The sequence below is a fragment of the Echeneis naucrates genome, chromosome 13 (assembly GCF_900963305.1).
Source record: "Echeneis naucrates chromosome 13, fEcheNa1.1, whole genome shotgun sequence".
Lineage (NCBI taxonomy): Eukaryota > Metazoa > Chordata > Actinopteri > Carangiformes > Echeneidae > Echeneis > Echeneis naucrates.
The window spans coordinates 8,958,923-9,029,533 of NC_042523.1; the positions used below are offsets into that span (position 1 = coordinate 8,958,923).

At 42.6% G+C, this 70,611-nt stretch overlaps 7 protein-coding genes and 2 pseudogenes across 7 annotated transcripts; 4 read left to right on the plus strand and 5 right to left on the minus strand.

Moving 5' to 3' along the window:
- Positions 1-3,544: 3,544 nt before the first annotated feature.
- LOC115053093 (odorant receptor 131-2-like) lies at positions 3,545-4,411 on the minus strand. The gene has a single exon (XM_029517659.1). It carries the CDS (start codon positions 4,409-4,411, stop codon positions 3,545-3,547), a length of 867 nt encoding a protein of 288 aa, XP_029373519.1.
- A 7,409-nt stretch (positions 4,412-11,820) lies between these two features.
- On the minus strand, positions 11,821-12,747 carry LOC115053094 (odorant receptor 131-2-like). Its single transcript, XM_029517660.1, has one exon. The coding sequence runs from the start codon at positions 12,745-12,747 to the stop codon at positions 11,821-11,823; it is 927 nt and encodes a 308-aa protein (XP_029373520.1).
- A 4,022-nt stretch (positions 12,748-16,769) lies between these two features.
- On the plus strand, positions 16,770-17,696 carry LOC115053097 (odorant receptor 131-2-like). The gene has a single exon (XM_029517661.1). It carries the CDS (start codon positions 16,770-16,772, stop codon positions 17,694-17,696), a length of 927 nt encoding a protein of 308 aa, XP_029373521.1.
- A 6,373-nt stretch (positions 17,697-24,069) lies between these two features.
- On the minus strand, positions 24,070-24,653 carry LOC115053099 (odorant receptor 131-2-like; annotated as a pseudogene).
- Positions 24,654-35,728: 11,075 nt separating this feature from the next.
- Positions 35,729-36,655, plus strand: LOC115053100 (odorant receptor 131-2-like). The gene has a single exon (XM_029517664.1). The coding sequence runs from the start codon at positions 35,729-35,731 to the stop codon at positions 36,653-36,655; it is 927 nt and encodes a 308-aa protein (XP_029373524.1).
- Positions 36,656-39,866: 3,211 nt separating this feature from the next.
- On the minus strand, positions 39,867-40,454 carry LOC115053103 (odorant receptor 131-2-like; the record flags this gene model as incomplete). The annotated part of the gene is made up of 1 exon (XM_029517670.1): positions 39,867-40,454. A coding segment is annotated over one exon (588 nt), but the record flags the coding sequence as incomplete, so codon positions are not given.
- A 4,046-nt stretch (positions 40,455-44,500) lies between these two features.
- Positions 44,501-45,428, plus strand: LOC115053104 (odorant receptor 131-2-like; annotated as a pseudogene).
- A 14,087-nt stretch (positions 45,429-59,515) lies between these two features.
- On the minus strand, positions 59,516-60,442 carry LOC115053106 (odorant receptor 131-2-like). The gene has a single exon (XM_029517671.1). The coding sequence runs from the start codon at positions 60,440-60,442 to the stop codon at positions 59,516-59,518; it is 927 nt and encodes a 308-aa protein (XP_029373531.1).
- A 3,959-nt stretch (positions 60,443-64,401) lies between these two features.
- Positions 64,402-65,328, plus strand: LOC115053107 (odorant receptor 131-2-like). Its single transcript, XM_029517672.1, has one exon. It carries the CDS (start codon positions 64,402-64,404, stop codon positions 65,326-65,328), a length of 927 nt encoding a protein of 308 aa, XP_029373532.1.
- Positions 65,329-70,611: the final 5,283 nt, after the last annotated feature.

A 70,611-nucleotide genomic window follows, 5' to 3' on the forward strand; every position in this document is an offset into this window, starting at 1 on the left:
ATTCTGCTTCCTGCGGGAAGGTTGCTTCCTCACGGCTTCTGTATATGATAAACCACTGCTTTCACCACGTCCAAGGTGACTGAGCCGTGGTCTTCTCGTCAGCAGCGCCACCTAGGGGTCATTACTGAGTTCACAACAAACATTCACCATGTGGCTGGGACGTTAAACCCTGATGCTGATCGTCTGTTGCGTGTGCTCGTGTGTCCTGTGCACCTGGGGGTGGATTTCTCTGCTGTAGCTGCCGACCAGCCTGGAGACCCGGATGTCCTCGCCCTTAGAACAATGGGCACCAGTCTCAAACTACACTATACAGTGATGCAGGAAGGCAGCCCCACCCTTCTCTGCGATGTCTCCACTGGCCATCCTCGCCCCATTCTGGTGGCCTGGCGCCGTTGAGTTTTCGAGTCGATGCACTCTCTCTCACACCCTGGAGTTCGGGCATCAGTGAAGTTGGTCAGTTCCAAGTTCATCTGGCCTGGCCTCTGTAAAGATGGAGGCATGGACGGCTGTATGTGTGGTGTTCCAGCATGCTAAGGTCCACCAACACACTGAGTTGCCCTCGAACTGTTTCCCATCCCGGTTAGACACTTCGACCACGTGCATGTGGATCGCCTTCGCAAGTCTCTACGCACATTCTCACAATGGTGGATCAGACCACCAGGTGGCCGGAGGTTGTCCCTCTGTCCTCCACGACATCCTTGGACATCGCATGTGCGTGTCTGTCCTCCTGAGTAGCCTGTTTTGGTACTCTGTCAGATGTCACCTTGGACAGGAGCCCCCAGTTCATGTCAGAGCTCTGGTCAGCACTTGTGCAATCATTGGGTGTGCAGGTGCACTGCGCTACTCTCAGATGGTAACTGGGTGGACCGTTTACCTTGGGTTATGCTCAGGTTGCATTCGGCACCCAAGGAGGACCTTGATGCTTCGCCTGCTGAGCTGGTTCTTGGCCAGCCACTCCTCATCCCTGGGGAATTTTCACCTGGGGGCTCTGTTCCTCGGCCTCGTCCAGCCATTTATCCTATTTTAGTCAGACAGCAGTCGTGTACTTGGCCCCATTCACCACTGTTTTCTGCGTTTGTTTGTGCCTGCAGAGCTCATGTCGGCTTGGTTTGTTTTTGGAAGACATGATTCTAACCCCCTTAAGATGGCCCTTTTTGGGTTCTTGAGACGGGTTCTAAGAGTTTTGTGCTGAACATGGGTGGGTATAGGTGTGAGTTTGTTACACTTGATAGCCTTAAACCAGCGCACTTAGTGGCAGACAAAGTTGTGTTTCCGGCCCAGGTTCCCCGTCGGGGTCGCCCTCCTTCCAGGCCCCCAGCAGTACCTTCACAGGTTCAGCATTCTGCTTCTCAGCCAGAATTGAACTGTTTTTCTCCTGCAGTTTTGGCTGGGACAAGGTGCAGCCCTAATGGCAAGTTGCTCAAGCCCTGAGTGAGAGACTGATTTCTTTTTCCAAGAGTCCCCTCTGGGTATTCAGGGTAGAGGACTGTGTCATGGACACCAGGGGCTCAAGAGTAAAGTTGTTCCTGTTTCGGTTGGTTTTTGGTTGAGAATTCAAAAAGTTAAAACTCGCCTTCGTCTCCTGGTTTTTCCTCCTCCTGCCACAATATTTTCAATACAGAACGAGTCGTTCCAATTCCATTCTACTGTTAACATTGGTTGATGTAGATGTAGACATCATAGAATAGCACTGGCAAAAATAAAATTCAAAAAAGAACAACATCATGTCAATATATTTATTTTTAGACATGGACCAAAAAGACATTTTCTGAATGGACATCATTTTGTTGGAGGTAGGCAAAAATGATAACAGTGCCACATTTCAGTCTGAGCATGGTGTTTTGAACTCTTGAGGTAGGTCACAAAGGTGCAACATTTCAATGTAAACATGTGACAAATGGAAAACTGTTAGCAGCATTTGTTAACGTTACCGTTGTCTGTTTTCCATCATGGTAATGCCAGCTACGGAGCATGAGCAAGAGTGATTTTTGCAGGCAGCCACGGTTCTCGTGTTGTTTTAGAGACACAAATTGTAAAGCCCGATTGCAACGACTCTACAATCGATTCATCTATGGATTCATGGCTGATTCGTATCGATTCAGGAGGCTGCTACCGACGCAACCGTATCTCTCAGTGTAATTTAAATTGTACCAATTGTTTTCTCCTCCGGTGGACGTGGATTTCGGAGAATGACGCGTTGCGCTCTGTCCTATCACAGGACGCCCTGAGGAGGATTTTCCTTCAGCCCGAGCAGGATATTGACTCGTATTACTCATATGGTACTTGTACTTGTCAAAATTGCTATATCTGTACTGGATACTTGTTTCAACCAAGTTTCTGGCTCAACCTATGATAATAATATTTCAAACATAAAGTTTTTTTGAACATTTAAGAGCTGTATTCTAATACTCCTTAGTAATAGCCAGGCAACATATCAGCCCTTTATTTATTTATATGATTCTCCTGAGGTTCATTTGACATTTCTTTATATTGAAAATGATATTTATGTAAAAAGAAAGACCTTTAAAACCAATATTTTCATGGACAAGGAAGCCTAACAAGGTAACCAAGAGGTAAGAAACGAATTGGATGATCAATAATTGTTTTTAGGGTTTTTATGACTGATTATAGAAACAGAAAGCTAACAAAGTTAGCACGTTCATCCCGAGAGTCCCTGATCTCTTGTCTCTCTCACTCTCTCCATCACTGGCTGGCCACACTGATCCTCATGTTTTTGTTGTTTGTTTGTTTGGATAGTTTTTTCTCTTAGTTCATATGTTAATAGGTATGTTTTCTTTTGTGTAAATAACATGATGGAATCTTGTGAGCTGATGGAAGAATGTGTATGAAGAGGCACAGATGATTTTAATGAAAGCATTTATTGAAGATTGATTAGTCAAGAAAATATGTGAGCAGTAAGGGAAACCAGGGACAAAAATTCCCTGAATCAGAAACAAACTAGAACACAAATTTTGCGCGAAAACATTTTCACCAGTTTTCACCAAAAGTGTTTTTCCAGATTTATTTTTTGGATGCTGTCCTGAGATCAAATGTCGACAGTAGGAACCCAAACAAGTATTACTGAGTCACTGTTTTGTTGGCTAACAACATAAGACATCCCTGAACCAACTAGTCAGTGACTTTCAGTGGAATTCTCTCTCTTATTATTTCATTCTTTCATTTTGACAACATATATCATGAACATCATCACAATAAGTCATTCATTTTTTTTCCTCGCACCATTTGATCACCAAATATCACACCATAGCTGTAAGAAGTCATTGTTTACTCCAACAACTGCTTGCCAATATCTTCAGAGGAATTTTTTTTCACCTGACTGTGATGCACAAGAAGTCTGTCACATCAAAGAAGAGAGGCCCAAAGTAAGATAAATGTTAAAATGCAGGTACTCATCCATTTCGACTGATACTGTGGTTTTGTTAAAGAAAACCTAGAGGCCCACTGGCTCATTGTTTTTGAGGACCAGCTCATTAAGATCAGATCGACATGCTCTGACTCGGACACACACACTGACTTTGATTTATCAATTCAGATTTCCTTTATACAACCCAAAGGAGAGATAACTTTTCAGTGCATGAAAGAAAATCTCATCTCTGAGGCCATAAATGAGAGGGCTCAGACATCTTGGTGTAAGATAAAATACTATATAGTTGAAGTATCTGACATAATGAAATACAACAAAATCAATATGAAACAATGCAGATTCAATGAAGGGACACCACAGCTGGATGAGACAGAGCAGCAGCTGGAAACCATGAAGAGCCACTGTCCTGAGCCCTTTCCTTGATGACTGCTTATCCTCTCCTGATGCAGCTTTGGCCACTTTCATTATTTTAACATAGGAAAAAACAAGCATGACGCACATGATCAAAAACTGTAATTGATATATAGCTGCCTTCAGATGGTGCTGCCATAAATTAATCATAAATATTTCCACAGAACATAACTGATATTTGGTGTAAAACTTTGGGGATGCAGATCCAAAGAAGGTGGAGAAAATAAAAATAGAGGGCACAGAGCTGAGAGCATGAATGATGAGGATACAGTTAATAGTATTACGTGTGGAGCAGAGCTCTCCATGATGCAGCGGCATACAAACAGCCACATAACGCTCCAGAGTCATTGCTGTCAGAGTCACTGGTGTAACAGTAATATACACAATTACCACAACACAGATAATGACACACAACCAAACATGAATGGGGATATTAAACTGGGCCAAAATACCAAGGACATCAGAAAGGAATAACACCAAACTATCAGATAGTAATGTAACAGCAAATAAGATGTAGCGTGTTGTTGTGTAGAAACACTCTTTTTGAAAAAAGGTTATGATGAGCAACAAGTTGATGAACAGAAATATTATAACCAGGAGCTGGACAGTAATCATATTATCCTTCATCGATACATGCATGGGTTCATTACCAACCAGTGAATTGTTATCAGCCATAAGAGTGTTTTCTAAGCAAACGTAGAGTTTTAGCCACAACAAAATGTCCTTTAAAGAGTCAGTATTCCTTCAATCGATTCCTTGTAAAAAATGTAAAAAGTTCAATTTCATCAGTTTATCAAATCCTACATGCAGTCTCAGGCAGAGCTGTTGTCTTCTGATGTGTGTCCATCCTTCTGAGAGAGGGCTGTGCACGAGGCTTTAAAGTCTAGAGCATCCAAAAATAACTTAAAATGAAAGTTCACCCACCAGTATTGTCATCGTCTCTTAGATCCTGCGTGTTGATTGGCTGTTTACAGTTTGATGGACAAATTACTGCAAACTTTAAAGTGAGCCGATGTTCCGGCTCATTTTATTTAAAATGTAAATAAAACTATTATTATTGTTATTAATGGGACTGGGAATGGGACTTAAAAACTGAGGCCATCAGTCATGAAAGACACTGAGCTGACTTTTTGTGGCGACCCCAAATAGGGAAACGCTGAAAGAACAAGTGACAAACATATACATGCATATATGTTATGAACCGAGATAGACTGGTGACCTGTCCAGGGTGTACTCCGCCCTCACCCAGTGTGAGTTTGGATTGGCTCCTCAATTGTAATATAAAACTGGGTAAAGATGACAAGAATATCAGACATGAATAGTAAGAAACTATCTGATATGAATGTAAGAGCAAATTAAATATAGCATGTAGTTGTGTAGAAGCACTCTTTAGTAAAAAAAGGTTATGGTGAAGAAAAAATTATCTGCCATCTTTGTATTTTCTAAGAAATGGGAGCTTCAGTCACTGCAACAAGTCCTGTAAACTGTAAAAATGTGTTCTTTACACAATTTGATTACTGTCCAACTTTAAGTACCCTTTAAAGTGATATGAAGTTGGATTGTTAATTTTCCCAAATCCTGTTTCTCCACTCCAGCGACTAAAGTTGTCAGCTGAGCTCTAAACCAGGGCCGTGCATGATGATGACTTTATAGACTGCACGTACAACAGTTGGAAACAACGCTGCCGTGACCTCCTGAGTTTAGGTTGTTATTCATCCCAGGTTTTTGTGAGTTAACGGTGACCCTGACCTGTGACTGCGAGAGTATAATCAGTTCAAATAAAAATCACTTAATTTTTGAGTAATAATCTATGTTTTTGTTCAATTTAAAGAGATTACCTCAAAGAATTAATGAGATAGTGTTAACAAGACCTGGTGGTGATTTTTCACTGTGCCAACTTGTTGCTCATCATGAACCTTTTTCAAAAAGAGTGTTTCTACACAAAAACATGTTACGTCAGTTATGTGCAGTGGAGCTGTTAATGAGTGGTGGTGTCCAGTTGATGGAAAACTACAGGCCATAGAAGAATATCCTGTCGTAGAGATGAAGAAGGAGTTGAAGCCTTTTCATGGCCTGCTCAGTTGCTATGGCCACAGTTGTGGTACCTGTGACTGCACTGCTAGATGCTTTGGGAGGCAGGTCTTGGATGTAGTCATTAATCTGCTTGTAGAGGGGCTTGGACCCTCCCCATTATCAAGCAGAGATCCCTGATGTGGTGACCAGATAATATGAGTCACAAACAACACGTGGCCAGAGACAGGGCGCAACAATAAATGCTGATGACGACAGTGCAGTGTGGAGTGAGTTTGACTGTCTACTCAGTAGAGATAAAATCATTATACTGGGAGATTTCAATATTCACGCAGACGTAGAAAGCGACAGCCTTAGTTCTGGGTTTCTTTTCTTAGTAGCCTCAATTGGCTTTTCCCAGCATGTGAATGAACCCACTCACTGCTTCAATCATATCCTTTATCTTGTTCTAACATATGGCCTTGAAATTGGCAAGTTCACACTCTTTCCTCAAAACTCTCTTTTGACTAACCACTAGCTCATTACGTTTGAGTTTACTTTGATTGACTGCACAGGATTGAGGAATAAATTCGGCTTTAGAAGATGTTTATCTGAAGATGCTGTGGCTAAATTTAAAGATAACGTTCGGTCATCATTTGCAGCAATGCCATATCTAAATTCAAATGAGGTTTTCTCCCATACACAGGTTGAAACCTTGTGATTCGAACTAAGGCCACACTGTGTTTAAATCTTGATGATGCTGCCCCTCTCAAAAAGAAAGTCATAAAACAGAGGAGGCTGGCTCCCTGGTACAATTCTCACATTCCTACCTTAAAGCAGACATCAAGGAAATTAGAAAGAATTTGGTGTTCCAGTAACTCAGAAGAGTCTCACAGAGCCTGAAAAGAAAGCTTAAAAACATATAAATAAGCTCTCCACAGTGCTAGAAGTTCATATTACTCAGCACTAATAGAAGAAAACAAAACAAAACAAAACAAAAACAAAACAAAACAAAACAGGTTTCTCTTCAGCACTGTAGCCAGGCTGACACAGAGTCATAGCTCAGTTGAACCAGTGATCCCCTGAGCTTTGAGCAGCGATGACTTTATGGACTTTACAGATAAAACTGTAACAATCAGAGAAAGAATTCATCAGCTCTTACCTCCATTAGACAATAATCTTCTACTGAATACAGCAACTCCTGAATCACCTGCAATGCCTGTTGTACATCTGGAATCATTCTTTCAGTCATTCATCCTAGACCTGATTAATTTTACCTTATCTTTGGGTTATGTACCTCAGACTCTTAAGACCGCAGTCATGAAACTTCAAACGAAAAAGCCAAATATTGTTCCAGATGTTTTGGCCATCTACAGATCAATATTGAACCTTCTGTCCATCTATAAAATCATGGAGAAAGTGGTAGCAAACCACTTACATGACCATCTGCATAGGAACGGCTTGCTTGAAGAGTCAGTCAGGATTTAGAGCCCATAACAGCACAGAAACAGCGCTGGTTCAAGTCTCCAATGATATTCTAATGGCTTCAGATAATGCACCAGCCTTCATACTTCTCCTGTTATATGTTAGTGCTGCATTCAACACCAGAGATGAACGGTGAACTTAGGAGCCAGTTTCTTCGACTCCACCCCCAGTGGTAGGTTCGGGTGGACAGCCATACCTTTTGTCCCACCTGGTAAGGAGGGGGGGTCTGGGAGCGACAGCGATTGGTAGCTGTTGAATACCGTTCTGCTGCCTAAAGGAGTGAGGACCTGGCCTGGCCCCAGTTTTGGCAACAGCGGCGGATGAATGCCTCCACGGATAGACAGAAAGTCTCTTTTTCCTGGGTCGGAAATAATGGAAACAATGAAACCCAGAAGACGGACTGGCGGATGCTCCAATGAGGCGACAGAACTCCCTCCAGAACAGTGAGGTGAACTGGGGCCCTCCGTCTGACACCCTGTCAGTAGGGAGGCCATGTAGTCAGCACACATGTTGACCAGTTTGGGGAGGGGAATGAAGTGAGAAATCTTGCTGAATCGTTCTACCACAGTCAGGATGGTGGTGTGATCTCCAGACCGTTGTAGCCCGGTGACAAAGTCGATGCAGGGCCTCAAGGAGCCGTCCCTCTTGCTGACGAAGAACAACCCTGCACCAGTAAGTGATGAGGACGGATGGATGATCCCAGCAGGCAGGGCTTCGCCAATGTATGTCTCCATGGCCTCTCTTTCAGCGGCAGACAGGGAGGAGAGCCGGCCCTTGGCAGTGTGGTACCGGGAAGAAGTTCGATGGTGCTGTCATACGGCTGATGCGGGGGCAAGGAGGTGGCCCTCGCCTTGCTGAACACCTCTTGAAAACTCATGGTCGTCTGCAGGTACCTTGAAAAGGTCAGAGGTCAAACAGGTGCTGATGTGGGTGTAGGGGCAGTAGGTTGGACCCCGTAGACCAGTCTAGATTTTAGGACGTGGAAACAGACTGTCTCTTGGTGGTTGCCGGACAGGAGCATGGGAATAGCTTTTGTCTGATGAGTGACAGTCCCCAGGAGGTGTACTGCCTGGCACTGGACGAGACAGGAGAACCTGATTGATGCTGCTGATGGGCGAGTTCCTCATCAATCAGGTGATGCCCGGCGGTAGCACAGGAGCCGGAGTCAGAGTCGTGTCAGAGGGGTCAGGGCTGCATCGGCTGCAGATTGTTGAGTCATGACGGTAGCCATCTGTTGAACCTGGACGGCTAGCAAGGTTAGCGCCTGCTCCAGCCCTGAAGCTGTGCCTTGTGCCGCTGGAGCATGTCCTCAACTCGAGCTAGGCAAGAGGTTGGAGAGGAGGTGTCTGCTGGGTCCATGTCTGGCCAGAATTTTTATGACACTGGGTGGTTAGGACCCAAAAGCAGAACACAGTCGGCAATGACTTTAATTGCCAGGGACAGGTAAAGAGCAGGATCTGTAGAGTCAATACCTGGTTCTGAAGTGCCGACAAGGAGAGAGCAGAGGAGCGGTCAGAGACAGGAGGAGTGGTCGAAGCCGGGAGAGCAGTGCGAGAAGGTGGAGGTACTGACAGGGAGCAGGCAGAGGATGAGCCGAGGACAGGCGGACAGGTCAGAACCAGGAGGGCAGACAGAAGCCCAGGACACTGAGGCAGAACTCTTGGTCGGAGACGAAAGGCAGGCAGGTACAACGGGGAGCAGACGTGGAGAGCAGGTCCGGGAACAGGTAGGCAGGGTTGGGAGATCTGACATGTAATCGCTGGAGAGTCTCGCATGGCACAAAGAACAATCTGGCAAGGAGGGAGTGTGGAGTGAGTGTGGAGCTAGTGAATATATACCTGGGTTGATTGTGGGTGATGTGCTGCAGGTGTGCTGATGGCTGAGTGAGAGCAGGTGTGGTGTGAGTAGTGGAAAGGTACTGAGTCCAGGGTGAGAGACAGCAGCAGACTGTGACAGACGTACTTGGTTAAAACTGGCACATGTGTCTCAGACCAAATGGCTATGACCTGTTGGGTTCCCCAGGGGTCAATTCTGGGACCCCTATTGTTTAATCTGTACATGCTTCCATTAGGCCAGCTAATATGCAGTTATAATGTGTCCTACCACAACTATGCAGATGACACTCAGATCTACGTTAGGTTAAAAATCTAGGGATAATTTTAGACTCAGACCTGAACTTTAACAGCCACATTAAATCAATGACATCAGCAGCTTTTTATCATCTGAAAAACACTGGCAGAATCAAAGGAATAGTGTCTAAACCAGATTTGGAGAGAATAATCCATCCAGCAGGTTAGACTACTGTAACGGTCTGCTCACTGGACTCTCTAAACAAGCTGTAAGACAGCTGCAGTACATCCAGAATGCTGCTGCTCGAGTCCTGACTAGAATCAGGAAATACAACCACATTAGTCCAGTGCTCAGGTCTCTGCGCTGGCCTCCTGACGCTCAGAGAATAGACTTTAAAACAGCTCTGCTTGTGTACAAGTGTAACCCTAACCCTAACCCTAACCCTGGTGGTGCCCAGGGTCAGGACTAAACATGGTGAGGCTGCGTTCCAGTTTTATGCTGCTAAAATCTGGAACAGTCTTTCAGAAGATGATTTCAGATTAGCTTTTAATGCATTGAATGATTTTTTTCTTGAATGATTTATGTAATGATTCTATCTGCCTTCTTGTAATTTTTTCTCCATCTGTCAAGCACTTTGAATTACCCTGGGTACGGACGCTAATTGTTGATCCAGTCTCCATGTGTCTGTGTGTGGCAACATTGGATTTCTGTTACTTATTAACTCAATTCAAAAACCAACCAAATATCAGAATCAGATTCAGAAAACTTTGTCAATGTGTCAACGTGACATTGCACAACGAAATTAAGGTGTCAACTTTCAGTGCAGAGGAAGTAATATCAATAGATAAAGATCTAAAAGGGATAAACGTGAAAAGTAAAAAAAAGGAATTTAAAAACATAAATATAAATACAAACACAAGTTATAAGCAATGGGGAGAAGAGCCTGCTAGCTCTTATTGCATGTCACGGTAAAAATAATTGTATTGCACAAAAAAGTAATGGGTATTGCACATCTTATTTATCTAATGAATATGCAGTTCAGCTGTCATAAATATGAAACAAAAAGTTTATCTTGGCTTCCATTTACAGTTTTGAATTTCGGTTGGTTAAGATCACAACATTTTAACGTGAACATTTGGCAAAATATCTTTTAGTAATCTTCCAGCCCGTTACTGTCCAGCTTGCCCGTCATTGGCCTGCTGGCTAGTAAGCTCCAAGTCTGCTCGTCACCACGTAGTCTCCCATTTCCTGAGCCACCAGCCTGTTTCAGACTGCTAACTCTGTCTATCTTCCAATCTCTAAACTCTCTTACTGCCCCAGATGATGAGGCTTGTTTCAGTTCCAACTGCTGCTTGTACACTAACTCACTCACTCATCTTCTACCGCTCACATTGGGTGAGGGCAGAGTACACTGTGGACAGGTCGCCAGTCCATCGCAAGGCCAACATACAGAGACACAACAACAACCGCTCACACTCAGACCTACGGGCAATTTACAGTCAGCATTTAACCCAAACATGATGTCTTTGGACGGTGGGAGGAAACCCACCCAAGCACAGGGAGAGCATGCAAACTCAGCACAGAAAGGCCCCAGGCCGGGAACCAAACCTTCTTATTGTGGGGCAACAACGCTAAACACTATGCTGCCGTGCTGCCCCCTGCTTGTACCGACATCACTTATTTCCAGTGTTCACTTCATGAACAAATTCATATTTTTGGATAAATACATGGTCTACGTCATCAAGCAACCAGTGAACTGCTCTGATCTGTGTTATTACAGAAAAATTAAAAGAACTGAAAGTGTGTGGATTTATTTTTACAAGTGTTGCAAAAAGCCAATTAAAGCAGATTTACTATTGTAATGAGTGGCCAAGTCCTCCGTTTTCAGTGAGATAATGTTCACATATGCAGCTTACAAACCATCCTGTTTGCAAAAAATAGATTTCATTTGATATCGTTATTTATTCTTAACAACATGCAAATAAATTACTTATTATGTAATTATATTAATGTTGACAGTTTGGGACATAAAATGCATTGAACTATTAACTCTTTTACATTTTATGAATAAAAAGCACCAACACCAAAAAACCCAATTTGTTCCATTTTCATTTGATTCCAGCTTCAGGACATTTTGCTGCATTACTCACAGAGTTCACAAACAAGAATCAATATTTTAAGTGTTTCTGAGTGACATGAGTTAAAATGATCTAGTTCTGACAAGAAGAAAAGCAACTCAGCCTCAACAACCTGAACACAGGGACACTTACTGAAGCCACAGAGTGGCCCATCATCACTGATATGTAGTTTTGTTTAAAAAAAAACAAAAAAAAACAAAACACCCTTTTCTGTAAGCAGCAGCCCATTAAGTCCAGTTCCAAATCCAAAGTTGATGAACACTTAAACACAGACTATGACTATAATTTAGTTAAATAGCAGACACAGCTACCAACTGTGATTTATCCAATGTTATTTCCTTTATACAACCCAAAGGAGACATATTTTTTCAGTGCATGAAAGAAAACTTCATCTCTGAGGCCATAAATGAGAGGACTCAAGAATTTTGGTACAAGATAAAATAATATATAGTTGAAATATCTCACATGATAAAACACAACAACATCAATCTGAAGCAATGCAGCTTCTATGAACGAACACCACAGCTGGATAAGACAGAGCAGCAGCTGGAAACCATGAAGAGCCACTGTCCTGAGCCCTTTCCTTGATGACTGCTTATCCTCTCCTGATGCAGCTTTGGCCACTTTCATTATTTTAACATAGGAAATCACAACAGTTATTAGCATGATCAAGAAGTAAAACTGACTTATAGCTGACCTGAGATGCTGTTGCCATAAGTAAATGAAAAGAAACTCCACTGCACATAACTGAAATTGGGTGTAAAATTTTAGGGATGCAGATCCAAAGATGGTGGAGAGAATAACAATGCAGGGCACAGAGCTGAGAGCATGAATGAAGAGGACAATATTTACATTATTACGTGTGGAGCAGAGCTCTCCGTGATGCAGCGGCATACAAACAGCCACATAACGCTCCAGAGTCATTGCTGTCAGAGTCACTGGTGTAACAGTAGTATACACAAGTGTGACAACACAGATAATGACACACAACCAAACCTGAATCACAACATTATAATTGGCCAGCAGAAGGAGGATATCAGATAAGAATAATAACAAACTATCCGACAGTAAAGAAACAGCAAATAAGATGTAACGTGTGGTTGCATAGAAACACTGTTTTTGAAAAAAGGTTGTGATGAGCAACAAGTTGATGCAGAGAAAAATCATTACCAAGACCTGAACAGTGAAAATCTGCTCGTTGCTCTGCTGAACAAGCTCAAAATCCACCAGTGAAGTGTTACCAGCCATAAATGTGTTTTCTAAGCAAAGAAAGATGAGTTTTAGACACAACAAAAAGTCCAATAAAGAGTCAATATCAAAAAGAGATTGCAATAAGACAATGGTGGATTAAATAGTGTTTTCATGAATCCCAATGTGACAGAAAGCAGTAATGACTGCTGAGCTCTGTGCAGCTCAGTGAGACAGCACCGTGCATGATGAGGACTTTAAAGATTAGACTATCCAAAAATAACACCAAATGAAATCTCCCTCACCAATGTCGTCATTGACTCTTACAGCCGTCCGTCTCTGATTGGCTGTCTGTGGTTGGACAGAAACACTGAGCACTGCAGATACCAAAGAAAATACCAAAGAAAATGGTCACTTAAATTTGACAGTTATTCTGAAGTTACCAAAGAATGTTGCCAAAGTTTTCATCTGAGGTTATTGGCCTCAGCATGCCTTAGGTTTAGTTTAAACACCTGCTGACAAGCTTCCTTTAATGATCTGTGTCTCTTTGAGTGGGATTGAATTTGTGTATTCACTAATTTAGACTTGGTTAGTGCTGTCGCCCCACAATAAGAAGGTTGTGGGTTCAGTTCCCGGCCTGGGGCCTTTCTGTGTGGAGTTTGCATGTTCTCCCCGTGTCTGCGTGGGTTTCCTCCCACTGTCCAAAGATATCATGTTTCGGTTAACTGGTGACTCTGAATTTGCCGTAGGTGTGAGTTTGAGCATGGGTGGTTGTTCATCTCTTTTTGTCTTTGTGTGTTGGGCCTGTGATGGACTGGCGACCTGTCCAGGGTGACCCCGCCCCTGGCACGATGTGAGCTGGGATTGGCTCCAGCAGCCCGGAAACAGAAAAGCGATAGAAGATGGATGGATGGGTGGATGGACTAATTTAGACTTGGTTTGAAATACACTTTTTTTCACATTTTCTTGTCTTTTTAAAAGGAGAGAGTTGTAAAGAATGTATGTTGTAAAGATATCAGAAGTTGATCCAGTCTCCATGTGTATGTGTCTCTGTGAGGCAACATTATATTTATGTTACTCATGAACTCAATTCAAAATCAGCCAAATATAGTTCAGCTGTCATAAATATGAAACATAAAATTTATCTTGGCTTCCATTTATAGTTTTGAATTTCAGTTGGGTAAGATCACAACATTTTAACATGAACATTTGGCAAAATATCTTTTAGTAATCTTCCAGCCCGTTACTGTCCAGCTTGCCCGTCATTGGTGTTGTATATGCTGTATATGTGTGTGTGCCTTTAATACAGAGTTGACGACAATGCCATAAAGCAGGTGTTCCAGGTGAGTCACACGTGGTGACCACACGGGCATTATTACCCAGCTCCAAGTTACACAGTAAAGTTCTAGTATTGGATAATAACCTTTGTGTGGACATTGAATCACTTTACATGGTGTCAGATTCACTTGACAGACGCAGCGCTTCAGAAAGATGGCAAAGTTTAATCCTCTGGATAGTTTTGCGTTTGATCGTCCAAATAAATTGGGAGACTGGAAGCAGCGTTTCCAACGCTTTTGTTTGGTGACAGAACTAAGCAGAGAGGATGGAGAAGTTCAGGTCAGTTCCCTGATATATGCTACGGGCCCGAAGGCTGAAAACATTTTCAAGTCATTCGTGTTAGCTGGGGATGATCAAAAGATGTTTGGTAGGAAAAGACGAGTACTTTTTCCCCAAACGGAATGTAATCCACGAGCGCGCCTGTTTCCACCAGAGAGTACAGCGGCCCGGGGAGAAAGTTGAAATGTTTATCAGAGCTCTTTATGATTTATCAGAACACAGATGACTTTAATATGTCACCATTTTATTTAGAGAAAACACAAGAAACTTGTGTGACAAAAAAATGGACCAGACAAACTTTCACCCTGCTCTATGTTCCCTACAGATAATATCCAACTAGGCCAGTGAGTGGTGAACTATCATGTCTTTGGGGTCATCAGGTGGGAACCTCCTTTCATCGTTGTTTCGTCTAGTTAGGCCCACAACACCTCCAGGAGGCTGGACCGTGAACACTGGCGTCCCAGAGTCACCCCCAAATGCCAGCCATCACCACTCCTCACACAAAGACAACTATCTCCAACAGCACGACTATCAACTACTCTAACCTCTCACCAACTGCACCAGTGAAAGCGGGGTGGGGGTACAGACCCTGGTTCGGGTAGGGGGGAGAAATAGAAGAGGTGGAGAGAAAAGTACGGATGGGATACAGACCCTGGTTCGGGTAGGGGGGAGAAATAGAAGAGGTGGAGAGAAAAGTACGGATGGGATACAGACCCTGGTTCGGGTAGAGGGTGCAGGAGGTGGAGGCAATACAAGCTACACTAGCAGATTCAGCAACTAAACTCACCTGAACAGTCCTATACTCAAACAAAACTAACACACCAACCCAGGCCAACTCACCTGGACTAACTGCACGGTGTCAAAGAGGCTCAAACAGGCCACACCCTCCACTTAAATACACTTCCTCTTCCTGGATTTCTTCCTCTGCTTCTCCCTAGAGTCTGTCTATCTGAAGAGCTCGGTCTGCTGGGCCCCCAGCTACTATTACTTCTTCTAACCCAAATCCACTGACTGGATCTTACTGCCTCATCTGTCATTTCCTTCACTATTTTCCTCACCCTCAGTCCGCTTCCTCCTAACTCCTTCAACAAAGCAACAGCAGATCTTGCCCCAAACCCTCTACATCCTACTTCCACTGGACAAATCCTGACCTTCCATCCTCGCTGCTCAGCATCCTTACCTACAGTCAGCTCTATGAAATATACTTTCTTTCTACTCCTAGACCACAAAATTAAATCAGGCCTTAGCTTTGTGTAGGCTATTTCCTGGGGAACAACAAGCTTTCCTCCTAAATCTAACTGCATCTCCCAGTCACTAGCATCCCCCAAGCTGCCTTGCTTCCTTATTATCTTATTAACTTTCTCTCCTTCCTGAACAAAATGTATTGCAACTCTCTTTGTCTTAGACCCTCCTAAAATTGCCTTCCTCCGTATATCTTCAATGCCTGCAGCTAAGCTTTTTAAAACCAGGTTATGTCGCCACGTATATCGGCCTTGTGAGAGACTAATCTTACAACCGGACAAGATGTGTTTTAGAGCTGCAGCACCTGAACACAACGAACATAACGGGTCTCCATTTACCCAGAGTTTTAGGTTCTGGGGAGTTGGCAATACGTCATATGTTGCCCCTATCAAAAATCTAACAGTACTTTCCTCCATACTCCACAGCTCTTTCCAACTAAGCTTTTTCTTCTCTACACCTTCCCAGTTCAACCACTGTCCCTGCTTATCCTGAGCCACTGCCCTCGCACTCCTTAATATTTCCTCCTGTCTACGAACCTGCTCTACAATTAGCTTCCTCTTCTCTTTGGGATCTGCTCTACTCCACACCGGTTTGCCTGGGCCAAGCCCCAAGCCTCCCAGGCCTATCTGTACATTACCCACAATCTCTGTATGCCTAAGAGATGCTTTTGCTTCCTGCACTGCCATTCTATCAACATTTTATCAAGTGCCAACTGAAAACTATTCCAAAGCATTTATTATTTATGCATTTAGATTTTATGGACTTTGAGGATTCTATCCCTTTCTTTCCATATTTTCAGGGCTTTGGTGGCAGTTTAGTAGTTTATATACAGCAATCTCAGTTAAAGCAACATATTAGTAATTTTAAAGGAAATTGTCATTTGAATTTCTAAACAAAAACAAGGACACTGCAGTACTCCATTTGTGTGCAGGGCACAGCTGATGGGGGGCGACATGGTGTTAATTTTCACTGTCCCAGTCTTTAAAGTCAGCATGCGTAGCCCTCCATCTTCAGGCTGCACAGAGCTCAGTGAGCAGCATTCCTCCCAGTTGCAGTAGACAGGATTTTGGAAATTGCTGTGTTCAGTGTACCACAATATCACTTCAGAGAGGAGTGGATAAAAGCTTTGGGTGAATAATCCAGTTTTTGTTTTTGTTAATGACAATTTAAGGGACTTTTTGGGGTGACACAAACTTCTGCGTGCTTGCTTAGAAAACACACTTATGGCAGACAACAATTCTCTTGTTCTTCTTGAATCGCTGCAGCGGCACATAAATTACAAGGTCATTATTGTGCAGCTCCTTGTGATGATTTTTCTCAGCATCAACTTGTCGCTCATTGTAACCTTTTTTCAAAAAGAGTGTTTCTACACAACCGCACGTTATATGCTATTTGCTGTTACATTACTGTCAGATAGTTTGTTGTTATTCATGTCTGATATCGTTCTCATCCTCAACCATTTTCGTATTGCCTTTCAAATGTGGCTGTGCATCATTATCTCTATGGTGGTGTTTCTGTATACTACAGTCACACCAGTGACTCTGACAGCAGTGACTCTGGAGCGTTATGTGGCTGTTTGTATGCCGCTGCATCATGGAGAGCTCTGCTCCACACGTAATACTATTAACTGTATCCTCATCATTCATGCTCTCAGCTCTGTGCCCTCTATTTTTATTTTCTCCACTTTCTTTGGATCTGCATCCCTAAAACTTTACACCCAATATCACATCTGTTCAGTGGAAATATTTATGATTCACTTATGGCAGCAACATCTGAGGTCAGCTATATACCAATTACAGTTTTTGATCATGTGCATCATACTTGTTTTTTCTTATGTTAAAATAATGAAAGTGTCCAAAGCTGCATCAGGAGAGGATAAGCAGTCATCAAGGAAAGGGCTCAGGACAGTGGCTCTTCATGGTTTCCAGCTGCTGCTCTGTCTTATCCAGCTGTGGTTTCCCTTCATTGAAGCTGCTTTGTTCCAGATTAGTTTTAATTTATTTGACAATGTCAGGTATTTTAACTACATATTATGTTATCTTGCACCCAGATGTATGAGTCCTCTCATTTATGGCCTGAGAGATGAGTTTTTTTTTAATTCTCTGAAATACTTTGCCTCATTTGGCTTGTGTAAAAGAGACATTATTTAATATGTTAGAATTTCTCTTCCTTTCAGCATTTATAACAGACGTGGATGATGCTCATGAACAACGTGCCAGTGAACTTCTATCTCTTTTTCCTGAAAACCACAGTCTTGTTTTTACTTTAAGAGATCAGGTCCTATTTCATGTGTTAACATTTAGTGGGCTATTTCACAGCCATCAGTAAAATCTATGTACATAGAGCAGCATAGTGATAGATTGGGGTATGAAATGCAGCACGTGATCAAATTCTCCAGTTAATATCTTTATATTGATGTCATTGAAGTCACAGAGTTATTGGTTTTGGGATTTGAGTCAGTTATTGGCTTCCTGTGTGTAGATATAAACACGTCTTGCATGGATTGAAATGGGCTTTATGGGTGTGTTCACATTATTGTAATAGTAATTGGCATTGATATTGAATCAGATGATTAGCAACTATTCATTACTTTTTTATGAATAGTGCAGAACAGTTGTTTTTTTTTGTTGTGTACGTTGTTGTTTTGTTGTAAGTTTAAGGCAGAACGTGTCTTTGCTTCATGGTCTTACGTTTTGTTTTGATAAATCAGATACTGATGGTCCTATTTAATCTGTAAAAGCTGATGTGTCATCAGTTACAGAATTCAGCCTGCCTTTGTCCTCAATCTGAACCACTGACACAAAGGCTGAGAGGAAATTTAAATCTGTAGTTTCATCTGTATTAAATCTTCTAAAGTCTTCATGATTTAATCGTTTAAGCTCATGTTTTGCTTCCCTCATTAATAGTTTGTATACCGTCATAGTTTTTGAATTGTAGTTTGGAGCTGCATATTAAAGACTTTGGCCTTTTAATGTACTTTCTTTGGAACACCTGGAACCTTTAAAAATAAATGATCTCACCCATCTTTTTTTTGATGTTTTAATAAAATACAAATGAAGCAGAGAATCAGAGCAGGTTACTGATGTCTACAAGAAGTGTTTGGCTAAGCTCTTCCTGTTTGCAGAGCTGTGAATGACCATTCTTCGACAAGATGGTGGTCCCGTCTCAATTAGACAAAAGGTCCAATCTCTGAATGTATATTTATTTATTTATTTAGTGTGAAACAACAATAAACACAAAAAGAACAAATAAAAACAATGACACAATCACAATTAAAAAAGCGTATAAAGGTATCCAATGTTATAACAAAACATAAATAAAAATATGGAAAACAAAAAGGAAAAAGCAGCATCCAGGTAACAGTTTCAGCTCGCCTTTAGAGAAGACTGGTACTGAGAAAGGCCAAGTGCCGATTCTGTTCCTTCTCTTTAATTATTTGCCGTGTTTTTGAGAAGATTCCCTCAGAGGGCATGGATGGTATGGAATTACCATATTTTTCGCACTATAAGATGCACTTAAATCCTTAAATTTAAGGCAGTGCGCCTTATGTATGAAATCTTGCTGTGCTTACTGACCTCGAACCAACTTTATGTGGCACACTGCGCTCAAAAATCTGTCAAAATGTTTTATTGCGACTTTGGTAAGCGACGAAGCCGTTCCACTTGATGGATTGTGGGAGCATTCTCAGATGGCACAGGGGCGTTGTGTTAACGGTGGTCCTTGGTTGGATATGGGTTGACAACGTTAGATAACTAATTATGTAGTGCAAGTTCGACTTACCTGACTGTTGTTTCACTTAATATGTTTTATCATGCACCTTATAAGCCGGTATGTATGAAAATAGACCCATTCATTGATACTGCCACTGGCTGTTCCACCTGCGTGGTGTCAACATGGAAGACTACAAGTACTTTTTGGTCACTGCTTCGCTGGACCAGCAGTCCACACGCCGGGTCATGCAGCAGAAGATATGTCACCTTCAAACAGCTTCTTTTCAGGAGGGACAGCCTATCTGCCTCGGAGAGGGTAGATAGGATCCTTTCCCTACCCAGATTGGGCAACGGCACGACTGTGGATCTCATTCACAAAATGCTGTCACTACTATGATGGGACAAAGGTGGTTCCCTTTTTCTGTGTCATCTCCTGTCTCTGGTGTGCACGGCTCTGGCTAACTCCCATGATCACTATCCCATCCCCCACATACGGGACTTCTCCACGCACCTGGCGGGTACCACTATTTTCTCGAAGATGGACCTGGTGCGCAGGTGAACAGGTTCCCGTGCATGCCGAGGACGTGCCCAAGACCGTGGTGATTGCATTTGGGCTTTTTGAGTTCATGCGTATACCTCTTAGTGTCAGGTTTTGAGTTAATTCTGGTGTTTAGTGTTCTGTCCATGTAATTTCCTGTTTTATTTTGTAGTCCTGGTTCCTTCGTGTTCCCCGTTATGTTACTTCCTGGTTGTGTCCCATGTTGATTGCCTTCCCTGCCCTAATGTGGATCACCTGTGTCTTGTTTAGCACTGTGTATTTAAGTCTAGTTTTCAGCCTAGTCCTTGTCGGATCATTGTCATTTTGTCGTTTGCCCTGTCATTTCATCCTTGCCTTGTCCATGCCCTGCCTTGTTGTTTTGCCCATGCCCTGTAGTTTTGTTCCTGCCTTGTCCGTCCGTTATTAAAGTGTTTTCATCATCACCTACCTGGTTTTCCGGCTCCTGCGTTTGGGTCCTCCCTGCAACGCGCTCGCACCACGTTTCCCGTTGTGAGACTTAGCTTGAAGGGGGCAGCAAAAACCTTCCAGAGGCTGATGGACTATGTGGAGCGTGAACTGGCCTTTGTTTTTATTTATCTGGACGACATATTGGTAGCCAGTCCGTCAGCCAAAGAGCACCTGGCGCACGTGAAACAGGTTTTTCATTGTGATGGACAAATCTGGCCTGATAGTCAACCTGGCCAAGTGTATCTCACAGCCGTGAAGACATTGGAGGAGTTCTTGGGCTTGGTGAATTTCTATAATCGTTTCCTCCCTCATGCTTCCCACCTCCTTCAGCCACTGTATGGAGCCCTGTGGCTTAAGAAGGCAAATGACCCTGTCGACTGGACTTCTGAACGTGTCCAGGCCTTTGAAGGAGCCAAGAGCGCACTCGCTAACGCTGCCCTTCTTGCCTATCCCAAACCCGCTGCACCCATAGCTTTAATTACTGATGCGTCAGACATAGCTGTGGGGGCAGTGGTTGAGCAGCATGTTGCAAATGTCCTCGCCCTTAGAACAATGGGCACCAGTCTCAAACTAGAGGATACAGTGATGCAGGAAGGCAGCCCCACCCTTCTCTGCGATGTCTCCACTGGCCATCCTCGCCCCATTCCAGTGGCCTTCCGTTGAGTTTTCGAGTCGATGCACTCTCTCTCACACCCTGGAGTTCAGGCATCAGTGAAGTTGGTCAGTTCCAAGTTCATCTGGCCTGGCCTCCGTAAAGATGGAGGCATGGACGGCTGTATGTGTGGTGTTCCAGCATGCTAAGGTCCACCAACACACTGAGTTGCCCCTCGAACTGTTTCCCATCCCGGTTAGACACTTTGACCACGTACATGTGGATCACCTTCGCAAGTCTCGACGCACATTCTCACAATGGTGGATCAGACCACCAGGTGGCCGGAGGTTGTCCCTCTGTCCTCCACGACATCCTTGGACATCGCATGTGCGTGTCTGTCCTCCTGAGTAGCCTGTTTTGGTACTCTGTCAGATGTCACCTTGGACAGGAGCCCCCAGTTCATGTCAGAGCTCTGGTCAGCACTTGTGCAATCATTGGGTGTGCAGGTGCACCGCACTACTCTCAGATGGTAACTGGGTGGACCGTTTACCTTGGGTTATGCTCAGGTTGCATTCGGCAGCCAAGGAGGACCTTGATGCTTCGCCTGCTGAGCTGGTTCTTGGCCAGCCACTCCTCATCCCTGGGGAATTTTCACCTGGGGGCTCTGTTCCTCGGCCTCGTCCAGCCATTTATCCTATTTTAGTCAGACAGCAGTCGTGTACTTGGCCCCATTCACCACTGTTTTCTGCGTTTGTTTGTGCCTGCAGAGCTCATGTCGGCTTGGTTTGTTTTTGGAAGACATGATTCTAACCCCCATAAGATGGCCCTTTTTGGGTTCTTGAGACGGGTTCTAAGAGTTTTGTGCTGAACATGGGTGGGTATAGGTGTGAGTTTGTTACACTTGATAGCCTTAAACCAGCGCACTTAGTGGCAGACAAAGTTGTGTTTCCAGCCCAGGTTCCCCGTCGGGGTCGCCCTCCTTCCAGGCCCCCAGCAGTACCTTCACAGGTTCAGCATTCTGCTTCTCAGCCAGCATTGAACTGTTTTTCTCCTGCAGTTTTGGCTGGGACAAGGTGCAGCCCTAATGGCAAGTTGCTCAAGCCCCGAGTGAGAGACTGATTTCTTTTTCCAAGAGTCCCCTCTGGGTATTCAGGGTAGAGGACTGTGTCATGGACACCAGGGGCTCAAGAGTAAAGTTGTTCCTGTTTCAGTTGGTTTTTGGTTGAGAATTCAAAAAGTTAAAACTCGCCTTCGTCTCCTGGTTTTTCCTCCTCCTGCCACAATATTTTCAATACAGAACGAGTAGTTCCAATTCCATTCTACTGTTAACATTGGTTGATGTAGATGTAGACATCATAGAATAGCACTGGCAAAAATAAAATTCAAAAAAGAACAACATCATGTCAATATATTTATTTTTAGACATGGACCAAAAAGACATTTGCTGAATGGACATCATTTTGTTGGAGGTAGGCAAAAATGATAACAGTGCCACATTTCAGTCTGAGCATGGTGTTTTGAACTCTTGAGGTAGGTCACAAAGGTGCAACATTTCAATGTAAACATGTGACAAATGGAAAACTGTTAGCAGCATTTGTTAACGTTACCGTTGTCTGTTTTCCATCATGGTAATGCCAGCTACGGAGCATGAGCAAGAGTGATTTTTGCAGGCAGCCACGGCTCTCGTGTTGTTTTAGAGACACAAATTGTAAAGCCCGATTGCAACGACTCTACAATCGATTCATCTATGGATTCATGGCTGATTCGTATCGATTCAGGAGGCTGCTACCGACGCAACCGTATCTCTCAGTGTAATTTAAATTGTACCAATTGTTTTCCCCTCCGGTGGACGTGGATTTCGGAGAATGACGCGTTGCGCTCTGTCCTATCACAGGACGCCCTGAGGAGGATTTTCCTTCAGCCCGAGCAGGATATTGACTCGTATTACTCATATGGTACTCGTACTCGTCAAAATTGCCATATCTGTACTGGATACTTGTTTCAACCAAGTTTCTGGCTCAACCTATGATAATAATATTTCAAACAGAAAGTTTTTTTGAACATTTAAGAGCTGTATTCTAATACTCCTTAGTAATAGCCAGGTAACATATCAGCCCTTTATTTATTTATATGATTCTCCTGAGGTTCATTTGATTTCTTTATATTGAAAATGATATTTATGTAAAAAGAAAGACCTTTAAAACCAATATTTTCATGGACAAGGAAGCCTAACAAGGTAACCAAGAGGTAAGAAACGAATTGGATGATCAATAATTGTTTTTAGGGTTTTTATGACTGATTATAGAAACAGAAAGCTAACAAAGTTAGCACGTTCATCCCGAGAGTCCCTGATCTCTTGTCTCTCTCACTCTCTCCATCACTGGCTGGCCACACTGATCCTCATGTTTTTGTTGTTTGTTTGTTTGGATAGTTTTTTCTCTTAGTTCATATGTTAATAGGTATGTTTTCTTTTGTGTAAATAACATGATGGAATCTTGTGAGCTGATGGAAGAATGTGTATGAAGAGGCACAGATGATTTTAATGAAAGCATTTATTGAAGATTGATTAGTCAAGAAAATATGTGAGCAGTAAGGGAAACCAGGGACAAAAATTCCCTGAATCAGAAACAAACTAGAACACAAATTTTGCGCTAAAACATTTTCACCAGTTTTCACCAAAAGTGTTTTTCCAGATTTATTTTTTGGATGCTGTCCTGAGATCAAATGTCGACAGTAGGAACCCAAACAAGTATTACTGAGTCACTGTTTTGTTGGCTAACAACATAAGACATCCCTGAACCAACTAGTCAGTGACTTTCAGTGGAATTCTCTCTCTTATTATTTCATTCTTTATTTTGACAACATATATCATGAACATCATCACAACAAGTCATTCATTTTTTTCCTCGCACCATTTGATCACCAAATATCACACCATAGCTGTAAGAAGTCATTGTTTACTCCAACAACTGCTTGCCAATATCTTCAGAGGAATTTTTTTCACCTGACTGTGATGCACAAGAAGTCTGTCACATCAAAGAAGAGAGGCCCAAAGTAAGATAAATGTTAAAATGCAGGTACTCATACATTTTGACTGATACTGTGGTTTTGTTAAAGAAAACCTAGAGGCCCACTGGCTCATTGTTTTTGAGGACCAGCTCATTAAGATCAGATCGACATGCTCTGACTCGGACACACAAACTGACTTTGATTTATCAATTCAGATTTCCTTTATACAACCCAAAGGAGAGATAACTTTTCAGTGCATGAAAGAAAATCTCATCTCTGAGGCCATAAATGAGAGGGCTCAGACATCTTGGTGTAAGATAAAATACTATATAGTTGAAGTATCTCACATTATAAAATACAACAAAATCAATATGAAACAATGCAGATTCAATGAAGGGACACCACAGCTGGATGAGACAGAGCAGCAGCTGGAAACCATGAAGAGCCACTGTCCTGAGCCCTTTCCTTGATGACTGCTTATCCTCTCCTGATGCAGCTTTGGCCACTTTCATTATTTTAACATAGGAAAAAACAAGTATGATGCACATGACCAAAAACTGTAATTGGTATATAGCTGACCTCAGATGTTGCTGCCATAAATTAATCATAAATATTTCCACAGAACATAACTGATATTTGGTGTAAAATTTTAGGGATGCAGATCCAAAGAAAGTGGAGAAAATAAAATAGAGGGCACAGAGCTGAGAGCATGAATGATGAGGATACAGTTAATAGTATTACGTGTGGAGCAGAGCTCTCCATGACGCAGCGGCATACAAACAGCCACATAACGCTCCAGAGTCATTGCTGTCAGAGTCACTGGTGTAACAGTAATATACACAATTACCACAACACAGATAATGACACACAACCAAACATGAATGGGGATATTAAACTGGGTCAAAATAGCAAGGACATCAGAAAGGAATAACACCAAACTATCAGATAGTAATGTAACAGCAAATAAGATGTAGCGTGTTGTTGTGTAGAAACACTCTTTTTGAAAAAAGGTTATGATGAGCAACAAGTTGATAGAGAGAAAAATTATAACCAGCAGCTGCACAACTGTTACCAGGTCATTCATCAGCAGGTACAAAGGTTCATTACCAACCAGTGAACTGTTATCAGCCATAAGTGTGTTTTCTAAGCAAACGTAGAGTTTTAGCCACAACAAAATGTCCTTTAAAGAGTCAGTATTCCTTCAAGTGTTTCCTAGTAGAAAGTGTAAAAAGTTCAATTTCATCAGTTTATCAAATCCTACATGCAGTCTCAGGCAGAGCTGTTGTCTTCTGATGTGTGTCCATCCTTCTGAGAGAGGGCTGTGCACGAGGCTTTAAAGTCTAGAGCATCCAAAAATAACTTCAAATGAAAGTTCACCCACCAGTATTGTCATCGTCTCTTAGAGCCTGCGTGTCTTTGTTTGGCTGTTTACAGTTTGATGGACAATTTACTGCAAACTTTAAAGTGAGCTGATTTTCCTTGAACTTTATTTAAAATGTAAATAAAACTATTATTATTGTTATTAATGGGAAGGCAGCTGCATGTTTTGCATGCAGAGGCCAAACCCCAGTTGCAGGGCGAACCAGTGGAATGCTTGTGCTGTAGTAATGGAGAGGGTGTGACAGGAATGGCAGCCAATGTAAAAACTGAGGCCATCAGTCATGAAAGACACTGAGCTGACTTTTTGTGGCGACCCCAAATAGGGAAATGCTGAAAGAACAAGTGACAAACATATACATACATATGTTATGAACCGAGATAGACTGGTGACCTGTCCAGGGTGTACTCCGCCCTCACCCAGTGTGAGTTTGGATTGGCTCCTCAATTGTAATATAAAACTGGGTAAAGATGACAAGAATATCAGACATGAATAGTAAGAAACTATCTGATATGAATGTAAGAGCAAATTAAATATAGCATGTAGTTGTGTAGAAGCACTCTTTAGTAAAAAAAGGTTATGGTGAAGAAAAAATTATCTGCCATCTTTGTATTTTCTAAGAAACGGGAGCTTCAGTCACTGCAACAAGTCCTGTAAACTGTAAAAATGTGTTCTTTACACAATTTGAATACTGTCCAATTTTAAGTACCCTTTAAAGTGATATGAAGTTGGATTGTTAGTTTTCCCAAATCCTGTTTCTCCACTCCAGCGACTAAAGTTGTCAGCTGAGCTCTAAACCAGGGCCGTGCATGATGATGACTTTATAGACTGCACGTACAACAGTTGGAAACAACGCTGCCGTGACCTCCTGAGTTTAGGTTGTTATTCATCCCAGGTTTTTGTGAGTTAACGGTGACCCTGACCTGTGACTGCGAGAGTATAATCAGTTCAAATAAAAATCACTTAATTTTTGAGTAATAATCTATGTTTTTGTTCAATTTAAAGAGATTACCTCAAAGTATTAATGAGATATTGTGTTAACAAGACCTGGTGGTGATTTTTCACTGTGCCAACTTGTTGCTCATCATGAACCTTTTTCAAAAAGAGTGTTTCTACACAAAAACACGTTACGTCAGTTATGTGCAGTGGAGCTGTTTACGAGTGGTGGTGTCCAGTTGATGGAAAACTACAGGCCATAGAAGAATATCCTGTCGTAGAGATGAAGAAGGAGTTGAAGCCTTTTCATGGCCTGCTCAGTTGCTATGGCCACAGTTGTGGTACCTGTGACTGCACTGCTAGATGCTTTGGGAGGCAGGTCTTGGATGTAGTCATTAATCTGCTTGTAGAGGGGCTTGGACCCTCCCCATTATCAAGCAGAGATCCCTGATGTTGTGACCAGATAATATGAGTCACAAACAACATGTGGCCAGAGACAGGGCGCAACAATAAATGCTGATGACGACAGTGCAGTGTGGAGTGAGTTTGACTGTCTACTCAGTAGAGATAAAATCATTATACTGGGAGCACAGCATCGAGGAATAAATTCGGCTTTAGAAGATGTTTATCTGAAGATGCTGTGGCAAGATTTAAAGATAACGTTCGGTCATCATTTGCAGCAATGCCATATCTAAATTCAAATGAGGTTTTCTCCCATACACAGGTTGAAACCTTGTGATTCGAACTAAGGCCACACTGTGTTTAAATCTTGATGATGCTGCCCCTCTCAAAAAGAAAGTCATAAAACAGAGGAGGCTGGCTCCCTGGTACAATTCTCACATTCCTACCTTAAAGCAGACATCAAGGAAATTAGAAAGAATTTGGCGTTCCAGTAACTCAGAAGAGTCTCACAGAGCCTGAAAAGAAAGCTTAAAAACATATAAATAAGCTCTCCACAGTGCTAGAAGTTCATATTACTCAGCACTAATAGAAGAAAACAAAACCAAACAAAACAAAAAAAAAAAAAAAAAAAAAAAAAAAAAAAAACAGGTTTCTCTTCAGCACTGTAGCCAGGCTGACACAGAGTCATAGCTCAGTTGAACCAGTGATCCCCTGAGCTTTGAGCAGCGATGACTTTATGGACTTTTTACAGATAAAACTGTAACAATCAGAGAAAGAATTCATCAGCTCTTACCTCCATTAGACAATAATCTTCTACTGAATACAGCAACTCCTGAATCACCTGCAATGCCTATTGTACATCTGGAATCATTCTTTCAGTCATTCATCCTAGACCTGATTAATTTTACCTTATCTTTGGGTTATGTACCTCAGACTCTTAAGACCGCAGTCATGAAACTTCAACTGAAAAAGCCAAATCTTGTTCCAGATGTTTTGGCCATCTACAGATCAATATTGAACCTTCTGTCCATCTATAAAATCATGGAGAAAGTGGTAGCAAACCACTTACATCACCATCTGCATAGGAACGGCTTGCTTGAAGAGTCAGTCAAGATTTAGAGCCCATAACAGCACAGAAACAGCGCTGCTTCAAGTCTCCAATGATATTCTAATGGCTTCAGATAATGCATCAGCCTTCATACTTCTCCTGTTATATGTTAGTGCTGCATTCAACACCAGAGATGAACGGTGAATTTAGGAGCCAGTTTCTTAGACTCCACCCCCAGTGGTAGGTCCAGGTGGACAGCCATACCTTTTGTCCCACTTGGTAAGGGGGGGGTCTGGGAGCAACAGCAATTGGCAGCTGTTGAATACCGTTCTGCTGCCTAAAGGAGTGAGGACCTGGCCTGGGTCCAGTTTTGGTGGCAGCGGCGGATGAATGCCTCCACGGATAGACAGAAAGTCTCTTTTTCCTGGGTTGGAAATAATGGAAACAATGAAACCCAGAAGACGGACTGGCGGATGCTCCGAGGCGACAGAACTCCCTCCAGAACAGTGAGGTGAACTAGGGCCCTCTGTCCGACACCCTGTCAGTAGGGAGGCCATGGAGTCAGAAAAAGTGTTGGTCAGCTGTCTTTAGCTGACGGGAGTTTGGGGAGGTGAATGAAGTGAGCAATCTTGCTGAATCGGTCTACCACAGTCAGGATGGTGGTGTGATCTCCAGACCAGGGCCTCAAGGAGCCGTCCCTCTTGCTGACGAAGAACAACCCTGCACCAGAAAGTGATGAGGACAGATGGATGATCCCAGCAGGCAGGGCGTTGCCGATGTATGTCTCCATGGCCTCTCTTTCAGCGGCAGATAGGGAGTAGAGCCGACCCTTGGCAGTGTGGTACTGGGAAGAAGTTTGATGGTGCTGTCATACGGCTGATGCGGGGGCAAGGAGATGGCCCTCGCCTTGCTGAAAACCTCTTGAAAACTCATGGTAGTCTGCAGGTACCTTGGAAGGGTCAGAGGTCAAACAGGTTATGAAGGTTGGTGTAGAGGCAGTAGGTTGGACCCCGTAGACCAGTCTATGTGAGGGTTGTGGCGGCAAAGCCAGGGGTAACCGAGGATCACTGGGAGGTTGGGAGATTTAAGGACGTGGAAACAGACTGTCTCGTGGTGGTTGCCGGACAGGAGCATGGGAATAGCTGTGGTCTGATGGGTGCACTGGCTGGCACTGGACAAGACAGGGGAACCTGATTGATGCTGCTGATGGGCGAGTTCCTCATCAATCAGGTGATGCCCGGCGGTAGCACAGGAGCCGGAGTCAGAGTCGTGTCAGAGGGGTCGGGGCTGCAGCGGCTGCAGATTGTTGAGTCATGACGGTAGCCATCTGTTGAACCTGGACGGCTAGCAAGGTTAGCGTCTGCTCCAGCCCTGAAGGTGTTCCTTATGCCGCTGGAGCATGTCCTCTACTCGAGCTAGGCGAGAGGTTGGAGAGGAGGTGTCTGCTGGGTCCATGTCTGGCCAGAGTTTTACTGACACTGGGTGGTTAGGACCCAAAAACAGAACACAGTCGGCAATGACTTTAATTGCTAGGGACAGGTAAAGAGCAGGATCTATAGAGTCGATCCCCGGTTCTGAAGTGCCAACAAGTTGAGAGCAGAGGAGCGGTCAGAGACAGGAGGAGTGGTCGAAGCCGGGAGAGCAGTGCGAGAAGGTGGAGGTACTGACAGGGAGCAGGCAGAGGATGAGCCGAGGACAGGCGGATAGGTCAGAACCAGGAGAGCAGACAGAAGCCCAGGACACTGAGACAGAACTCTTGGTCGGAGACGAAAGGCAGGCAGGTACAATGGGGAGCAGACGTGGAGAGCAGGTCCGGGAACAGGTAGGCAGGGTTGGGAGATCTGACATGTAATCGCTGGAGAGTCTCGCATGGCACAAAGAACAATCTGGCAAGAAGTGAGTGTGGAGCTAGTGAATATATACCTGGGTTGATTGTGGGTGATGTGCTGCAGGTGTGCTGATGGCTGAGTGAGAGCAGGTGTGGTGTGAGTAGTGGAAAGGTACTGAGTCCAGGGTGAGAGACAGCAGCAGACTGTGACAGACGTACTTGGTTAAAACTGGCACATGTGTCTCAGACCAAATGGCTATGACCTGTTGGGTTCCCCAGGGGTCAATTCTGGGACCCCTATTGTTTAATCTGTACATGCTTCCATTAGGCCAGCTAATATGCAGTTATAATGTGTCCTACCACAACTATGCAGATGACACTCAGATCTACGTTAGGTTAGAAATCTAAGGATAATTTTCGACTCAGACCTGAACACTTACAGCCACATTAAATCAATGACATCAGCAGCTTTTTATCATCTGAAAAACACTGGCAGAATCAAAGGAATAGTGTCTAAACCAGATTTGGAGAGAATAATCTATCCAGCAGGTTAGACTACTGTAACGGTCTGCTCACTGGACTCTCTAAACAAGCTGTAAGACAGCTGCAGTACATCCAGAATGCTGCTGCTCGAGTCCTGACTAGAATCAGGAAATACAACCACATTAGTCCAGTGCTCAGGTCTCTGCGCTGGCCTCCTGACGCTCAGAGAATAGACTTTAAAACAGCTCTGCTTGTGTACAAGTCTCTTCATGGTCTAGCACCAAAGTACATCTCTGACATGGTAGAGCCATATGAGAACCTCAGGGAGTGGTCTCCTGGTGGTGCCCAGGGTCAGGACTAAACATGGTGAGGCTGCGTTCCAGTTTTATGCTGCTAAAATCTGGAACAGTCTTTCAGAAGATGATTTCAGATTAGCTTTTAATGCATTCAATGATTTTTTTCTTGAATGATTTATGTCATGATTCTATCTGCCTTCTTGTAATTTTTTCTCCATCTGTCAAGCACTTTGAATTACCCTGGGTACGAACGCTAATTGTTGATCCAGTCTCCATGTGTCTGTGTGTGGCAACATTGGATTTCTGTTACTTATTAACTCAATTCAAAAACCAACCAAATATCAGAATCAGATTCAGAAAACTTTGTCAATGTGACATTGCACAACGAAATTAAGGTGTCAACTTACAGTGCAGAGGAAGTAATATAAATAGATAAAGATCTAAAAGGGATAAACGTGAAAAGTAAAAAAAAAGGAATTTAAAAACATAAATATAAATACAAACACAAGTTATAAGCAATGGGGAGAAGAGCCTGCTAGCTCTTATTGCATGTCACGGTAAAAATAATTGTATTGCACAAAAAAGTAATGGGTATTGCACATCTTATTTATCTAATGAATATGCAGTTCAGCTGTCATAAATATGAAACAAAAAGTTTATCTTGGCTTCCATTTACAGTTTTGAATTTCGGTTGGTTAAGATCACAACATTTTAACATGAACATTTGGCAAAATATCTTTTAGTAATCTTCCAGTCCGTTACTGTCCAGCTTGCCCGTCATTGGTGTTGTATATGCTGTATATGTGTGTGTGCCTTTAATAGAGAGTTGACGACAATGCCATAAAGCAGGTGTTCCAGGTGAGTCACACGTGGTGACCACACGGGCATTATTACCCAGCTTGATAATGCCCGGGCGGCATCTTCTCCGGGCAGCAAGTTACACAGTAAAGTTCTAGTATTGGATAATAACCTTTGTGTGGACATTGAATCACTTTACATGGTGTCAGATTCACTTGACAGACGCAGCGCTTCAGAAAGATGGCAAAGTTTAATCCTCCGGATAGTTTTGCATTTGATCGTCCAAATAAATTGGGAGACTGGAAGCAGCGTTTCCAACGCTTTTGTTTGGTGACAGAACTAAGCAGAGAGGATGGAGAAGTTCAGGTCAGTTCCCTGATATATGCTATGGGCCCGAAGGCTGAAAACATTTTCAAGTCATTCGTGTTAGCTGGGGATGACCAAAAGATGTTTGTTAGGAAAAGACGAGTACTTTTTCCCCAAACGGAATGTAATCCACGAGCGCGCCTGTTTCCACCAGAGAGTTCAGCGGCCCGGGGAGAAAGTTGAAATGTTTATCTGAGTTCTTTATGATTTATCAGAACACTGTGACGACACTCACTGTGACAGAGCCTACAGACTGGTGTGCACCGATAGTGCCAGTTCCAAGAAAGATTGGCAAAGTCCGCATTTGTGTAGACCTGAAAAGGTTAAATGAGGCTGAGGAGAGAACTGCAAAGCTGAGTGGTGCTACAATGTTGACGTCACTAGACGCAGCCTCAGGTTTTTGGCAGATAACTACACCCCGAAAGCAGCAAGTTAACTACCTTCATAACACCATTTGGGAGATACTCCTTCAAGCGGCTCCCATTCAGCATGACCAGTGCTCCTGAAGTCTTTCAGCGGAAAATGGCGAAACTCTGAATGACCTTGATATCGCTATTTGATGCTAAATCCAGTCTGCCAGATTCGGTTGCCTGGATCAGGCCCTGAATGACAATGGTCCCCAATTTGCATGTGAGGAGTTCCGAGAGTTCGCTAGAGTGTACAACTTTCAGCACGTAACATCAAGTCCCCATAATCCGCAAGGAAATGGACATGCAGAGAGGAGTTCAAATCGCAACCACGATTCTTCAACAGAGAGACCCTTGCTCTTATGTGCTACCGCTCCACCATGCTCCACTACTGGAGTGAGTCCGGCTGAACTGCTTATGGGCCAGAAGATTAAGACAATATCTCCAACACTTGAGAGAAACCTTCTTCCTCTTTGGCCTAACCTGAAAACTGTCAGGAACAAAGATGCGAAGGAGAAGGAGAAAGAAGCTTTCTACTTCAACCTTTGACATGGAGCAAAGCCCCTGCTGTTGCTGAGGTCTGGTGATCCCGATCTTGGGAAGTTGGACCACCAGCAAGCCTGGGGAACACCCGCTGAAATAGAAGAGGTGGAGAGAAAAGTACGGATGGGATACAGACCCTGGTTCGGGTAGGGGGCATGAAAGTATAGAGGGTGCAGGAGGTGGAGGCAATACAAGCTACACTAGCAGATTCAGCAACTAAACTCACCTGAACAGTCCTATACTCAAACAAAACTAACACACCAACCCAGGCCAACTCACCTGGAACACCCGCTGTCATCCCTGGTTACAGTTCTAATCCACGATCCTATGTTATCGAGACAGAACAGGGGGCAACACTGAGGCGTCACCATCGTCACCTGCAAACATGTTCCTGTGCCAGCTGGAGATATACCAGAGGGGTATTCCAGAAAGCGGGTTATGTGAAAACTCTGAGTATGTTAACCCTGAGATGAGGGAAACTCTGAGTTATCGGTTCCAGAAAGATGTCCAAGATGGAAGGCCTGTAAGGGATGTAACCTGCAGAAATTACTTTTGAATAAAACAGCCTAAGACAACTTCTCATTATTGTTTCTTTATTCCCTTAAAGTACATAAGCAGCAGTTAGGATTTGTAATATACAGTATAATACAGCCATGAACATATTTCACGTGTGTAGTGCACCCATCTCAACTGATGTTCGAGTAATAGAATTCAAGGTCTGTTTTTCTAATCTGGCAATCCAGATAGACCATTTCTTTTTCTGTTCTCTGTATTGTCTTCATAAGCTGGACTCTGTACAAATCCTTCACAGTTAACTAGGAAACATATGGAGGACATTGAAATCCTACAGTTCTACATACAGATTTAATGCAGTATTGACCGAAAACCTTGCTGAGTCAAGATGTGCTGTAGAAGTTGGTGACCCTCCTGGTGATGTGCAGACATGTTCTGTTGAAGGACAAGAATGGGCTAGTAGTTTGTCCATGATCTATGATCATCACGTCAGAGTGCACGTCAAACTCTGAGTTCCACTCAAGAATATAAAGGAATGTGAATGGGTAGAGCACTGAAGAGCCATCTGAAGCAAGATCTGAGTCTGGAATACTTACAGCTGCTGGGTGTTCAACTGTTTTAGTCAGAGGCTGAACAAGGCAGATGGCACCATCCACAACTGTTGTGTTATATTTAAGTTGTATTTTTTTAAATGACACAAGTGTATACTGACATCTGATGTAGGCACTTTTGTCCTGGGGGTGACAGGCTCAGATGAGCTTCCCCCAGGGATGCCCTCAGCCACCGGTCGTTCCCTGTTTTGGCTAAGGGCCAGTTCCTCAGCCTCTGTCAGAGGTGGTGGCGGCGGCCCTCCACCCGTTTTTCAGGCCTCTGCCTTCTTTCTGGTGGCTAAACAGAACTCAAATGTTAATCTCTTTTTTAAATTAATAGATTTTACTTAGTTTGTGTACACATTGACTTTAATATGTCACAATTTTATTTGGGGAAAACACAAGAAACTTGTGTGACAAAAAAATGGACCAGACAAACTTTCACCCTGCTCTATGTTCCCTACAGATAATATCCAACTAGGCCAGTGAGTGGTGAACTATCATGTCTTTAGGGTCATCAGGTGGTAACCTCCTTTCAGCGGTGTTTCGTCTAGTTAGGCCCACAACACCTCCAGGAGGCTGGACCGTGAACACTTGCGTCCCAGAGTCACCCCCACATGCCAGCCGTCACCACTCCTCACACAAAGACAACTATCTACAACAGTACGACTATCAACTACTCTAACCTCTCACCAACTGCACCAGTGAAAGCGGGGTGGGGGTACAGACCCTGGTTCGGGTAGGGGGGAGAAATAGAAGAGGTGGAGAGAAAAGTACGGATGGGATACAGACCCTGGTTCGGGTAGAGGGTGCAGGAGGTGGAGGCAATACAAGCTACACTAGCAGATTCAGCAACTAAACTCACCTGTCCTATACTCAAACAAAACTAACACACCAACCCAGGCCAACTCACCTGGACTAACTGCACGGTGTCAAAGAGGCTCAAACAGGCCACACCCTCCACTTAAATACACTTCCTCTTCCTGGATTTCTTCCTCTGCTTCTCCCTAGAGTCTGTCTATCTGAAGAGCTCGGTCTGCTGGGCCCCCAGCTACTATTACTTCTTCTAACCCAAATCCACTGACTGGACCTTACTGCCTCATCTGTCATTTCCTTCACTATTTTCCTCACCCTCAGTCCGCTTCCTCCTAACTCCTTCAACAAAGCAACAGCAGATCTTGCTACAAACCCTCTACATCCTACTTCCACTGGACAAATCCTGACCTTCCATCCTCGCTGCTCAGCATCTTCAATGCCTGCAGCTAAGCTTTTTAAAACCAGGTTATGTCGCCACGTATATCGGCCTTGTGAGAGACTAATCTTACAACCGGACAAGATGTGTTTTAGAGCTGCAGCACCTGAACACAACGAACATAACGGGTCTCCATTTACCCAGAGTTTTAGGTTCTGGGGAGTTGGCAATACGTCATATGTTGTCCCTATCAAATATCTAACAGTACTTTCCTCCATACTCCACAGCTCTTTCCAACTAAGCTTTTTCTTCTCTACACCTTCCCAGTTCAACCACTGTCCCTGCTTATCCTGAGCCACTGCCCTCGCACTCCTTAATATTTCCTCCTGTCTACGAACCTGCTCTACAATTAGCTTCCTCTTCTCTTTGGGCTCTGCTCTACTCCACACCGGTTTGCCTGGGCCAAGCCCCAAGCCTCCCAGGCCTATCTGTACATTACCCACAATCTCTGTATGCCTAAGAGATGCTTTTGCTTCCTGCACTGCCATTCTATCAACATTTTATCAAGTGACAACTGAAAACTATTCCAAAGCATTTATTATTTATGCATTTAGATTTTATGGACTTTGAGGATTCTATCCCTTTCTTTCCATATTTTCAGGGCTTTGGTGGCAGTTTAGTAGTTTATATACAGCAATCTCAGTTAAAGCAACATATTAGTAATTTTAAAGGAAATTGTCATTTGAATTTCTAAACAAAAACAAGGACACTGCAGTACTCCATTTGTGCGCAGGGCACAGCTGATGGGGGGCGACATGGTGTTCATTTTCACTGTCCCAGTCTTTAAAGTCAGCATGCGTAGCCCTCCATCTTCAGGCTGCACAGAGCTCAGTGAGCAGCATTCCTCCCAGTTGCAGTAGACAGGATTTTGGAAATTGCTGTGTTCAGTGTACCACAATATCACTTCAGAGAGGAGTGGATAAAAGCTTTGGGTAAATAATCCAGTTTTTGTTTTTGTTAATGACAATTTAAGGGACTTTTTGGGGTGACACAAACTTCTGCGTGCTTGCTTAGAAAACACACTTATGGCAGACAACAATTCTCTTGTTCTTCTTGAATCGCTGCAGCGGCACATAAATTACAAGGTCATTATTGTGCAGCTCCTTGTGATGATTTTTCTCAGCATCAACTTGTCGCTCATTGTAACCTTTTTTCAAAAAGAGTGTTTCTACACAACCGCACGTTATATGCTATTTGCTGTTACATTACTGTCAGATAGTTTGTTGTTATTCATGTCTGATATCGTTCTCATCCTCAACCATTTTCGTATTGCCTTTCAAACGTGGCTGTGCCTCATTATCTCTATGGTGGTGTTTCTGTATGCTACAGTCACACCAGTGACTCTGACAGCAATGACTCTGGAGCGTTATGTGGCTGTTTGTATGCCGCTGCATCATGGAGAGCTCTGCTCCACACGTAATACTATTAACTGTATCCTCATCATTCATGCTCTCAGCTCTGTGCCCTCTATTTTTATTTTCTCCACTTTCTTTGGATCTGCATCCCTAAAGTTTTACACCCAATATCACATCTGTTCAGTGGAAATATTTATGATTCACTTATGGCAGCAACATCTGAGGTCAGCTATATACCAATTACAGTTTTTGGTCATGTGCATCATACTTGTTTTTTGCTATGTTAAAATAATGAAAGTGTCCAAAGCTGCATCAGGAGAGGATAAGCAGTCATCAAGGAAAGGGCTCAGGACAGTGGCTCTTCATGGTTTCCAGCTGCTGCTCTGTCTTATCCAGCTGTGGTTTCCCTTCATAGAAGCTGCTTTGTTCCACATTAGTTTTACTCTATTTAACAATGTCAGGTATTTTAACTACATATTATGTTATCTTGCACCCAGATGTATGAGTCCTCTCATTTATGGCCTGAGAGATGAGGTTTTTTTTAATTCTCTGAAATACTTTGCCTCATTTGGCTTGTGTAAAAGAGACATTATTTAATATGTTAGAATTTCTCTTCCTTTCAGCATTTATAACAGACGTGGATGATGCTCATGAACAACGTGCCAGTGAACTTCTATCTGTTTTTCCTGAAAACCACAGTCTTGTTTTTACTTTAAGAGATCAGGTCCTATTTCATGTGTTAACATTTAGTGGGCTATTTCACAGCCATCAGTAAAATCTATGTACATAGAGCAGCATAGTGATAGATTGGGGTATGAAATGCAGCACGTGATCAAATTCTCCAGTTAATATCTTTATATTGATGTCATTGAAGTCACAGAGTTATTGGTTTTGGGATTTGAGTCTTTAAAACAGCATATTAGATGGTGTAAATCTTTAGCATATATGATACACCTGATGTTGTCTAACATGTAGTAAAACCTTTGCTTGTTTGAGTCCTCTCATCTACGGCTTCACATGAGGTTCTCTTTGATGCCCTCAAATACTGTGTCTCCTTTGGCTCGTAGGTGCAAAATACTATTTGATCAATTTGAATAACAGTTATTGGCTTCCTGTGTGTAGATATAAACACGTCTTGCATGGATTGAAATGGGCTTTATGGGTGTGTTCACATTATTGTAATAGTAATTGGCATTGATATTGAATCAGATGATTAGCAACTATTCATTACTTTTTTATGAATAGTGCAGAACAGTTATGTTTTTTTTTGTTGTGTACGTTGTTGTTTTGTTGTAAGTTTAAGGCAGAACGTGTCTTTGCTTCATGGTCTTACGTTTTGTTTTGATAAATCAGATACTGATGGTCCTATTTAATCTGTAAAAAGCTGATGTGTCATCAGTTACAGAATTCAGCCTGCCTTTGTCCTCAATCTGAACCACTGACACAAAGGCTGAGAGGAAATTTAAATCTGTAGTTTCATCTGTATTAAATCTTCTAAAGTCTTCATGATTTAATCGTTTAAGCTCATGTTTTGCTTCCCTCATTAATAGTTTGTATACCGTCATAGTTTTTGAATTGTAGTTTGGAGCTGCATATTAAAGATTTTGGCCTTTTAATGTACTTTCTTTGGAACACCTGGAACCTTTAAAAATAAAATGATCTCACCCATCTTTTTTTTGATGTTTTAATAAAATACAAATGAAGCAGAGAATCAGAGCAGGTTACTGATGTCTACAAGAAGTGTTTGGCTAAGCTCTTCCTGTTTGCAGAGCTGTGAATGACTATTCTTCGACAAGATGGTGGTCCCATCTCAATTAGACAAAAGGTCCAATCTCTGAATGTATATTTATTTATTTATTTAGTGTGAAACAACAATAAACACAAAAAGAACAAATAAAAACAATGACACAATCACAATCACAATCACAAGCGTATAAAGGTATCCAATGTTATAACAAAACATAAATAAAAATATTGAAAACAAAAAGGAAAAAGCAGCATCCAGGTAACAGTTTCAGCTCGCCTTTAGAGAAGACTGGTACTGAGAAAGGCCAAGTGCCGATTCTGTTCCTTCTCTTTAATTATTTGCCGTGTTTTTGAGAAGATTCCCTCAGAGGGGATGGATGGTATGGAATTACCATATTTTTCGCACAATAAGATGCACTTAAATCCTTAAATTTAAGGCAGTGCGCCTTATGTATGAAATCTTGCTGTGCTTACTGACCTCGAACCAACTTTATGTGGCACACTGCGCTCAAAAATCTGTCAAAATGTTTTATTGCGACTTTGGTAAGCGACGAAGCCGTTCCACTTGATGGATTGTGGGAGCATTCTCAGATGGCACAGGGGCGTTGTGTTAACGGTGGTCCTTGGTTGGATATGGGTTGACAACGTTAGATAACTAATTATGTAGTGCAAGTTCGACTTACCTGACTGTTGTTTCACTTTATATATGTTTTATCATGCACCTTATAAGCCGGTGTGCCTTATGTATGAAAATAGACCTGTTCATTGATATTGCACCTTATAATGCGGTGCCCCTTATGGTCCACAAAATACGGTACTTTTGAACCAAAATATGCAAACTAATTTTATAAAATATCAAACAAAAATACAAATTTGAGAGAGAATAAAACAAAACCAAGCCAAAAACAAACTAATCTCAAAATTAAAACTCATGAGTCGCAAACAAATTATCTGGCTTATTGTGTATTGGAAGTAAAGTAAAGTATCAGTCTTTTCATTTTATGTCCTTTTGTTTACAGTTCCCTTTGCGTCTTTCTCACTGCTGGCTTTGCAGTTGTTTTTCCTGATCTTTTGGATTTCTGACACAAACCTCTCAGGTGGGCGGGTTCTTTAAGGGGTGCCTCGCTGTTGGCTAATGAGTTTTTGAGTGACGGCTCCATTGCTGGAGAGCTCACTCAGTGCCCCGGAAGTTGCTCAGCGCATCAAGCTCTGGCGCCACCAAACAGACATGTAAACACACAAACATTATATATGTGTTGTCTGTGTCTTGTGTCAAACGTGTTGTTGTTTTGTCATGCTCTGGTTAGTAAGTTTATATTGAATTGATCTTGGCTAACATTAGCTATTGCTATCAATAACGATTGCTAGCTAGCTAACCACACACACACACACACTGGTACTAACGTTGCAGAAAATCGAGCAGTGTAGGTAGGATTTTATTTGTAATGAAGTATTTTTACATGTGGCATCGATACCTTTGCTTAGGTAATCTGAGTACTTGGGGTCACAGAATCTGCTGGTTGACCAAATTCACTGTAACATCGGCCTGTTTTCTTTTCTGGATAATTTGCCATGAGAATCACTGCAGGCTGAATGTATCTTGATATGAGATATATTATATATTATATATAGATATATTATGACATATGACTTTTATATAGTTTTAATTGACAATGAGAGTTTGGGAGATGTATGATTTCATATAACTATTCACACCTTTTTCTGTGATATACATAAAAAATACCAACACCAAAAAATCTGATTTCTTCCTTTTTTCTTTGATTCCTGTTTGAGGATGTTCTGCTCCACTACTTACAGAAAAAGTTCATAAGCAAAAATCAATTTTGTTGATTGAGTGGAAATAAAATAATTTAGACCCAATAACATGAACAGAGTAACATTAACTGGAGGTACAGAGTGGCCGAACATCACTGATATTGTAATTCTGGAGATAAACACCTTTTTTCTTTATAACCACCATTAAGTCCAAGGTTGATGAACACTTAAACACAGACTATGACTATAATTTAGTTAAATAGCAGACACAGCTACCGACTGTGATTTATCCAATGTTATTTCCTTTATACAACCCAAAGGAGACATATTTTTTCAGTGCATGAAAGAAAACTTCATCTCTGAGGCCATAAATGAGAGGACTCAAGAATTTTGGTACAAGATAAAATAATATATAGTTGAAATATCTCACATGATAAAACACAACAACATCAATCTGAAGCAATGCAGCTTCTATGAACGAACACCACAGCTGGATGAGACAGAGCAGCAGCTGGAAACCATGAAGAGCCACTGTCCTGAGCCCTTTCCTTGATGACTGCTTATCCTCTCCTGATGCAGCTTTGGCCACTTTCATTATTTTAACATAGGAAATCACAACAGGTATTAGCATGATCAAGAAGTAAAACTGACTTATAGCTGACCTGAGATGGTGTTGCCATAAGTAAATGAAAAGAAACTCCACTGCACATAACTGAAATTGGTTGTAAAATTTTAGGGATGCAGATCCAAAGATGGTGGAGAGAATAACAATGCAGGGCACAGAGCTGAGAGCATGAATGAAGAGGACAATGTTTACATTATTACGTGTGGAGCAGAGCTCTCCGTGACGCAGCGGCATACAAACAGCCACATAACGCTCCAGAGTCATTGCTGTCAGAGTCACTGGTGTAACTGTAGTATACACAAGTGTCAAAACACTGATAATGACACACAACCAAACCTGAATCACAACATTATAATTGGCCAGCAGAAGGAGGATATCAGATAAGAATAATAACAAACTATCCGACAGTAAAGAAACGGCAAATAAGATGTAACGTGTGGTTGCATAGAAACACTGTTTTTGAAAAAAGGTTGTGATGAGCAACAAGTTGATGCAGAGAAAAATCATTACCAAGACCTGAACAGTGAAAATCTGCTCGTCGCTCTGCTGAACAAGCTCAAAATCCACCAGTGAAGTGTTACCAGCCATAAATGTGTTTTCTAAGCAAAGAAAGATGAGTTTTAGCCACAACAAAAAGTCAAATAAAGAGTCAATATCAAAAAGAGATTGCAATAAGACAATGGTGGATTAAATAGTGTTTTCATGAATCCCAATGTGACAGAAAGCAGTAATGACTGCTGAGCTCTGTGCAGCTCAGTGAGACAGCACCGTGCATGATGAGGACTTTAAAGATTAGACTATCCAAAAATAACACCAAATGAAATCTCCCTCACCAATGTCGTCATTGACTCTTACAGCCGTCCGTCTCTGATTGGCTGTCTGTGGTTGGACAGAAACACTGAGCACTGCAGATACCAAAGAAAATAACAAAGAAAACGGTCACTTAAATTTGACAGTTATTCTGAAGTTACCAAAGAATGTTGCCAAAGTTTTCATCTGAGGTTATTGGCCTCAGCATGCCTTAGGTTTAGTTTAAACACCTGCTGACAAGCTTCCTTTAATGATCTGTGTCTCTTTGAGTGGGATTGAATTTGTGTATTCACTAATTTAGACTTGGTTAGTGCTGTCGCCCCACAATAAGAAGGTTGTGGGTTCAGTTCCCGGCCTGGGGCCTTTCTGTGTGGAGTTTGCATGTTCTCCCCGTGTCTGCGTGGGTTTCCTCCCACTGTCCAAAGATATCATGTTTCGGTTAACTGGTGACTCTGAATTTGCCGTAGGTGTGAGTTTGAGCATGGGTGGTTGTTCATCTCTTTTTGTCTTTGTGTGTTGGGCCTGTGGACTGGCGACCTGTCCAGGGTGACCCCGCCCCTGGCACGATGTGAGCTGGGATTGGCTCCAGCAGCCCGGAAACAGAAAAGCGATAGAAGATGGATGGATGGGTGGATGGACTAATTTAGACTTGGTTTGAAATACACTTTTTTCACATTTTCTTGTCTTTTTAAAAGGAGAGAGTTGTAAAGAAGACAAAATATGATTGTGTATGTTGTAAAGATATCAGAAGTTGATCCAGTCTCCATGTGTATGTGTCTCTGTGAGGCAACATTGTATTTACTCATGAACTCAATTCAAAATCAGCCAAATATAGTTCAGCTGTCATAAATATGAAACATAAAATTTATCTTGGCTTCCATTTACAGTTTTGAATTTCAGTTGGGTAAGATCACAACATTTTAACATGAACATTTGGCAAAATATCTTTTAGTAATCTTCCAGCCCGTTACTGTCCAGCTTGCCCGTCATTGGTGTTGTATATGCTGTATATGTGTGTGTGCCTTTAATAGAGAGTTGACGACAATGCCATAAAGCAGGTGTTCCAGGTGAGTCACACGTGGTGACCACACGGGCATTATTACCCAGCTCCAAGTTACACAGTAAAGTTCTAGTATTGGATAATAACCTTTGTGTGGACATTGAATCAGTTTACATGGTGTCAGATTCACTTGACAGACGCAGCGCTTCAGAAAGATGGCAAAGTTTAATCCTCCGGAAAGTTTTGCGTTTGATCGTCCAAATAAATTGGGAGACTGGAAGCTGCGTTTCCAACGCTTTTGTTTGGTGACAGAACTAAGCAGAGAGGATGGAGAAGTTCAGGTCAGTTCCGTGATATATGCTACGGGCCCGAAGGCTGAAAACATTTTCAAGTCATTTGTGTTAGCTGGGGATGATCAAAAGATGTTTGTTAGGAAAAGACGAGTACTTTTTCCCCAAACGGAATGTAATCCACGAGCGCGCCTGTTTCCACCAGAGAGTACAGCGGCCCGGGGAGAAAGTTGAAATGTTTATCTGAGTTCTTTATGATTTATCAGAACACAGATGACTTTAATATGTCACCATTTTATTTAGAGAAAACACAAGAAACTTGTGTGACAAAAAAAATGGACCAGACAAACTTTCCCCCTGCTCTATGTTCCCTACAGATAATATCCAACTAGGCCAGTGAGTGGTGATAACTATCATGTCTTTGGGGTCATCAGGTGGGAACCTCCTTTCATCGTTGTTTCGTCTAGTTAGGCCCACAACACCTCCAGGAGGCTTGACCGTGAACACTGGCGTCCCAGAGTCACCCCCAAATGCCAGCCATCACCACTCCTCACACAAAGACAACTATCTCCAACAGCACGACTATCAACTACTCTAACCTCTCACCAACTGCACCAGTGAAAGCGGGGTGGGGGTACAGACCCTGGTTCGGGTAGGGGGGAGAAATAGAAGAGGTGGAGAGAAAAGTACGGATGGGATACAGACCCTGGTTCGGGTAGAGGGTGCAGGAGGTGGAGGCAATACAAGCTACACTAGCAGATTCAGCAACTAAACTCACCTGAACAGTCCTATACTCAAACAAAACTAACACACCAACCCAGGCCAACTCACCTGGACTAACTGCACGGTGTCAAAGAGGCTCAAACAGGCCACACCCTCCACTTAAATACACTTCCTCTTCCTGGATTTCTTCCTCTGCTTCTCCCTAGAGTCTGTCTATCTGAAGAGCTCGGTCTGCTGGGCCCCCAGCTACTATTACTTCTTCTAACCCAAATCCACTGACTGGATCTTACTGCCTCATCTGTCATTTCCTTCACTATTTTCCTCACCCTCAGTCCGCTTCCTCCTAACTCCTTCAACAAAGCAACAGCAGATCTTGCTACAAACCCTCTACATCCTACTTCCACTGGACAAATCCTGACCTTCCATCCTCGCTGCTCAGCATCTTCAATGCCTGCAGCTAAGCTTTTTAAAACCAGGTTATGTCGCCACGTATATCGGCCTTGTGAGAGACTAATCTTACAACCGGACAAGATGTGTTTTAGAGCTGCAGCACCTGAACACAACGAACATAACGGGTCTCCATTTACCCAGAGTTTTAGGTTCTGGGGAGTTGGCAATACGTCATATGTTGCCCCTATCAAATATCTAACAGTACTTTCCTCCATACTCCACAGCTCTTTCCAACTAAGCTTTTTCTTCTCTACACCTTCCCAGTTCAACCACTGTCCCTGCTTATCCTGAGCCACTGCCCTCGCACTCCTTAATATTTCCTCCTGTCTACGAACCTGCTCTACAATTAGCTTCCTCTTCTCTTTGGGATCTGCTCTACTCCACACCGGTTTGCCTGGGCCAAGCCCCAAGCCTCCCAGGCCTATCTGTACATTACCCACAATCTCTGTATGCCTAAGAGATGCTTTTGCTTCCTGCACTGCCATTCTATCAACATTTTATCAAGTGACAACTGAAAACTATTCCAAAGCATTTATTATTTATGCATTTAGATTTTATGGACTTTGAGGATTCTATCCCTTTCTTTCCATATTTTCAGGGCTTTGGTGGCAGTTTAGTAGTTTATATACAGCAATCTCAGTTAAAGCAACATATTAGTAATTTTAAAGGAAATTGTCATTTGAATTTCTAAACAAAAACAAGGACACTGCAGTACTCCATTTGTGCGCAGGGCACAGCTGATGGGGGGCGACATGGTGTTAATTTTCACTGTCCCAGTCTTTAAAGTCAGCATGCGTAGCCCTCCATCTTCAGGCTGCACAGAGCTCAGTGAGCAGCATTCCTCCCAGTTGCAGTAGACAGGATTTTGGAAATTGCTGTGTTCAGTGTCCCACAATATCACTTCAGAGAGGAGTGGATAAAAGCTTTGGGTGAATAATCCAGTTTTTGTTTTTGTTAATGACAATTTAAGGGACTTTTTGGGGTGACACAAACTTCTGCGTGCTTGCTTAGAAAACACACTTATGGCAGACAACAATTCTCTTGTTCTTCTTGAATCGCTGCAGCGGCACATAAATTACAAGGTCATTATTGTGCAGCTCCTTGTGATGATTTTTCTCAGCATCAACTTGTCGCTCATTGTAACCTTTTTTCAAAAAGAGTGTTTCTACGCAACCGCACGTTATATGCTATTTGCTGTTACATTACTGTCAGATAGTTTGTTGTTATTCATGTCTGATATCGTTCTCATCCTCAACCATTTTCGTATTGCCTTTCAAATGTGGCTGTGCATCATTATCTCTATGGTGGTGTTTCTGTATACTACAGTCACACCAGTGACTCTGACAGCAGTGACTCTGGAGCGTTATGTGGCTGTTTGTATGCCGCTGCATCATGGAGAGCTCTGCTCCACACGTAATACTATTAACTGTATCCTCATCATTCATGCTCTCAGCTCTGTGCCCTCTATTTTTATTTTCTCCACTTTCTTTGGATCTGCATCCCTAAAACTTTACACCCAATATCACATCTGTTCAGTGGAAATATTTATGATTCACTTATGGCAGCAACATCTGAGGTCAGCTATATACCAATTACAGTTTTTGATCATGTGCATCATACTTGTTTTTTTCTTATGTTAAAATAATGAAAGTGTCCAAAGCTGCATCAGGAGAGGATAAGCAGTCATCAAGGAAAGGGCTCAGGACAGTGGCTCTTCATGGTTTCCAGCTGCTGCTCTGTCTTATCCAGCTGTGGTTTCCCTTCATTGAAGCTGCTTTGTTCCAGATTAGTTTTAATTTATTTGACAATGTCAGGTATTTTAACTACATATTATGTTATCTTGCACCCAGATGTATGAGTCCTCTCATTTATGGCCTGAGAGATGAGTTTTTTTTTAATTCTCTGAAATACTTTGCCTCATTTGGCTTGTGTAAAAGAGACATTATTTAATATGTTAGAATTTCTCTTCCTTTCAGCATTTATAACAGACGTGGATGATGCTCATGAACAACGTGCCAGTGAACTTCTATCTCTTTTTCCTGAAAACCACAGTCTTGTTTTTACTTTAAGAGATCAGGTCCTATTTCATGTGTTAACATTTAGTGGGCTATTTCACAGCCATCAGTAAAATCTATGTACATAGAGCAGCATAGTGATAGATTGGGGTATGAAATGCAGCACGTGATCAAATTCTCCAGTTAATATCTTTATATTGATGTCATTGAAGTCACAGAGTTATTGGTTTTGGGATTTGAGTCAGTTATTGGCTTCCTGTGTGTAGATATAAACACGTCTTGCATGGATTGAAATGGGCTTATGGGTGTGTTCACATTATTGTAATAGTAATTGGCATTGATATTGAATCAGATGATTAGCAACTATTCATTACTTTTTTATGAATAGTGCAGAACAGTTGTTTTTTTTTGTTGTGTACGTTGTTGTTTTGTTGTAAGTTTAAGGCAGAACGTGTCTTTGCTTCATGGTCTTACGTTTTGTTTTGATAAATCAGATACTGATGGTCCTATTTAATCTGTAAAAGCTGATGTGTCATCAGTTACAGAATTCAGCCTGCCTTTGTCCTCAATCTGAACCACTGACACAAAGGCTGAGAGGAAATTTAAATCTGTAGTTTCATCTGTATTAAATCTTCTAAAGTCTTCATGATTTAATCGTTTAAGCTCATGTTTTGCTTCCCTCATTAATAGTTTGTATACCGTCATAGTTTTTGAATTGTAGTTTGGAGCTGCATATTAAAGACTTTGGCCTTTTAATGTACTTTCTTTGGAACACCTGGAACCTTTAAAATAAAATGATCTCACCCATCTTTTTTTTGATGTTTTAATAAAATACAAATGAAGCAGAGAATCAGAGCAGGTTACTGATGTCTACAAGAAGTGTTTGGCTAAGCTCTTCCTGTTTGCAGAGCTGTGAATGACCATTCTTCGACAAGATGGTGGTCCCGTCTCAATTAGACAAAAGGTCCAATCTCTGAATGTATATTTATTTATTTATTTAGTGTGAAACAACAATAAACACAAAAAGAACAAATAAAAACAATGACACAATCACAATTAAAAAAGCGTATAAAGGTATCCAATGTTATAACAAAACATAAATAAAAATATTGAAAACAAAAAGGAAAAAGCAGCATCCAGGTAACAGTTTCAGCTCGCCTTTAGAGAAGACTGGTACTGAGAAAGGCCAAGTGCGTCAGCTTTGAGGGGCTGATTCTGTTCCTTCTCTTTAATTATTTGCCGTGTTTTTGAGAAGATTCCCTCAGAGGGGATGGATGGTATGGAATTACCATATTTTTCGCACAATAAGATGCACTTAAATCCTTAAATGTAAGGCAGTGCGCCTTATGTATGAAATCTTGCTGTGCTTACTGACCTCGAACCAACTTTATGTGGCACACTGCGCTCAAAAATCTGTCAAAATGTTTTATTGCGACTTTGGTAAGCGACGAAGCCGTTCCACTTGATGATTGTGGGAGCATTCTCAGATGGCACAGGGGCGTTGTGTTAACGGTGGTCCTTGGTTGGATATGGGTTGACAACGTTAGATAACTAATTATGTAGTGCAAGTTCGACTTACCTGACTGTTGTTTCACTTAATATGTTTTATCATGCACCTTATAAGCCGGTATGTATGAAAATAGACCCATTCATTGATACTGCCACTGGCTGTTCCACCTGCGTGGTGTCAACATGGAAGACTACAAGTACTTTTTGGTCACTGCTTCGCTGGACCAGCAGTCCACACGCCGGGTCATGCAGCAGAAGATATGTCACCTTCAAACAGCTTCTTTTCAGGAGGGACAGCCTATCTGCCTCGGAGAGGGTAGATAGGATACTTTCCCCTACCCAGATTGGGCAACGGCACGACCGTGGATCTCATTCACAAAATGCTGTCACTACTATGATGGGACAAAGGTGGTTCCCTTTTTCTGTGTCATCTCCTGTCTCTGGTGTGCACGGCTCTGGCTAACTCCCGTGTGGACTTCTCCACGCACCTGGCGGGTACCACTATTTTCTTGAAGATGGACCTGGTGCTCAGGTGAACAGGTTCCTGTGCATGCCGAGGACGTGCCCAAGACCGTGGTGATTGCATTTGGGCTTTTTGAGTCCATGTGTATACCTCTTAGCTTGAAGGGGGCAGCAAAAACCTTCCAGAGGCTGATGGACTCTGTGTAGCGTGACCTGGCCTTTGTTTTCATTATCTGGACGACATATTGGTAGCCAGTCCGTCAGCCAAAGAGCACCTGGCGCACGTGAAACAGGTTTTTCATTGTGATGGACAAATCTGGCCTGATAGTCAACCTGGCCAAGTGTATCTCACAGCCGTGAAGACATTGCAGGAGTTCTTGGGCTTGGTGAATTTCTATAATTGTTTCCTCCCTCATGCTTCCCACCTCCTTCAGCCACTGTATGGAGCCCTGCGGCTTAAGAAGGCAAATGACCCTGTCGACTGGACTTCTGAACGTGTCCAGGCCTTTTCATGCGTTATACCTCTTAGTGTCAGGTTTTGAGTTAATTCTGGTGTTTAGTGTTATGTCCATGTAATGTCCTGTTTTATTTGTAGCCTGGTTCCTCGTGTCCCCGTTATGTTACTTCCTGGTTGTGTCCCATGTTGATTGGCTTCCCTGCCCTAATGGGATCACCTGTGTCTTGTTTAGCACTGTGTATTTAAGTCTAGTTTTCAGCCTAGTCCTTGTCGGATCATTGTCATTTTGTCGTTTGCCCTGTCATTTCATCCTTGCCTTGTCCATGCCCTGCCTTGTTGTTTTGCCCATGCCCTGTAGTTTTGTTCCTGCCTTGTCCGTTCGTTATTAAAGTGTTTTCATCATCACCTACCTGGTTTTCCGGCTCCTGCATTTGGGTCCTCCCTGCAACGCGCTCGCACCACGTTGTCCCTCTGTTCTCCACGACATCCTTGGACATCGCATGTGCGTGTCTGTCCTCCTGAGTAGCCTGTTTTGGTACTCTGTCAGATGTCACCTTGGACAGGAGCCCCCAGTTCATGTCAGAGCTCTGGTCAGCACTTGTGCAATCATTGGGTGTGCAGGTGCACCGCACTACTCTCAGATGGTAACTGGGTGGACCGTTTACCTTGGGTTATGCTCAGGTTGCATTCGGCACCCAAGGAGGACCTTGATGCTTCGCCTGCTGAGCTGGTTCTTGGCCAGCCACTCCTCATCCCTGGGGAATTTTCACCTGGGGGCTCTGTTCCTCGGCCTCGTCCAGCCATTTATCCTATTTTAGTCAGACAGCACTCGTGTACTTGGCCTCATTCACCACTGTTTTCTGCGTTTGTTTGTGCCTGCAGAGCTCATGTCGGCTTGGTTTGTTTTTGGAAGACATGATTCTAACCCCCATAAGATGGCCCTTTTTGGGTTCTTGAGACGGGTTCTAAGAGTTTTGTGCTGAACATGGGTGGGTATAGGTGTGAGTTTGTTACACTTGATAGCCTTAAACCAGCGCACTTAGTGGCAGACAAAGTTGTGTTTCCAGCCCAGGTTCCCCGTCGGGGTCGCCCTCCTTCCAGGCCCCCAGCAGTACCTTCACAGGTTCAGCATTCTGCTTCTCAGCCAGCATTGAACTGTTTTTCTCCTGCAGTTTTGGCTGGGACAAGGTGCAGCCCTAATGGCAAGTTGCTCAAGCCCTGAGTGAGAGACTGATTTCTTTTTCCAAGAGTCCCCTCTGGGTATTCAGGGTAGAGGACTGTGTCATGGACACCAGGGGCTCAAGAGTAAAGTTGTTCCTGTTTCAGTTGGTTTTTGGTTGAGAATTCAAAAAGTTAAAACTCGCCTTCGTCTCCTGGTTTTTCCTCCTCCTGCCACAATATTTTCAATACAGAACGAGTAGTTCCAATTCCATTCTACTGTTAACATTGGTTGATGTAGATGTAGACATCATAGAATAGCACTGGCAAAAATAAAATTCAAAAAAGAACAACATCATGTCAATATATTTATTTTTAGACATGGACCAAAAAGACATTTGCTGAATGGACATCATTTTGTTGGAGGTAGGCAAAAATGATAACAGTGCCACATTTCAGTCTGAGCATGGTGTTTTGAACTCTTGAGGTAGGTCACAAGGGTGCAACATTTCAATGTAAACATGTGACAAATGGAAAACTGTTAGCAGCATTTGTTAACGTTACCGTTGTCTGTTTTCCATCATGGTAATGCCAGCTACGGAGCATGAGCAAGAGTGATTTTTGCAGGCAGCCACGGTTCTCGTGTTGTTTTAGAGACACAAATTGTAAAGCCCGATTGCAACGACTCTACAATCGATTCATCTATGGATTCATGGCTGATTCGTATCGATTCAGGAGGCTGCTACCGACGCAACCGTATCTCTCAGTGTAATTTAAATTGTACCAATTGTTTTCCCCTCCGGTGGACGTGGATTTCGGAGAATGACGCGTTGCGCTCTGTCCTATCACAGGACGCCCTGAGGAGGATTTTCCTTCAGCCCTGAGCAGGATATTGACTCGTATTACTCATATGGTACTCGTACTCGTCAAAATTGCTATATCTGTACTGGATACTTGTTTCAACCAAGTTTCTGGCTCAACCTATGATAATAATATTTCAAACAGAAAGTTTTTTTTAACATTTAAGAGCTGTATTCTAATACTCCTTAGTAATAGCCAGGTAACATATCAGCCCTTTATTTATTTATATGATTCTCCTGAGGTTCATTTGATTTCTTTATATTGAAAATGATATTTATGTAAAAAGAAAGACCTTTAAAACCAATATTTTCATGGACAAGGAAGCCTAACAAGGTAACCAAGAGGTAAGAAACGAATTGGATGATCAATAATTGTTTTTAGGGTTTTATGACTGATTATAGAAACAGAAAGCTAACAAAGTTAGCACGTTCATCCCGAGAGTCCCTGATCTCTTGTCTCTCTCACTCTCTCCATCACTGGCTGGCCACACTGATCCTCATGTTTTGTTGTTTGTTTGTTTGGATAGTTTTTTCTCTTAGTTCATATGTTAATAGGTATGTTTTCTTTTGTGTAAATAACATGATGGAATCTTGTGAGCTGATGGAAGAATGTGTATGAAGATGCACAGATGATTTTAATGAAAGCATTTATTGAAGATTGATTAGTCAAGAAAATATGTGAGCAGTAAGGGAAACCAGGGACAAAAATTCCCTGAATCAGAAACAAACTAGAACACAAATTTTGCGCTAAAACATTTTCACCAGTTTTCACCAAAAGTGTTTTTCCAGATTTATTTTTTGGATGCTGTCCTGAGATCAAATGTCGACAGTAGGAACCCAAACAAGTATTACAGAGTCACTGTTTTGTTGGCTAACAACATAAGACATCCCTGAACCAACTAGTCAGTGACTTTGAGTGGAATTCTCTCTCTCATTATTTCATTCTTTCATTTTGACAACATATATCATGAACATCATCACAACAAGTCATTCATTTTTTTCCTCGCACCATTTGATCACCAAATATCACACCATAGCTGTAAGAAGTCATTGTTTACTCCAACAACTGCTTGCCAATATCTTCAGAGGAATTTTTTTTTCACCTCACTGTGATGCACAAGAAGTCTGTCACATCAAAGAAGAGAGGCCCAAAGTAAGATAAATGTTAAAATGCAGGTACTCATCCATTTTGACTGATACTGTGGTTTTGTTAAAGAAAACCTAGAGGCCCACTGGCTCATTGTTTTTGAGGACCAGCTCATTAAGATCAGATCGACACGCTCTGACTCGGACACACACACTGACTTTGATTTATCAATTCAGATTTCCTTTATACAACCCAAAGGAGAGATAACTTTTCAGTGCATGAAAGAAAATCTCATCTCTGAGGCCATAAATGAGAGGGCTCAGACATCTTGGTGTAAGATAAAATACTATATAGTTGAAGTATCTCACATTATAAAATACAACAAAATCAATATGAAACAATGCAGATTCAATGAAGGGACACCACAGCTGGATGACACAGAGCAGCAGCTGGAAACCATGAAGAGCCACTGTCCTGAGCCCTTTCCTTGATGACTGCTTATCCTCTCCTGATGCAGCTTTGGCCACTTTCATTATTTTAACATAGGAAAAAACAAGTATGATGCACATGACCAAAAACTGTAATTGATATATAGCTGACCTCAGATGTTGCTGCCATAAATTAATCATAAATATTTCCACAGAACATAACTGATATTTGGTGTAAAAATTTAGGGGATGCAGATCCAAAGAAAGTGGAGAAAATAAAAATAGAGGGCACAGATGCTGAGAGCATGAATTATGAGGATACGTTAATAGTATTACGTGTGGAGCAGAGCTCTCCATGATGCAGCGCATACAAACAGCCACATACGCTCCAGAGTCATTGCTGTCAGAGTCACTGGTGTAACAGTAATATACACAATTACCACAACACAGATAATGACACACAACCAAACATGAATGGGGATATTAAACTCGGGCAAATACAAGGACATCAGAAAGGAATAACACCAAACTATCAGATAGTAAGTAACAGCAAATAAGATGTAGCGGTTGTTGGTAGAAACACTCTTTTTGAAAAAAGGTTATGATGAGCACAAGTTGATAGAGAGAAAAATCATAACCAGCAGCTGGCACAACTGTACTAGGTATTCATCAGCAGGTACAAAGGTTCATACCAACCAGTGAATTGTTATCAAGCCATAAGAGTGTTTTCTAAGCAAACGTAGAGTTTTTAGCCACAACAAAATGTCCTTTAAAGAGTCAGTATTCCTTCAATCGATTCCTTGTAAAAATGTAAAAAGTTCAATTTCATCAGTTTATCAATCCTACATGCAGTCTCAGGCAGAGCTGTTGTCTTCTGATGTGTGTACATCCTTCTGAGAGAGGGCTGTGCACGAGGCTTTAAAGTCTAGAGCATCCAAAAATAACTTTAAATAAAGTTCACCACCAGTATTGTCATCGTCTCTTAGATCCTGCGTGTTGATTGGCTGTTTACAGTTTGATGGACAAATTACTGCAAACTTTAAAGTGAGCCGATGTTCCGGCTCATTTTATTAAAATGTAAATAAAACTATTATTATTGTTATTAATGGGACTGGGAATGGGACTTAAAACTGAGGCCATCAGTCATGAAAGACACTGAGCTGACTTTTTGTGGCGACCCCAATAGGGAAACTGCTGAAAGAACAAGTGACAAACATATACATGCATATATGTTATGAACCGAGATAGACTGGTGACCTGTCCAGGGTGTACTCCGCCCTCACCCAGTGTGAGTTTGGATTGGCTCCTCAATTGTAATATAAAACTGGGTAAAGATGACAAGAATATCAGACATGAATAGTAAGAAACTATCTGATATGAATGTAAGAGCAAATTAAATATAGCATGTAGTTGTGTAGAAGCACTCTTTAGTAAAAAAAGGTTATGGTGAAGAAAAAATTATCTGCCATCTTTGTATTTTCTAAGAAACGGGAGCTTCAGTCACTGCAACAAGTCCTGTAAACTGTAAAAATGTGTTCTTTACACAATTTGATTACTGTCCAACTTTAAGTACCCTTTAAAGTGATATGAAGTTGGATTGTTAAGTTTTCCCAAATCCTGTTTCTCCACTCCAGCGACTAAAGTTGTCAGCTGAGCTCTAAACCAGGGCCGTGCATGATGATGACTTTATAGACTGCACGTACAACAGTTGGAAACAACGCTGCCGTGACCTCCTGAGTTTAGGTTGTTATTCATCCCAGGTTTTTGTGAGTTAACGGTGACCCTGACCTGTGACTGCGAGAGTATAATCAGTTCAAATAAAAATCACTTAATTTTGAGTAATAATCTATGTTTTTGTTCAATTTAAAGAGATTACCTCAAAGAATTAATGAGATAGTGTTAACAAGACCTGGTGGTGATTTTTCACTGTGCCAACTTGTTGCTCATCATGAACCTTTTTCAAAAAGAGTGTTTCTACACAAAAACATGTTACGTCAGTTATGTGCAGTGGAGCTGTTAATGAGTGGTGGTGTCCAGTTGATGGAAAACTACAGGCCATAGAAGAATATCCTGTCGTAGAGATGAAGAAGGAGTTGAAGCCTTTTCATGGCCTGCTCAGTTGCTATGGCCACAGTTGTGGTACCTGTGACTGCACTGCTAGATGCTTTGGGAGGCAGGTCTTGGATGTAGTCATTAATCTGCTTGTAGAGGGGCTTGGACCCTCCCCATTATCAAGCAGAGATCCCTGATGTGGTGACCAGATAATATGAGTCACAAACAACACGTGGCCAGAGACAGGGCGCAACAATAAATGCTGATGACGACAGTGCAGTGTGGAGTGAGTTTGACTGTCTACTCAGTAGAGATAAAATCATTATACTGGGAGATTTCAATATTCACGCAGACGTAGAAAGCGACAGCCTTAGTTCTGGGTTTCTTTTCTTAGTAGCCTCAATTGGCTTTTTCCCAGCATGTGAATGAACCCACTCACTGCTTCAATCATATCCTTTATCTTGTTCTAACATATGGCCTTGAAATTGGCAAGTTCACACTCTTTCCTCAAAACTCTCTTTGACTAACCACTAGCTCATTACGTTTGAGTTTACTTTGATTGACTGCACAGGATTGAGGAATAAATTCGGCTTTAGAAGATGTTTATCTGAAGATGCTGTGGCTAATTTAAAGATAACGTTCGGGTCATCATTTGCAGCAATGCCATATCTAAATTCAAATGAGGTTTTCTCCCATACACAGGTTGAAACCTTGTGATTCGAACTAAGGCCACACTGTGTTTAAATCTTGATGATGCTGCCCCTCTCAAAAAGAAAGTCATAAAACAGAGGAGGCTGGCTCCCTGGTACAATTCTCACATTCCTACCTTAAAGCAGACATCAAGGAAATTAGAAAGAATTTGGTGTTCCAGTAACTCAGAAGAGTCTCACAGAGCCTGAAAAGAAAGCTTAAAAACATATAAATAAGCTCTCCACAGTGCTAGAAGTTCATATTACTCAGCACTAATAGAAGAAAACAAAACAAAACAAAACAAAAACAAAACAAAACAAAACAGGTTTCTCTTCAGCACTGTAGCCAGGCTGACACAGAGTCATAGCTCAGTTGAACCAGTGATCCCCTGAGCTTTGAGCAGCGATGACTTTATGGACTTTACAGATAAAACTGTAACAATCAGAGAAAGAATTCATCAGCTCTTACCTCCATTAGACAATAATCTTCTACTGAATACAGCAACTCCTGAATCACCTGCAATGCCTGTTGTACATCTGGAATCATTCTTTCAGTCATTCATCCTAGACCTGATTAATTTTACCTTATCTTTGGGTTATGTACCTCAGACTCTTAAGACCGCAGTCATGAAACTTCAAACGAAAAAGCCAAATATTGTTCCAGATGTTTTGGCCATCTACAGATCAATATTGAACCTTCTGTCCATCTATAAAATCATGGAGAAAGTGGTAGCAAACCACTTACATGACCATCTGCATAGGAACGGCTTGCTTGAAGAGTCAGTCAGGATTTAGAGCCCATAACAGCACAGAAACAGCGCTGGTTCAAGTCTCCAATGATATTCTAATGGCTTCAGATAATGCACCAGCCTTCATACTTCTCCTGTTATATGTTAGTGCTGCATTCAACACCAGAGATGAACGGTGAACTTAGGAGCCAGTTTCTTCGACTCCACCCCCAGTGGTAGGTTCGGGTGGACAGCCATACCTTTTGTCCCACCTGGTAAGGAGGGGGGGTCTGGGAGCGACAGCGATTGGTAGCTGTTGAATACCGTTCTGCTGCCTAAAGGAGTGAGGACCTGGCCTGGCCCCAGTTTTGGCAACAGCGGCGGATGAATGCCTCCAGGGATAGACAGAAAGTCTCTTTTTCCTGGGTCGGAAATAATGGAAACAATGAAACCCAGAAGACGGACTGGCGGATGCTCCAATGAGGCGACAGAACTCCCTCCAGAACAGTGAGGTGAACTGGGGCCCTCCGTCTGACACCCTGTCAGTAGGGAGGCCATGTAGTCAGCACACATGTTGACCAGTTTGGGGAGGGGAATGAAGTGAGAAATCTTGCTGAATCGTTCTACCACAGTCAGGATGGTGGTGTGATCTCCAGACCGTTGTAGCCCGGTGACAAAGTCGATGCAGGGCCTCAAGGAGCCGTCCCTCTTGCTGACGAAGAACAACCCTGCACCAGTAAGTGATGAGGACGGATGGATGATCCCAGCAGGCAGGGCTTCGCCAATGTATGTCTCCATGGCCTCTCTTTCAGCGGCAGACAGGGAGGAGAGCCGGCCCTTGGCAGTGTGGTACCGGGAAGAAGTTCGATGGTGCTGTCATACGGCTGATGCGGGGGCAAGGAGGTGGCCCTCGCCTTGCTGAACACCTCTTGAAAACTCATGGTCGTCTGCAGGTACCTTGAAAAGGTCAGAGGTCAAACAGGTGCTGATGTGGGTGTAGGGGCAGTAGGTTGGACCCCGTAGACCAGTCTAGATTTTAGGACGTGGAAACAGACTGTCTCTTGGTGGTTGCCGGACAGGAGCATGGGAATAGCTTTTGTCTGATGAGTGACAGTCCCCAGGAGGTGTACTGCCTGGCACTGGACGAGACAGGAGAACCTGATTGATGCTGCTGATGGGCGAGTTCCTCATCAATCAGGTGATGCCCGGCGGTAGCACAGGAGCCGGAGTCAGAGTCGTGTCAGAGGGGTCAGGGCTGCATCGGCTGCAGATTGTTGAGTCATGACGGTAGCCATCTGTTGAACCTGGACGGCTAGCAAGGTTAGCGCCTGCTCCAGCCCTGAAGCTGTGCCTTGTGCCGCTGGAGCATGTCCTCAACTCGAGCTAGGCAAGAGGTTGGAGAGGAGGTGTCTGCTGGGTCCATGTCTGGCCAGAATTTTTATGACACTGGGTGGTTAGGACCCAAAAGCAGAACACAGTCGGCAATGACTTTAATTGCCAGGGACAGGTAAAGAGCAGGATCTGTAGAGTCAATACCTGGTTCTGAAGTGCCGACAAGGAGAGAGCAGAGGAGCGGTCAGAGACAGGAGGAGTGGTCGAAGCCGGGAGAGCAGTGCGAGAAGGTGGAGGTACTGACAGGGAGCAGGCAGAGGATGAGCCGAGGACAGGCGGACAGGTCAGAACCAGGAGGGCAGACAGAAGCCCAGGACACTGAGGCAGAACTCTTGGTCGGAGACGAAAGGCAGGCAGGTACAACGGGGAGCAGACGTGGAGAGCAGGTCCGGGAACAGGTAGGCAGGGTTGGGAGATCTGACATGTAATCGCTGGAGAGTCTCGCATGGCACAAAGAACAATCTGGCAAGGAGGGAGTGTGGAGTGAGTGTGGAGCTAGTGAATATATACTTGGGTTGATTGTGGGTGATGTGCTGCAGGTGTGCTGATGGCTGAGTGAGAGCAGGTGTGGTGTGAGTAGTGGAAAGGTACTGAGTCCAGGGTGAGAGACAGCATCAGACTGTGACAGACGTACTTGGTTAAAACTGGCACATGTGTCTCAGACCAAATGGCTATGACCTGTTGGGTTCCCCAGGGGTCAATTCTGGGACCCCTATTGTTTAATCTGTACATGCTTCCATTAGGCCAGCTAATATGCAGTTATAATGTGTCCTACCACAACTATGCAGATGACACTCAGATCTACGTTAGGTTAAAAATCTAGGGATAATTTTAGACTCAGACCTGAACTTTAACAGCCACATTAAATCAATGACATCAGCAGCTTTTTATCATCTGAAAAACACTGGCAGAATCAAAGGAATAGTGTCTAAACCAGATTTGGAGAGAATAATCCATCCAGCAGGTTAGACTACTGTAACGGTCTGCTCACTGGACTCTCTAAACAAGCTGTAAGACAGCTGCAGTACATCCAGAATGCTGCTGCTCGAGTCCTGACTAGAATCAGGAAATACAACCACATTAGTCCAGTGCTCAGGTCTCTGCGCTGGCCTCCTGACGCTCAGAGAATAGACTTTAAAACAGCTCTGCTTGTGTACAAGTGTAACCCTAACCCTAACCCTAACCCTGGTGGTGCCCAGGGTCAGGACTAAACATGGTGAGGCTGCGTTCCAGTTTTATGCTGCTAAAATCTGGAACAGTCTTTCAGAAGATGATTTCAGATTAGCTTTTAATGCATTGAATGATTTTTTTCTTGAATGATTTATGTAATGATTCTATCTGCCTTCTTGTAATTTTTTCTCCATCTGTCAAGCACTTTGAATTACCCTGGGTACGGACGCTAATTGTTGATCCAGTCTCCATGTGTCTGTGTGTGGCAACATTGGATTTCTGTACTTATTAACTCAATTCAAAAACCAACCAAATATCAGAATCAGATTCAGAAAACTTTGTCAATGTGTCAACGTGACATTGCACAACGAAATTAAGGTGTCAACTTTCAGTGCAGAGGAAGTAATATCAATAGATAAAGATCTAAAAGGGATAAACGTGAAAAGTAAAAAAAAGGAATTTAAAAACATAAATATAAATACAAACACAAGTTATAAGCAATGGGGAGAAGAGCCTGCTAGCTCTTATTGCATGTCACGGTAAAAATAATTGTATTGCACAAAAAAGTAATGGGTATTGCACATCTTATTTATCTAATGAATATGCAGTTCAGCTGTCATAAATATGAAACAAAAAGTTTATCTTGGCTTCCATTTACAGTTTTGAATTTCGGTTGGTTAAGATCACAACATTTTAACGTGAACATTTGGCAAAATATCTTTTAGTAATCTTCCAGCCCGTTACTGTCCAGCTTGCCCGTCATTGGCCTGCTGGCTAGTAAGCTCCAAGTCTGCTCGTCACCACGTAGTCTCCCATTTCCTGAGCCACCAGCCTGTTTCAGACTGCTAACTCTGTCTATCTTCCAATCTCTAAACTCTCTTACTGCCCCAGATGATGAGGCTTGTTTCAGTTCCAACTGCTGCTTGTACACTAACTCACTCACTCATCTTCTACCGCTCACATTGGGTGAGGGCAGAGTACACTGTGGACAGGTCGCCAGTCCATCGCAAGGCCAACATACAGAGACACAACAACAACCGCTCACACTCAGACCTACGGGCAATTTACAGTCAGCATTTAACCCAAACATGATGTCTTTGGACGGTGGGAGGAAACCCACCCAAGCACAGGGAGAGCATGCAAACTCAGCACAGAAAGGCCCCAGGCCGGGAACCAAACCTTCTTATTGTGGGGCAACAACGCTAAACACTATGCTGCCGTGCTGCCCCCTGCTTGTACCGACATCACTTATTTCCAGTGTTCACTTCATGAACAAATTCATATTTTTGGATAAATACATGGTCTACGTCATCAAGCAACCAGTGAACTGCTCTGATCTGTGTTATTACAGAAAAATTAAAAGAACTGAAAGTGTGTGGATTTATTTTTACAAGTGTTGCAAAAAGCCAATTAAAGCAGATTTACTATTGTAATGAGTGGCCAAGTCCTCCGTTTTCAGTGAGATAATGTTCACATATGCAGCTTACAAACCATCCTGTTTGCAAAAAATAGATTTCATTTGATATCGTTATTTATTCTTAACAACATGCAAATAAATTACTTATTATGTAATTATATTAATGTTGACAGTTTGGGACATAAAATGCATTGAACTATTAACTCTTTTACATTTTATGAATAAAAAGCACCAACACCAAAAAACCCAATTTGTTCCATTTTCATTTGATTCCAGCTTCAGGACATTTTGCTGCATTACTCACAGAGTTCACAAACAAGAATCAATATTTTAAGTGTTTCTGAGTGACATGAGTTAAAATGATCTAGTTCTGACAAGAAGAAAAGCAACTCAGCCTCAACAACCTGAACACAGGGACACTTACTGAAGCCACAGAGTGGCCCATCATCACTGATATGTAGTTTTGTTTAAAAAAAAAACAAAAAAAACAAAACACCCTTTTCTGTAAGCAGCAGCCCATTAAGTCCAGTTCCAAATCCAAAGTTGATGAACACTTAAACACAGACTATGACTATAATTTAGTTAAATAGCAGACACAGCTACCAACTGTGATTTATCCAATGTTATTTCCTTTATACAACCCAAAGGAGACATATTTTTTCAGTGCATGAAAGAAAACTTCATCTCTGAGGCCATAAATGAGAGGACTCAAGAATTTTGGTACAAGATAAAATAATATATAGTTGAAATATCTCACATGATAAAACACAACAACATCAATCTGAAGCAATGCAGCTTCTATGAACGAACACCACAGCTGGATAAGACAGAGCAGCAGCTGGAAACCATGAAGAGCCACTGTCCTGAGCCCTTTCCTTGATGACTGCTTATCCTCTCCTGATGCAGCTTTGGCCACTTTCATTATTTTAACATAGGAAATCACAACAGTTATTAGCATGATCAAGAAGTAAAACTGACTTATAGCTGACCTGAGATGCTGTTGCCATAAGTAAATGAAAAGAAACTCCACTGCACATAACTGAAATTGGGTGTAAAATTTTAGGGATGCAGATCCAAAGATGGTGGAGAGAATAACAATGCAGGGCACAGAGCTGAGAGCATGAATGAAGAGGACAATATTTACATTATTACGTGTGGAGCAGAGCTCTCCGTGATGCAGCGGCATACAAACAGCCACATAACGCTCCAGAGTCATTGCTGTCAGAGTCACTGGTGTAACAGTAGTATACACAAGTGTGACAACACAGATAATGACACACAACCAAACCTGAATCACAACATTATAATTGGCCAGCAGAAGGAGGATATCAGATAAGAATAATAACAAACTATCCGACAGTAAAGAAACAGCAAATAAGATGTAACGTGTGGTTGCATAGAAACACTGTTTTTGAAAAAAGGTTGTGATGAGCAACAAGTTGATGCAGAGAAAAATCATTACCAAGACCTGAACAGTGAAAATCTGCTCGTTGCTCTGCTGAACAAGCTCAAAATCCACCAGTGAAGTGTTACCAGCCATAAATGTGTTTTCTAAGCAAAGAAAGATGAGTTTTAGACACAACAAAAAGTCCAATAAAGAGTCAATATCAAAAAGAGATTGCAATAAGACAATGGTGGATTAAATAGTGTTTTCATGAATCCCAATGTGACAGAAAGCAGTAATGACTGCTGAGCTCTGTGCAGCTCAGTGAGACAGCACCGTGCATGATGAGGACTTTAAAGATTAGACTATCCAAAAATAACACCAAATGAAATCTCCCTCACCAATGTCGTCATTGACTCTTACAGCCGTCCGTCTCTGATTGGCTGTCTGTGGTTGGACAGAAACACTGAGCACTTCAGATACCAAAGAAAATACCAAAGAAAACGGTCACTTAAATTTGACAGTTATTCTGAAGTTACCAAAGAATGTTGCCAAAGTTTTCATCTGAGGTTATTGGCCTCAGCATGCCTTAGGTTTAGTTTAACACCTGCTGACAAGCTTCCTTTAATGATCTGTGTCTCTTGAGTGGGATTGAATTTGTGTATTCACTAATTTAGACTTGGTTAGTGCTGTCGCCCCACAATAAGAAGGTTGTGGGTTCAGTTCCCGGCCTGGGGCCTTTCTGTGTGGAGTTTGCATGTTCTCCCCGTGTCTGCGTGGGTTTCCTCCCACTGTCCAAAGATATCATGTTTCGGTTAACTGGTGACTCTGAATTTGCCGTAGGTGTGAGTTTGAGCATGGGTGGTTGTTCATCTCTTTTTGTCTTTGTGTGTTGGGCCTGTGATGGACTGGCGACCTGTCCAGGGTGACCCCGCCCCTGGCACGATGTGAGCTGGGATTGGCTCCAGCAGCCCGGAAACAGAAAAGCGATAGAAGATGGATGGATGGGTGGATGGACTAATTTAGACTTGGTTTGAAATACACTTTTTTTCACATTTTCTTGTCTTTTTAAAAGGAGAGAGTTGTAAAGAATGTATGTTGTAAAGATATCAGAAGTTGATCCAGTCTCCATGTGTATGTGTCTCTGTGAGGCAACATTATATTTATGTTACTCATGAACTCAATTCAAAATCAGCCAAATATAGTTCAGCTGTCATAAATATGAAACATAAAATTTATCTTGGCTTCCATTTACAGTTTTGAATTTCAGTTGGGTAAGATCACAACATTTTAACATGAACATTTGGCAAAATATCTTTTAGTAATCTTCCAGCCCGTTACTGTCCAGCTTGCCCGTCATTGGTGTTGTATATGCTGTATATGTGTGTGTGCCTTTAATAGAGAGTTGACGACAATGCCATAAAGCAGGTGTTCCAGGTGAGTCACACGTGGTGACCACACGGGCATTATTACCCAGCTCCAAGTTACACAGTAAAGTTCTAGTATTGGATAATAACCTTTGTGTGGACATTGAATCACTTTACATGGTGTCAGATTCACTTGACAGACGCAGCGCTTCAGAAAGATGGCAAAGTTTAATCCTCCGGATAGTTTTGCGTTTGATCGTCCAAATAAATTGGGAGACTGGAAGCAGCGTTTCCAACGCTTTTGTTTGGTGACAGAACTAAGCAGAGAGGATGGAGAAGTTCAGGTCAGTTCCCTGATATATGCTACGGGCCCGAAGGCTGAAAACATTTTCAAGTCATTCGTGTTAGCTGGGGATGATCAAAAGATGTTTGGTAGGAAAAGACGAGTACTTTTTCCCCAAACGGAATGTAATCCACGAGCGCGCCTGTTTCCACCAGAGAGTACAGCGGCCCGGGGAGAAAGTTGAAATGTTTATCAGAGCTCTTTATGATTTATCAGAACACAGATGACTTTAATATGTCACCATTTTATTTAGAGAAAACACAAGAAACTTGTGTGACAAAAAAATGGACCAGACAAACTTTCACCCTGCTCTATGTTCCCTACAGATAATATCCAACTAGGCCAGTGAGTGGTGATAACTATCATGTCTTTGGGGTCATCAGGTGGGAACCTCCTTTCATCGTTGTTTCGTCTAGTTAGGCCCACAACACCTCCAGGAGGCTGGACCGTGAACACTGGCGTCCCAGAGTCACCCCCAAATGCCAGCCATCACCACTCCTCACACAAAGACAACTATCTCCAACAGCACGACTATCAACTACTCTAACCTCTCACCAACTGCACCAGTGAAAGCGGGGTGGGGGTACAGACCCTGGTTCGGGTAGGGGGGAGAAATAGAAGAGGTGGAGAGAAAAGTACGGATGGGATACAGACCCTGGTTCGGGTAGAGGGTGCAGGAGGTGGAGGCAATACAAGCTACACTAGCAGATTCAGCAACTAAACTCACCTGAACAGTCCTATACTCAAACAAAACTAACACACCAACCCAGGCCAACTCACCTGGACTAACTGCACGGTGTCAAAGAGGCTCAAACAGGCCACACCCTCCACTTAAATACACTTCCTCTTCCTGGATTTCTTCCTCTGCTTCTCCCTAGAGTCTGTCTATCTGAAGAGCTCGGTCTGCTGGGCCCCCAGCTACTATTACTTCTTCTAACCCAAATCCACTGACTGGATCTTACTGCCTCATCTGTCATTTCCTTCACTATTTTCCTCACCCTCAGTCCGCTTCCTCCTAACTCCTTCAACAAAGCAACAGCAGATCTTGCCCCAAACCCTCTACATCCTACTTCCACTGGACAAATCCTGACCTTCCATCCTCGCTGCTCAGCATCCTTACCTACAGTCAGCTCTATGAAATATACTTTCTTTCTACTCCTAGACCACAAAATTAAATCAGGCCTTAGCTTTGTGTAGGCTATTTCCTGGGGAACAACAAGCTTTCCTCCTAAATCTACCTGCATCTCCCAGTCACTAGCATCCCCCAAGCTGCCTTGCTTCCTTATTATCTTATTAACTTTCTCTCCTTCCTGAACAAAATGTATTGCAACTCTCTTTGTCTTAGACCCTCCTAAAATTGCCTTCCTCCGTATATCTTCAATGCCTGCAGCTAAGCTTTTTAAAACCAGGTTATGTCGCCACGTATATCGGCCTTGTGAGAGACTAATCTTACAACCGGACAAGATGTGTTTTAGAGCTGCAGCACCTGAACACAACGAACATAACGGGTCTCCATTTACCCAGAGTTTTAGGTTCTGGGGAGTTGGCAATACGTCATATGTTGCCCCTATCAAAAATCTAACAGTACTTTCCTCCATACTCCACAGCTCTTTCCAACTAAGCTTTTTCTTCTCTACACCTTCCCAGTTCAACCACTGTCCCTGCTTATCCTGAGCCACTGCCCTCGCACTCCTTAATATTTCCTCCTGTCTACGAACCTGCTCTACAATTAGCTTCCTCTTCTCTTTGGGATCTGCTCTACTCCACACCGGTTTGCCTGGGCCAAGCCCCAAGCCTCCCAGGCCTATCTGTACATTACCCACAATCTCTGTATGCCTAAGAGATGCTTTTGCTTCCTGCACTGCCATTCTATCAACATTTTATCAAGTGCCAACTGAAAACTATTCCAAAGCATTTATTATTTATGCATTTAGATTTTATGGACTTTGAGGATTCTATCCCTTTCTTTCCATATTTTCAGGGCTTTGGTGGCAGTTTAGTAGTTTATATACAGCAATCTCAGTTAAAGCAACATATTAGTAATTTTAAAGGAAATTGTCATTTGAATTTCTAAACAAAAACAAGGACACTGCAGTACTCCATTTGTGTGCAGGGCACAGCTGATGGGGGGCGACATGGTGTTAATTTTCACTGTCCCAGTCTTTAAAGTCAGCATGCGTAGCCCTCCATCTTCAGGCTGCACAGAGCTCAGTGAGCAGCATTCCTCCCAGTTGCAGTAGACAGGATTTTGGAAATTGCTGTGTTCAGTGTACCACAATATCACTTCAGAGAGGAGTGGATAAAAGCTTTGGGTGAATAATCCAGTTTTTGTTTTTGTTAATGACAATTTAAGGGACTTTTTGGGGTGACACAAACTTCTGCGTGCTTGCTTAGAAAACACACTTATGGCAGACAACAATTCTCTTGTTCTTCTTGAATCGCTGCAGCGGCACATAAATTACAAGGTCATTATTGTGCAGCTCCTTGTGATGATTTTTCTCAGCATCAACTTTTTGCTCATTGTAACCTTTTTTCAAAAAGAGTGTTTCTACACAACCGCACGTTATATGCTATTTGCTGTTACATTACTGTCAGATAGTTTGTTGTTATTCATGTCTGATATCGTTCTCATCCTCAACCATTTTCGTATTGCCTTTCAAATGTGGCTGTGCATCATTATCTCTATGGTGGTGTTTCTGTATACTACAGTCACACCAGTGACTCTGACAGCAGTGACTCTGGAGCGTTATGTGGCTGTTTGTATGCCGCTGCATCATGGAGAGCTCTGCTCCACACGTAATACTATTAACTGTATCCTCATCATTCATGCTCTCAGCTCTGTGCCCTCTATTTTTATTTTCTCCACTTTCTTTGGATCTGCATCCCTAAAACTTTACACCCAATATCACATCTGTTCAGTGGAAATATTTATGATTCACTTATGGCAGCAACATCTGAGGTCAGCTATATACCAATTACAGTTTTTGATCATGTGCATCATACTTGTTTTTTCTTATGTTAAAATAATGAAAGTGTCCAAAGCTGCATCAGGAGAGGATAAGCAGTCATCAAGGAAAGGGCTCAGGACAGTGGCTCTTCATGGTTTCCAGCTGCTGCTCTGTCTTATCCAGCTGTGGTTTCCCTTCATAGAAGCTGCTTTGTTCCAGATTAGTTTTAATTTATTTGACAATGTCAGGTATTTTAACTACATATTATGTTATCTTGCACCCAGATGTATGAGTCCTCTCATTTATGGCCTGAGAGATGAGTTTTTTTTTAATTCTCTGAAATACTTTGCCTCATTTGGCTTGTGTAAAAGAGACATTATTTAATATGTTAGAATTTCTCTTCCTTTCAGCATTTATAACAGACGTGGATGATGCTCATGAACAACGTGCCAGTGAACTTCTATCTCTTTTTCCTGAAAACCACAGTCTTGTTTTTACTTTAAGAGATCAGGTCCTATTTCATGTGTTAACATTTAGTGGGCTATTTCACAGCCATCAGTAAAATCTATGTACATAGAGCAGCATAGTGATAGATTGGGGTATGAAATGCAGCACGTGATCAAATTCTCCAGTTAATATCTTTATATTGATGTCATTGAAGTCACAGAGTTATTGGTTTTGGGATTTGAGTCAGTTATTGGCTTCCTGTGTGTAGATATAAACACGTCTTGCATGGATTGAAATGGGCTTTATGGGTGTGTTCACATTATTGTAATAGTAATTGGCATTGATATTGAATCAGATGATTAGCAACTATTCATTACTTTTTATGAATAGTGCAGAACAGTTGTTTTTTTTTGTTGTGTACGTTGTTGTTTTGTTGTAAGTTTAAGGCAGAACGTGTCTTTGCTTCATGGTCTTACGTTTTGTTTTGATAAATCAGATACTGATGGTCCTATTTAATCTGTAAAAAGCTGATGTGTCATCAGTTACAGAATTCAGCCTGCCTTTGTCCTCAATCTGAACCACTGACACAAAGGCTGAGAGGAAATTTAAATCTGTAGTTTCATCTGTATTAAATCTTCTAAAGTCTTCATGATTTAATCGTTTAAGCTCATGTTTTGCTTCCCTCATTAATAGTTTGTATACCGTCATAGTTTTTGAATTGTAGTTTGGAGCTGCATATTAAAGACTTTGGCCTTTTAATGTACTTTCTTTGGAACACCTGGAACCTTTAAAAATAAAATGATCTCACCCATCTTTTTTTTGATGTTTTAATAAAATACAAATGAAGCAGAGAATCAGAGCAGGTTACTGATGTCTACAAGAAGTGTTTGGCTAAGCTCTTCCTGTTTGCAGAGCTGTGAATGACCATTCTTCGACAAGATGGTGGTCCCGTCTCAATTAGACAAAAGGTCCAATCTCTGAATGTATATTTATTTATTTATTTAGTGTGAAACAACAATAAACACAAAAAGAACAAATAAAAACAATGACACAATCACAATTAAAAAAGCGTATAAAGGTATCCAATGTTATAACAAAACATAAATAAAAATATGGAAAACAAAAAGGAAAAAAGCAGCATCCAGGTAACAGTTTCAGCTCGCCTTTAGAGAAGACTGGTACTGAGAAAGGCCAAGTGCCGATTCTGTTCCTTCTCTTTAATTATTTGCCGTGTTTTTGAGAAGATTCCCTCAGAGGGCATGGATGGTATGGAATTACCATATTTTTCGCACTATAAGATGCACTTAAATCCTTAAATTTAAGGCAGTGCGCCTTATGTATGAAATCTTGCTGTGCTTACTGACCTCGAACCAACTTTATGTGGCACACTGCGCTCAAAAATCTGTCAAAATGTTTTATTGCGACTTTGGTAAGCGACGAAGCCGTTCCACTTGATGGATTGTGGGAGCATTCTCAGATGGCACAGGGGCGTTGTGTTAACGGTGGTCCTTGGTTGGATATGGGTTGACAACGTTAGATAACTAATTATGTAGTGCAAGTTCGACTTACCTGACTGTTGTTTCACTTAATATGTTTTATCATGCACCTTATAAGCCGGTATGTATGAAAATAGACCCATTCATTGATACTGCCACTGGCTGTTCCACCTGCGTGGTGTCAACATGGAAGACTACAAGTACTTTTTGGTCACTGCTTCGCTGGACCAGCAGTCCACACGCCGGGTCATGCAGCAGAAGATATGTCACCTTCAAACAGCTTCTTTTCAGGAGGGACAGCCTATCTGCCTCGGAGAGGGTAGATAGGATCCTTTCCCTACCCAGATTGGGCAACGGCACGACTGTGGATCTCATTCACAAAATGCTGTCACTACTATGATGGGACAAAGGTGGTTCCCTTTTTCTGTGTCATCTCCTGTCTCTGGTGTGCACGGCTCTGGCTAACTCCCATGATCACTATCCCATCCCCCACATACGGGACTTCTCCACGCACCTGGCGGGTACCACTATTTTCTCGAAGATGGACCTGGTGCGCAGGTGAACAGGTTCCCGTGCATGCCGAGGACGTGCCCAAGACCGTGGTGATTGCATTTGGGCTTTTTGAGTTCATGCGTATACCTCTTAGTGTCAGGTTTTGAGTTAATTCTGGTGTTTAGTGTTCTGTCCATGTAATTTCCTGTTTTATTTTGTAGTCCTGGTTCCTTCGTGTTCCCCGTTATGTTACTTCCTGGTTGTGTCCCATGTTGATTGCCTTCCCTGCCCTAATGTGGATCACCTGTGTCTTGTTTAGCACTGTGTATTTAAGTCTAGTTTTCAGCCTAGTCCTTGTCGGATCATTGTCATTTTGTCGTTTGCCCTGTCATTTCATCCTTGCCTTGTCCATGCCCTGCCTTGTTGTTTTGCCCATGCCCTGTAGTTTTGTTCCTGCCTTGTCCGTCCGTTATTAAAGTGTTTTCATCATCACCTACCTGGTTTTCCGGCTCCTGCATTTGGGTCCTCCCTGCAACGCGCTCGCACCACGTTTCCCGTTGTGAGACTTAGCTTGAAGGGGGCAGCAAAAACCTTCCAGAGGCTGATGGACTATGTGGAGCGTGAACTGGCCTTTGTTTTTATTTATCTGGACGACATATTGGTAGCCAGTCCGTCAGCCAAAGAGCACCTGGCGCACGTGAAACAGGTTTTTCATTGTGATGGACAAATCTGGCCTGATAGTCAACCTGGCCAAGTGTATCTCACAGCCGTGAAGACATTGGAGGAGTTCTTGGGCTTGGTGAATTTCTATAATCGTTTCCTCCCTCATGCTTCCCACCTCCTTCAGCCACTGTATGGAGCCCTGTGGCTTAAGAAGGCAAATGACCCTGTCGACTGGACTTCTGAACGTGTCCAGGCCTTTGAAGGAGCCAAGAGCGCACTCGCTAACGCTGCCCTTCTTGCCTATCCCAAACCCGCTGCACCCATAGCTTTAATTACTGATGCGTCAGACATAGCTGTGGGGGCAGTGGTTGAGCAGCATGTTGCAAATGTCCTCGCCCTTAGAACAATGGGCACCAGTCTCAAACTAGAGGATACAGTGATGCAGGAAGGCAGCCCCACCCTTGTCTGCGATGTCTCCACTGGCCATCCTCGCCCCATTCCAGTGGCCTTCCGTTGAGTTTTCGAGTCGATGCACTCTCTCTCACACCCTGGAGTTCAGGCATCAGTGAAGTTGGTCAGTTCCAAGTTCATCTGGCCTGGCCTCCGTAAAGATGGAGGCATGGACGGCTGTATGTGTGGTGTTCCAGCATGCTAAGGTCCACCAACACACTGAGTTGCCCCTCGAACTGTTTCCCATCCCGGTTAGACACTTTGACCACGTACATGTGGATCACCTTCGCAAGTCTCGACGCACATTCTCACAATGGTGGATCAGACCACCAGGTGGCCGGAGGTTGTCCCTCTGTCCTCCACGACATCCTTGGACATCGCATGTGCGTGTCTGTCCTCCTGAGTAGCCTGTTTTGGTACTCTGTCAGATGTCACCTTGGACAGGAGCCCCCAGTTCATGTCAGAGCTCTGGTCAGCACTTGTGCAATCATTGGGTGTGCAGGTGCACCGCACTACTCTCAGATGGTAACTGGGTGGACCGTTTACCTTGGGTTATGCTCAGGTTGCATTCGGCAGCCAAGGAGGACCTTGATGCTTCGCCTGCTGAGCTGGTTCTTGGCCAGCCACTCCTCATCCCTGGGGAATTTTCACCTGGGGGCTCTGTTCCTCGGCCTCGTCCAGCCATTTATCCTATTTTAGTCAGACAGCAGTCGTGTACTTGGCCCCATTCACCACTGTTTTCTGCGTTTGTTTGTGCCTGCAGAGCTCATGTCGGCTTGGTTTGTTTTTGGAAGACATGATTCTAACCCCCATAAGATGGCCCTTTTTGGGTTCTTGAGACGGGTTCTAAGAGTTTTGTGCTGAACATGGGTGGGTATAGGTGTGAGTTTGTTACACTTGATAGCCTTAAACCAGCGCACTTAGTGGCAGACAAAGTTGTGTTTCCAGCCCAGGTTCCCCGTCGGGGTCGCCCTCCTTCCAGGCCCCCAGCAGTACCTTCACAGGTTCAGCATTCTGCTTCTCAGCCAGCATTGAACTGTTTTTCTCCTGCAGTTTTGGCTGGGACAAGGTGCAGCCCTAATGGCAAGTTGCTCAAGCCCCGAGTGAGAGACTGATTTCTTTTTCCAAGAGTCCCCTCTGGGTATTCAGGGTAGAGGACTGTGTCATGGACACCAGGGGCTCAAGAGTAAAGTTGTTCCTGTTTCAGTTGGTTTTTGGTTGAGAATTCAAAAAGTTAAAACTCGCCTTCGTCTCCTGGTTTTTCCTCCTCCTGCCACAATATTTTCAATACAGAACGAGTAGTTCCAATTCCATTCTACTGTTAACATTGGTTGATGTAGATGTAGACATCATAGAATAGCACTGGCAAAAATAAAATTCAAAAAAGAACAACATCATGTCAATATATTTATTTTTAGACATGGACCAAAAAGACATTTGCTGAATGGACATCATTTTGTTGGAGGTAGGCAAAAATGATAACAGTGCCACATTTCAGTCTGAGCATGGTGTTTTGAACTCTTGAGGTAGGTCACAAAGGTGCAACATTTCAATGTAAACATGTGACAAATGGAAAACTGTTAGCAGCATTTGTTAACGTTACCGTTGTCTGTTTTCCATCATGGTAATGCCAGCTACGGAGCATGAGCAAGAGTGATTTTTGCAGGCAGCCACGGCTCTCGTGTTGTTTTAGAGACACAAATTGTAAAGCCCGATTGCAACGACTCTACAATCGATTCATCTATGGATTCATGGCTGATTCGTATCGATTCAGGAGGCTGCTACCGACGCAACCGTATCTCTCAGTGTAATTTAAATTGTACCAATTGTTTTCCCCTCCGGTGGACGTGGATTTCGGAGAATGACGCGTTGCGCTCTGTCCTATCACAGGACGCCCTGAGGAGGATTTTCCTTCAGCCCGAGCAGGATATTGACTCGTATTACTCATATGGTACTCGTACTCGTCAAAATTGCCATATCTGTACTGGATACTTGTTTCAACCAAGTTTCTGGCTCAACCTATGATAATAATATTTCAAACAGAAAGTTTTTTTGAACATTTAAGAGCTGTATTCTAATACTCCTTAGTAATAGCCAGGTAACATATCAGCCCTTTATT

Coding starts and splice junctions, on each gene's coding strand:
- LOC115053106 (XM_029517671.1), bottom strand. CDS start 60,442: ATGGCTGGTAACACTTCACTGGTGGATTTTGAGCTTGTTCAGCAGAGC.
- LOC115053097 (XM_029517661.1), top strand. CDS start 16,770: ATGGCAGACAACAATTCTCTTGTTCTTCTTGAATCGCTGCAGCGGCAC.
- LOC115053094 (XM_029517660.1), bottom strand. CDS start 12,747: ATGGCTGGTAACACTTCACTGGTGGATTTTGAGCTTGTTCAGCAGAGC.
- LOC115053100 (XM_029517664.1), top strand. CDS start 35,729: ATGGCAGACAACAATTCTCTTGTTCTTCTTGAATCGCTGCAGCGGCAC.
- LOC115053107 (XM_029517672.1), top strand. CDS start 64,402: ATGGCAGACAACAATTCTCTTGTTCTTCTTGAATCGCTGCAGCGGCAC.
- LOC115053093 (XM_029517659.1), bottom strand. CDS start 4,411: ATGATTACTGTCCAGCTCCTGGTTATAATATTTCTGTTCATCAACTTG.